We start from the raw sequence: 57,980 nt of genomic DNA on the forward strand, positions 1-57,980 counted from the left end.
AAAGGGGGACAAGAATACCCTTGGCAGGGAATAGACAGGCAAAGATTAAAACAGAAACAGAAGGAACACCCATTCAGAGCCTGCCCCACATGTGGCACATACATAAACAGCCATCCAATTAAACAAGATGGATGAAGCAAAGAAGTGCAGGCAGACAGGAGCCGGACGTAGATCTCTCCTGAGAGACACAGCCAGAATACAGCAAATACAGAGGCGAATGCCAGCAGCAAACCACTGAACTGAGAATAGGACCCCCGTTGAAGGAATCAGAGAAAGAACTGGAAGAGCTTGAAGGGGCTCGAGACCCCAAAAGTACAACAATGTCAAGCAACCAGAGCTTCCAGGGACTAAGCCACTACCTAAAGACTATACATGGACTGACCCTGGACTCTGACCTCATAGGTAGCAATGAATATCCTAGTAAGAGCACCAGTGGAAGGGGAAGCCCTTGGTCCTGCTAAGACTGAACCCCCAGTGAACTTGACTGTTGGGGGGAGGGCGGCAATTGGGGGAGGATGGGGAGGGGAACACCCATAAAGAAGGGGAGGGGGAGGGGTTAGGGGAATGTTGGCCCAGAAACCGGGAAAGGGAATAATACTCGAAATGTAAATAAGAAATACTTATGTTAATTTAAAAAAGTAATAAAAAAATTTTCTTAGTAATAACATATATATATATACATAACTATCACCCTTGTAAAATGGGGTACAGAGATAAACAAAGAATTCTCAGCTGAGGAATATCAAATGGCTGAGACGTACCTAAAAAAATGTTTACATCCTTAGTCATCAGAGAAATGCAAATCAAAACAACCCTGAGATTCCACCTCATACCAGTCAGAATGGCTAAGATCAAAAACTCCAGTGACAGCAGATGATGGCGAGGATGTGGAAAAAGAGGAACACTCCTCCATTATTGGTGGGATTGCAAACTGGTATAACCACTCTGGAAAGCAGTCTGGAGGTTCCTCAGAAAATTTGACATTGCACTACCTGAGGACCCAGCTATACCTCTCCTGGGCATATACCCAAAAGATGCCCCAACATATAACAAAGACACATGCTCCATTATTTTCATAGCAGCCTTATTTATAATAGCCAGAAGCTGGAAAGAACCCAGATGCCCTTCAACAGAGTAATGGATTCAAAAAATGTTGTACATCTACACCATGAAGTACTAATCAGCTATCAAAAACAATGACTTCATGAAATTCATAAGCGAGTGGAATGAACTAGAAAATATCACTCCAAGTGAGGTAACCCAATCACAGAAAAACACACATGATATGCACTCACTGATAAGTGGATATTAGCCCAAAAGCTCAAATTACCGTAGATGCAATCCATAGACCACATGAAGTTCAAGAAGGATGACCAAAATGTGGATGCTTCAGTCCTTCTTAAAAGGGGGAACAAAAATATTCATAGGATGGGATAGGGAGGCAAAGTTTGGAGCAGAGACTGAAGGAACGGCCATTCAGAGCCTGCCCCACATGTGGCCCATATATATACAGCTACCAAAACTAGATAAGATTGCTGAAGCTAAGAAGTGCCTGCTGACAGGAATTGGATATAGATGTCTCCCGAGAGACACAGCCAAAGCACGTCAAATACAGTTCAGCAAACCACTGAACTGAGAACGGACCCCGGTTGGAGGAATTAGATAAAGGATTGAAGGAGATGAAGGAGCTTGCAACCCCATAAGAACAACAATACCAACAACCAGAGCTCCCAAGGATGAAACCTCTACCCAAACACTATACATGGACTGACCCTGGGCTCCGGCTGCATATGTAGCAGAGGAGCACCAATGGAACAAGAAACCAAGGTTGGACCCCCAGTGTAAGGGAATGTAGGTGGGGACAGTAGGGGGGGATGGGGAGGGGAACACCCTTATAGAAGAAGGGGAGAGGGGGCTTATGGACAGGAAATCAAGAAAGGGAATAACATTTGAAGCGTAAATAAAGAAATAGCCAATAAGAAAAGGAAACAATTACTATTTTATCAAATATTTAGCCATTCTGTTACAATGTATATTGGTATAACTACCAATATAAAATCTGGCTCTAGCTGCCTAGCGTGTATAGAAACTCTTAAAGTAAATGTTAAACTGTGAAGGGTGTGTGCTTGCCACTGTCCAAAAGGGAAAAGTGATAAAATTCAATATAGACAAAGATACAACTTCAACTTGTGCATAAACATGTTCACAGCATGTACACCATGATAACCTCTATGGTATAATGAAGAGAGATTTTTTTTTCCAAAGCTGTCGCAAGAACAAGATGGCTGGATTACACAAGTGTAGAATGAGTGTTGGTACAGGGTTAGCCAGGTCCACTCATTACAGAAGGTCTTACTGAATATCCTTTCAGATGTCTAGACTTTGGGAGTGCATACAATTAGCATGGTATCTTGGTTCCAGAAGTCCTCACTTTTAACACAATGAGTAAATATATATCTAATTTTTGCAGTATTGTTTAAAAAAATAAAAGTTTGTTTGCTAAAGTCCTTATCTACAGGGACCATGTCTGTTATGAAGAATTTTGAGCAGAGCCTGTGAGCTGATGAGAAAGATGCAAAAGATGTAAAGCAGCACATTTTATTGTTTTATTTATTTTATTGCTAATTTCCTGCTATGCTCTGATAAACATGGTAAAGCTCATGCTATGCCACCATGTGTTCCTATCTCGCACTGTGAGAATGTGTTAGTAACAATGATCGGTTAGCCTCAGTAGTACCTACTCTGACTCCACCTTAAGAATGAAGGAGACTAAAAGAGAGTCTGTTGGGGTTTTGTCTGGGGTGTTTCTCTCTCTCTCTCTCTCTCTCTCTCTCTCTCTCTCTCTCTCTCTCTCTCTCTCTCTCTCTCTGTGTGTGTGTGTGTGTGTGTGTGTGTGGTGTGTGTCTGTGTCTGTGTCTGTGTCTGTGTCTGTCTGTCTGTCTGTCTTTGAGTTTTGTTTGGATTTTTGAAACATGGTCTCACTATGGAGCCCTAGTTGTCCTCAGACTCACAGAGATCCCCCTGCCTCGGCCTGAATGCTGAGATTGAAAGCATGAGCCACCACCTGTGTCCAATAACAAATATTTTTAAAAAGAACATGAAGTAGGCAGGGAGAATGGGTAGGGTACACTAGGGATGTTGTAAACAGGTCATTATCTGAATGAATATGATAAATGGCATTGTATAAGCATGAAACTTTGAAAGAATAAATATTATCATTTAAAACCATCCATCCATATTCTTCTTTATTTAATTCTGACGTATGTTCCACAGGCTCATGTTTTAAAAACTTGCTCTCCAGCTGGTGGCACACTGGGGAGGCCGAAGAATCTTGAAGATGTAGGGTGTAGCTTGCAAAAGCAGGTCACTAGGGGCAGTTCTGTTTCCTGGTTCTCTCCCCTGGCCTCTGCTTTCTGTCCACTATGATGCAGAGTCCCTGCCACAGATTCCTGCCACCATGAACTCTGCGTGCTTTTCCCACTTGACTAGAACTCTTTGAAATTATAAACAAAAATAAGTGTTTTCTCCCTTGCTCCTGCTGTTTTTTTTTTTTTTTTTTGGTCAAGGCAACATAAAAACTAGCACACTGCCAGGTAACTATAAAAGTAGGACTACTGCTGCTTCTGCCTCCCCAGCCTCTTCATGCTACATGCCATGACAAGGCCTCTGCTGACCACCCCAGAATATCATGTTTCCTTGTTGGTGTCCTTACCCCTCTCCACACAGGTATAAACACTTCTTTTCAGTGTGACATCTGTTTCCTGCTAGAACTAAGTGGACACCATGAGACAGGATTTAAGTCTGGAAGTTTCATTGCTCCTAAAGAATTTAATAATAGGAAAATGATTATATCATGGGACTGGCTATTTATCTTTGAAGATGATGATACTTTCAATATACAGCTGCACATATTTGGAAAGGTAAAGTACCACTTAAGCAACTTTTGGCCTTGGGGACAACATGGCCTGAACAAGTTGTTTTGCTAGCTTATTGTTTTGACCTATTTAGAGTCATCTGACTATAAACACTGTGTGGTTCACATGTGGTAGCAATGGGTACAAGAAGGAATAGTCGCTAGTATTTGAAGAACACCTACAAACAAGTAGGGGAAAGGTCATACAAAAGGCCCTTTTCCTGTAGTAGCAACATCTTTGAATGAAAATTTAGGAGTTTAAGATCAACAGATTAATAGAGCAAAAAATTAAGACAGTTTAGACATAAAGGTATTTATTACCTTGTATTTACTTTGGTACAGAGGAAGCCTCACTTGAACAATGTGCCTTCAGCCTTCCTCTATCTCTTCTTTCCTTAATTTCATGAAGCAAATGATTCTGGAAGGAAAAACTATGCAAAATCATGATTTCTGTTCACTTCAATCCCTAGCACCCTACTTACAGTAAATGGGCAGTCCTCTCTTCTCCAGCCAGAGATTGTTTTCTTTAATGGTCCCTGACAAATACTAATTTAGGAGTCTTTCAAATCACAATGCTTATTTCTCCAATATAATTTCCTTAATATATAATATAACTAAATTAAATTATCTTAAATTCATTACTTCCTTCCAAAACAGAATTATAATTTCAGCGAAATCCAAATAATTAAAATTATATAACAAGTAAAATACTAAAAATAGATCTGATATTATCTAAAATATTTAGCCAAAGGGTTTTAGACATTTGCAAAAACTACTAGCTATAATAAATGACATGTGCAAAAGGTCAAAAGCTGAGAATATCTGCCTGTAGGGTGACCATAACAGGGTGGATGATGGTGATAGTGAAATGGCTGCTGAAACTACGCCATGAAAGGAACAAGACACCCACAAAGGAAGGCCCTCTTGAGTTTGTGTCATATTGGATTTCTGATGAGGCATGCCACAAAAATGTTCACTGGTAAAGATACAGTACTGAGTGGATGATGCTGGCATCAAAAGAGGGAAGCTCAGAGAAAGGTGTCTGTAGTAAACAAGTGAAAGGTTGCCAGGCAGTTCAGAGAAGCTGCACTGGGAGGGATGCTCAGAGAAGGAAAATGTTGGGGAATCATCCATGATGCTTTCTGGTACATGAATCTTGTTGCTTTTATTTAGTACATCAGTAAATAACAAAGTTCAGCCAAGGAAATTCAGATTCATGAAAGATTCTACGCATGAACTCCTATTTAAAATGAGAGAACAGCAACTGAAGACGGAATGTACACTTGATTGGTAAGTGTTCCGGGTCATGTCTCTCCTAGTTAGGGTTACTATTATAATGAAACACTGTGACCAAAAGCAACTTAGAACTGGGCATTTTGATGTATGCCTTTGACCTGAGTGCTTGGGAGGCAGAGGCAGGTGTCTCGGGGTTCGAGGGCAGCCTGAGCTACAGAGTAACTTCCACTGCATCCAGGGATGCACAGAGAAACCTTGTCTCAAAAAAGATAATAAATAAGAATTAATTAATTTTTTTAATTTAGAAAGGCTATGTGATGGCTATTCCTGGTTGTCAAACTGACCACATCTAGAATGAACTATAATCTAGAAATAGAGGGCACATCTGTGATCCAGATCTTGAGCCTGGAAGACAGGTTTCTGACCTGGATCTCAATGTGAAGATCTTGAGGCACAGTGGCCATGAAAATCTTAGGCCCAGGCAAGGTAGTACATGCCTTTAATTCCAGGAGACTGAGGCAAGCAGATCTCTGAGTTCAAGGTCAGCCTGGGACAAAGCAAGTTTTAGATCCAGGTGTGGTGGTACACACATTTCATCACGGCCACTCCTTCTGCTGGAGGTCTACATATGCACACGGAATAAGGAAGACTCACCCACTAACATGCCAGCACATCTCTCGGAATCTACTTCTACAGAAGACCAGATGAAACAACTAGCCTTGTGGAACTGGACAACTACTAGATTCTTGGACTTCCCATTCACAGCTGCCCATTGTTGGGTTAGCTGGACTACAGACTTTAAGTTATTGCAATAAATTCACTTAATATATAGAGACATTCCATAAGTTATGTGACTCTAGCGAACCCTAAGACAGAACTTGGAACCAGGATTGGTTCTAAAAGAGAAGTATAGGATGAAAGTTTGAAGAATCTGGAATCAGTTTAATAATTTGCCAACACTTTCAACTACTGAAATCTCTCCAGATACGCTCTCTCCTGGAAGCTTAGAAAAATATAGAAGGCCTGTGGTAGAAACTATACAAATGTTATCCCCTTTCCGGGATTCCCCTCCAGAAACATGCTAACTCCCCATGCTTCTTTGAGGGTGCTCCCTGACACCCCCCCTCCCACCTACTCCATCTCACCTCCCCACCCTGACATCCCCCTACTCTGGGGAATCCAGCATTCACAGGACGAGGGGCCTCTCCTCCCATTAATGCCCAACAAGGCCATCCTCTGCTACATATGCAGCTGGAGCCACAGTTCCATCCCTGTGTATTCCGGGGATGGTGGTTTAATCCCTGTGAGCTCTGGTGGGTCTGGTTGGTTGATATTATTGTTCTTCTTATGAAGTTGGAAACTCCTTCAGCTCCTTCAGTCCTTTCTCTAACACCTCCATTGGAGACCCAGTTCTCAATTCCACAGTTGGCTGAGAGCATTCACCACTGTATGTCATGCTCTGGCAGAGTCTCTCACGGAACAACTATATCAGTCTGCATGTACTTCTTGACATCTGCAATATTGACTGGCTTTGGTGAGTTTATATCAGATGGATGCCCTGGTGTGGTGGTCTCTGGATGGCCTTCTCTTCAGTCTCTGCTCCACACTTTGTCTCCATATCTCTTCCGGTGAGTATTTTTGTTCCTCCTTATAAGAAGGCCTGAAACATCCACACTTTGGTTTTCCTTCCTCTTGAACTTCTTGTGGTCTGTGAATTGGTTCTTGTGTACTCCGAGCTTTTAGGCTAATATCCATTTGCCAGTGAGTGCATATCATTACTGTTCTTTTGTGATTGGGTTACCTCATTCAGGATGAAATTTTTAAGTTCCATCCATTTGCCTAAGAATTTCATGAAGTCATTGTTTTTAATAGTTGATTAGTACTCCATTGTGTAAATGTACCACATTTTCTGTATCCATTCCCCTGTTGAAGGACATCTGAGTTCTTTCTAGCTTTTGGCTATTATAAGTAAGGATGCTATGGACATAGTGGAACATGTGTCCTTTTCATATGTTGGAGCATCTTTTGGGTATATGCCTAGGAGTGATATAGCTGGGTCCTCAGGTAGTACTAGGTCCAATTTTCTGAGGAACCACCAGACTTATTTCTGAAGTGGTTGTACCAGCTTGCAATACCACCAACATGGCAGAGTATTCCTCTTTCTCTTCATCCTCACCAGCATCTGCTGTCACCTGAGTTTTTGATCTTAGCCATTCTGACTGGTGTCAGGTGGACCACAGGGTTGTTTTGATTTGCATTTCCCTGATGACTAAGGATGTGAGACATTTCTTTAGGTGCTTCTTGCCCATTCGATATTCCTCAGTTGAGAATTCTGTGTTTAGTTCTCCACCTCATTTTTTTAAGTGTTATTTGATCATCTGGCATCTAATTTCTTGAGTTCTTTGTATATATTGGATATTAGTAATTGGATATCAAATGTAGAGCTAGTAAAGATCTTTTCTCAATCTGATGTTTGCAATTATGTCATATTGACAGTGTTTTTGCCTTACAGAAGCTTTGTAATTTTTTGAAGTCACATTTCTTGATTCTTCATTGTTGATCTTAGAACATAACCCATTGCTGTTCTATTCAGGAAGTTTTCCCCTGATCCCAGGTGTTAAAGGCTCTTCCTTACTTTCTCTTCTATTAGTTTCAGTGTATCTGGTTTGATGTGGAGTCCCTTGTCCACTTGGACTTAAGCTTTGTACAGGGCTATAAAAATGGATTGATTTGCATTCTTCTACATACTGACCTCCAGTTGAACCAGCACCATTTGTTGAAAATGCTATTTTTTTCCGTTGGACAGTTTTAGCCCCTTTGTCAAAGATCAAGTGACCATAGGTGTGTGGGTTCATTTCTGGGTCTTCAATTCTATTCCACTGGTCTATCTGCCTGTCTCTGTGCCAATACCATGCAGTTTTTTATCACTATTGCTCTTTGATATTGTTTGAGGTCAGGAAGCTGATTCCCCCAAAAGTTCTTTTATTGTTGAGTATAATTTTTGATATCCTTGATTTTTTGTTATTCCAAGTGAATTTGCAAATTGCTCTTTCTATCTCTATAAAGAATTGAGTTAGAATTTTGATACGATTGCATTGGATCGGTAGATTGCTTTTGGCAAAATGGCCATTTTTACTATATTAATCCTGCCAGTCCATGACCATGGGAGATCTTTCAATCTGAGATCTTCTTCAATTTTTTTCTTCAGAGACTTGAAGTTCTTGTCATACAGATCTTTCACTTGCATAGTTAAAGTCAGACTGAGGTATTTTATATTATTTGGGACTATTGTGAAGGGTTTTATTCCTTTCTCAGCCTGTTTATCCTTTGAGTAGAGAAAGGCCACTGACTTGTTTGAGTTAATTTTATACCCAGCCACTTTGCTAAAGTTGTTTATCAGGCTTAGTAGTTCTCTGATGGAACTTTTGGGGTCATGTAAGTATACTATCATATCATCTGCAAATAGTGATGTTTTGACTTCTTCCTTTCCAATCTGTATCCCTTTGACCTCTTTTTGTTGTCTGATTGCTCTGGCTAGGAATTCGAGTACTATATTGAATAAGTAGTGAGAGAGTGGGCTGCCTTGTCTACTCCATGATTTTAGTGGGATTGCTTCAAGATTTTCTCCATTTAGTTTAATGTTAGTTACTGGTTTGCTGTATATCGCTTTTACTATGTTTAGGTATGGGCCTTGAATTCCTATTCTTTCCAGGACTTTTATCATGAAGGGGTGTTGAGTTTTATCAAATGCTTTCTCAGCATCTAGTGAAATGATCATGTGGGTTTTTTTTCATTGAGTTTGTATACATAGTGGATTATGTTGATGAATTTTCATATATTGAACCATCCCTGCATCCCTGGGATGAAGCCTACTTGATCATGATGAATGATTGTTTTGATGTGTTCTTGGATTCAGCTTGCAAGAATTTTATGGAGTATTTTTGCATTGATATTCATAATGAAAATTGGTCTGAAGTTCTCTCTCTTTGCTGGGTCTTTGTGTGGTTTACTATAAGCATAATTATGGATTCATAGAAGGAACTGGGTAGTGCTCCATCTGTTTTTATTTTGTGGAATAGTTTGGACAGTATTGGTCTGAGGTCTTCTATGGAGGTCTGATAGATAAACCCATCTGGTCCTGGGCTCTTTTTGGTTGGGAGACCTTTAATGACTGCTTCTATTTCGTTAGGAGTTATAGGGTTGTTTAGATGGTTTATCTGTTCCTGATTTGACTTTGGTACCTGGTATTTGACTAGAAAATTTGTCCAGATTTTCCAGTTTTGTTGAATATAGGCTTTTATAGTAGGATCTGATGATTTTTTAATTTTCTCAGATTCTGGTGTTATGTCTTCCTTTTCATTTCTGATTTTGTTAATTTGGATACACTCTCTGTGCTCTCTGATTAGTCTGGCTAAGGGTTTATCCATCTTGTTGATTTTCTCAAAGAACCAACTTCTGGTTTTGTTGATTCTTTGTATAGTCCTTTTTGTTTCTACTTGGTTGATTTCAACCCTGAGATTGATTATTTCCTGCCTTCTATTCCTCTTGGGTGTATTTGTTTCTTTTTGTTCTAGAGCTTTTAGGTGTGCTGTCAAGCTGCTGATGTATGCTCTCTCCTGTTTCTTTTTGCAGGCACTCTGAGCTATGAGGTTTTCCTCTTAGCACAGCTTTCATTGTGTTCCATAAGTTTTGGTATGTTGTAACCTTCATCTTCATTAAATTCTAAGTACTCTTTATTTTCTTTATTTCTTTCTTGACCATGTTATTACTGAGTAGAGCGTTGTTCAACTTCCATGGATATGTGCTCTTTCTGTCATTTTTGTTGTTATTAAAGATCAGTCTTAGTCCTTGATGATCTGATACGTTGCATGGGATTATTTCTATCTTCATATCTGTTGAGGCCTGTTTTGTGACTGATTATATGGTCAGTTTTGGAGAAAGTACCAAGAGGTGCTGAGAAGAAGATACATTCTTTTGTTTTAGGATGAAATGTTCTATAAGTATCTGTTAAGTCCATTTGGTTCATAACTTCTGTTAGTTTCTCTATGTCTCTGTTTAATTTTTGTTTCCATGATCTGTCCATTGATGAGAGTGGGGTGTTGAAATCTCCTACTATTGTGTGAGGTGCAATGTGTGATTTGAGCTTTAGTAAGGTTTCTTTTATGAATGTAGATGCCCTTGCATTTGGAGCATAGGTATTTATGATTCAGAGTTCATCTTGGTAGATTTTTTTCCTTTGATGAATATGAAGTGTCATTTTTTATCTTTTTTGATGATTTTTGGTTGAAAGTTGATTTTATTCAATATTAGAATGGCTACTCCAGTTTGTTTCTTGGGACCATTTGCTTGACAAGTTGTTTTCCAGCTGTTTACTCTGATGTAATGTCTATCTTTGTCCCTGAGGTGTGTTTCCTGAATGCCGCAAATGCTGGGTCCTCTTTATGTATCTAGTCAGTTAGTCTATTGTCTTATTATTGAAGAATTGTGTCCATTGATGCTAAGAGATATTAAGGGATAGTGATTGTTGCTTCCTGTTATTTTTGTTAGAGGTGGAATTATGTTTATGTGTCTCTCTTCTTTTGATTATGTTGCAAGGATATTATTTTCTTGCTTTTTCTAGGGTGTAGTTTCACTCTTTGTGTTAAGAGTTTTCTGTCTATAATCCTTTGTAGGGCTGGATTTGTAGAGAGATATTGTGTAAATTTTATTTTGTCATGGAATATCTTGGTTTCTCAATCTATGTTGAGAGTTTTGCTGGATATAGTAACCTGGGCTGACATTTGTGTTCTCTTAGGGTTTGGATGACATCTGTCCAGAATCTTCAGGATCACAGTTTCTGATGAGAAGTCTGGTGTAATTCTGATAAGTCTGCCTTCATACATTACTTGACCTTTTTCTCTTACTGCTTTTAATATTTTTTCTTTGTTTTGTGCATTTGGTATTTTGATTATTATGTGACAGGAGGAATTCTCTTCTGATCCAATCTATTTGGAGTTCTGTAGGCATCTTGTATGTTTATGGGCATTTCTTTCTTTAGGTTAAGGAAGTTTTCTTCTATAATTTTGTTGAATATATTTACTGGCCCTTTAAGTTGGGAGTCTTCACTCTCTTCTATACCTATTATTCTTAGGTTTGATCTTCTCATTGTGTCCTGTATTTTCTGGATGTTTGGGGTTAGGAGCTTTTTGTGTTTTACATTATCTCTGATGGTTGTGTCAATGTTTTCTATGGTATCTTCTGCCCCTGAGATTCTTCTATCTCTTGATTCTGTTGGTGATGCTTACATCTGTGACTCCTGATCTCTTCCCTAGGTATTCCATCTCCAGGGTTGTCTCCCTTTGTGCTTTCTTTATTGTTTCTATTTCCATTTTTAAATCCTGGATGGTTTTGTTCAATTCCTTCACCTGTTTGGTTATGTTTTCTTGCAATTCTTTAAGGGATTTTTGTGTTTCCTCTTTAAAGGCTTCTATTTGTTTACTTGTGTATCCTGTATTTTTTAAGGGAGTTATTTATGTCCTTCTTAAAGTCCTCCATCATCATCATAAAATGTGATTTTATATCTAAATCTTGCTTTTCCAATGTGTTTGGTTATCCAGTATTTGTTTTGGTGGGAGAACGGGGCTCTGATGATGCCAAGTATTCTTGGTTTCTGTTGCTTAGGCTCCACTTTTTGCCTCTTGCCATCCAGTTGTCTCTGGTGTTAGCTTGTCTTCTGTCTCTGACTGTGGCTTGACCTTCTTGTAGGCCTCTGTGTCAGCACTCCTGTAGACCTGTTTTCTTTCAGCAGAATTTGGGAACAAAGAGCTCTGCTCTCAGGTGTGTAGGTGCTCCTGGCAACTGCCTTTCAGCTCTCAGCATGACAGAAACTGGAAAGGTCCTGACCCTGACTGCTCCTAGGTCCCTATGCCCAGGGGGCACAGATGGCACTAGGCAATTTCCTCTTGGGTTGGGAATGTGGGCAGAGAGTAGTCTCCTCTGACTTTTCAGGAGTGTCCACATTTCTGAGGGTCCAGCTCTCTCCCCAATGGGATTCGGGTACAGAGAGTTGTGTGACTGGTTCAGTACAGTTCACGTCACAGGCTGGACCCAGGAGGTTCCTGCAACTGGCTACTCACACTTCTGTGAGTTCAGCTCTCTCCCCAGTGGGATTTGGGTACAGAGAGCTGTGGGAATGGTGCAACTCCAGGTGCAGGCAGAAACCAAAAGTGTCCTGTCCCAGACTACTCCTGCCTTTGTGTGTCCTGAGACCACCAGGCAGGTTGCTTAGAGCAGAAAAGTTGGTCTGATCTCTGCTTTCAGGTGTGTCAATGCTCCTCAACTTCATAAAATCCTTAGGCAAATGGATGTAACTAGAAAATATCACACTGATTGAAGTAACCCAATCACAAAAGAACACATATGATATGTACTCACTGATAAGTAAATATTATCCCAAAAGCTCGAAATCCCCAAGAATCAATTCACAGACCACATGAAGCTCAAGAAGAAAGAAGACCAAAGTGTAGATGCAGCAGTCCTTCTTAGAAAGGAGAACAAAATACTCATGGGAGGAAATACAGGGACAAAGTGTGGAGCAGAGACTGAAGGAAAGGCCATCCAGAGCCTGCCCTACCTGGGGATCCATCCCATATATAGCCACCAATCCCAGACAATATTGCAGATGCCATGAAAAGCATGGTGACAGGAGCCTGACAGCTATCTACTGAGAGACATATGTAGCATATGTAGCAGAGGATGGCTTGCTGGGCATCCATGGGAGGAGAGGCCCTTGGTCCTTTCAAGGTTCAATATCCCAGTGTAGGGGAATATCAGCGTGTGAAGTTAGGAGGGAGTAGGTGTGGAGGTTGGGAAGCACCCTCATAGAAGCAGGGAAGATAGCAGATTTCTGGAAGGGAAAATGGGAACGGGGATAACATTGGAAATGGAAATAAAAAATATCCAATAAAAGAAAAAATGTCAAAAAAGTGGGAAAGGAAGAAGCAAAAGTATTGCTTTTCACATATGATATGATAGTATAGATGAGTGACCCCAAAATTCTACCAGCTGATGCAAAAACCTTCAGCAAAATAGCTAGATAGAAAAGTAACTCACAAACAAAATAAAACAAAAATAAAATAAAAAAAATCAGTGACCTTCCTATATATAAATTACAAATGTATTGAGGAAGAAATCAGGGAAACACCTTTTACAACAGCCTCAATTAATATGTCTTTGAGAAACTGTAACCAAGCAAGTGAAAAATCTTGTATGATAAAAACCTGTATGATTAAAAGTTCAAGTCTTTGAAGAAATAAACTGAAGAAGATATCAGAAAATAAAAACTCTTCCATGCTCATAGATCAGTAGGAATAAAATAGTAAAAACAGCTATCTTATCAGAAGCAATCTACATATTCACTGAAATCCCATCAGAATTCCAACACAATTATCTACAAATCTTAAAAAAATAATTCTTAACTTCATATGAACACACACACACACACACACACACACACACACACACACACACACACACACACACACAACAGGATAGCTAAAACAGTTCTGAACAATAAAAGAACTTCCATGGGGTATCACCATCCCTGATGTAACAGAGCTATAGTGATTTTAAAATAACACATGTTATTGACATAAAAATACAAACATTGATCAATGGAATTGAATTGAAGACCCAGACATAAATCCACATACTATGGAAATCTGGGATAAAAGAATGCATCTTCAACAGCTGGTGCTGGTCAAACTGGATATCTGTGTGTAGAACAATGCAAATTGATCCATATTTGTCACCCTGCAAAAAACTCAAGTCCAAGTGGATCAAACACCTCAACATAAATACAAATATACTGAACCTGATAGCAGAGAAAGTGAGGAACAGCCTTGAACACATTAGCACACGTGTAAAAACAGAACCCTGATAGTACAGGCACTAAGAGTAACAATTGATTGTTGGGACCTCATGAAACTAAGCTTCTGTAAGGCAAAGGACTGAAAGATCCCCGAAGGGAGACCCTTACTCAAGTCTCGAGAAATCTCGGACCTCAGACACAGAGAGACCATTTTGGATGTAATATGCAAAGGCAAGGTTTATTACATAGACCTATTATGGAGATCTCCGGGACGACATGTATCCCACGCAGGAGACAGAGGTGTCGACCCCGAGAGGCTGGGAGAAAGGGTATTTAAAGGGAGAAACCACAACCCAAGGGGCCAGGGGTGGTGTCTTTGGAAAATCTCAAGAAGCTTCCCGTTTCTCAAGATTGCTTAACTTTATGGTCCGCTAGTTCCTAGGAGAAGCTTCCTGCTTCTCAAGGTTGTTCTCTAAGATTTTAGTCTAACTTTATGGTCCGCTAGCTCCTGGGAGAAGCTTCCTGCTTCTCAAGGTTGTTCTCTAAGATTTTAGTCTAACTTTATGGTCCGCTAGTTCCTGGGAGAAGCTTCCTGCTTCTCAAGGTTGTTCTCTAAGATTTTAGTCTAACTTTATGGTCCGCTAGTTCCTGGGAGAAGCTTCCTGCTTCTCAAGGTTGTTCTCTAAGATTTTAGTCTAACTTTATGGTCAGCTAGCTCCTGGGAGAAGCTTCCTGCTTCTCAAGGTTGTTCTCTAAGATTTTAGTCTAACTTTATGGTCCGCTAGCTCCTGGGAGAAGCTTCCTCTTATTTTTACTAGGTCAGGATCACCTATCTAAGGGCTTTATCTTAAACCCTTTTATCTGGATCCTGGGAGAGCAGGCTCAAGAAATGTGACCCTTTACTTACTTACAGGTAGAGAGCAGGGTCTAGAATTTGAGGTATTTAGGGCTTCTTAGGGGTGGGATAGCATTCCTAAACTTCTGACTTTTTGGCTGTATTTTTTATTCTTTCACCATCAGGGAGATACAAACCACAAAACTGCTTTGAGATTCCATCTTATACCTGCTGAAAGGACCAATAACACACATGACAGCTCATGCTCGTGAGGATGAGAAGCAAGGGGCGCTCTCCTCCATTGTTTTTCTACAGCCACCTTGGAAATTAATATGGCATTTTCTCAGAAAACTGAGAGTGGTAAGTCCAAGCTATACCACTCTTGGGCATGTACTCAAAGGATGTTCTGTCCTAAAACAAGGACACTCGTGCAACTATGTTCACCATGACTTTATTCGTAATATTCAGAAACTGCAAATAATCTACATGTCCTTCAACTAAAGGATGAATAAAGAAAAATGTGTTGTGTTTACACAATGTGATATATTCAATGGTTAAAAGAAACAGACATCATGATATTTTCAGGCAAATGGATGGAAAAAAAATCATCTAGCTGCTAAGTAAATGATAACCAAACTGCAATCCACAGACCTAGAGAGATGCGGTAAAGGGGAAGGCTATAGGGGCAAGCATGGTTCTCCCTGGGAAAGAAAAATAAAATAGATTATGTGGGCGACCCAACTTCATGGCAGGTGAGGATGGGAGCAGGAGGAATCAGATTGGGGAGGGGAGTACAGTGGAGGGAGGGATTGATGGAATTGAGGGACTTTGGGGATGGTGTGGAAACTTCTGGGATCTATGACAGTGACCTTAGAGAGGACACTTGGTAATGGAGGATATAGGTATAAACTGGCTAGATTTTGTATCCAGGAAGGTTCCCAGTAGTGTGACTTAGTCACATTCAGTTGAGTTGTTGCCTGAAGATGTCCTGGGGAGATCTCCTAACATCCAGGCTGATGCTAGCACAGAACATCACTCTCTGAAACAGTGCACCCCCACTGCTGAAAACAACTTCTACACATCGGTAGAGCTGGTGCTGGTGGAGCCTTCACACTGACATTTTAATCTCTTTGCATGAGAAGGTACTCTGTAGGCTAAGGCAAGAGGCACCTGGACACCAACCCAGCCACAAAACTCTCCATCTATAACCTATCCTGTCTGCGAGATGTCCTGGGGCAATGGTGGCACAGAACTGGCCAACCAATGTTTGGTTCAACTCAAGACCCACATCAGGAGATGGAGCCAGTGCTATACATGGATGGACAGGGACCAAAGACTAGATAGTTCAGAGACCTAGGATAGAAGCAAACACAACTGGCAAGAAGAAAAAGAAGAGGAGGAGGATAAGAAGAAGAAGAAAAAGAAGAAGATGAAAAAGGAGAGGAGAAAAAGGGTAAGGAAGAAGAGGAGGGGGTAGAGGAGGAGGAAGAGGGTGAGGAGGGGGAAAAGAAAAACAAGAATAAAAGACAAAAGAAAAGAGAAGAAGAAATAATTCCTAACAATATACTGATATACTCAGATAGGTGATTGTCCAGTTGTTATCAAAGAAACTTCCTCCAACCATATAAAGGATCTCCATCAGTTCCCTCCCCCTTGGAGATGGGGGAACCCCATAGAAGATGGGGAGGAAAGACTGTAGGACTCGGAGTAGATAGAGGACACCAGGAGAACACAGCCCAGTGAATCAAATAATCAAGACTCCTATGAGTCCACAGAGACTGAAGTGGCAAGGATGGGGTCTGCATGGATCTTCACCAATCCTCTGCTGTGGAGAGTTTTTGGGGCTGCTTGGCAGGAATTTGACATTGGGCCAGGACAGGGAAGTAAGTTCACAGAGGAATCTGATTTTAGACTAGAACAAAGAAGTAGGCTTCAGGCAAGAATCTGACTTTGGGCTGGAACAGGAAGTACAGGAAGTACCTGCATCTTGGTCATCCTGATAAGCCCTTCGACACGGAGATCACGGGACTTTGGTTATTGCCTTGCTTGTTCCTTGACTACTAGTGTTTATTGTCTTGCTTGTTCCCTTAACCTAGAACTGACCTTATTACTTGCATTTAATTAAAATGTTATAAAAGCAGACTAGGAAAAAATAAACCCACCTCAGTCTCAGAACTGGCTAGGGCCATGCTTCAATGTTGTCTAATTGTCTTTTTTCTTTTTAACCCTCGCTCCTGTGCTGGGGAACCTGTTGACTGACTGAGCTGGCTTGGTCACTGTGCGTATATGTAATGGCTGTAGCTTGGTGTTTTAGTGGGACTCCTAGCAATGGAAGTGAGTGTATCTCTGCTTTTGCCTGCTTTTGAAACTTTTCCTTTTATTGAATTGCCTTGTCCAGCTTGGATATAAGGGCTTTCACATCCTACACAGACCAATCCATTGGAGCCATGGATTCCTTGACTGTGACTCACTCTTCCCAGGTGGCTATAATTGTATCAAGTTGGCCAACCCTAACAAGAACTCCTACCAAGAACACAGAAACTTATCAATTCCTTATAATAATAGAAGAGTCTCTCCAGACAGGAGCAATTTCCTATCATCCATCATCCTAAAACAGGTTAGACAGGAAGTAGTTCAAGAGCTTAGGGAAAGAAGGCTCATGCATATTTCTGAGGGAAGAATATTCTGGATTGAAGCTGTGTGGGAATTATGGTGTGCTCATATAGTATACATTAGACAACCTCTAGTGAGAGATAGGTAGGAACCAAGATAAAGATAAACAAATAAATGCTCACAAGGATCTGCATAGTTTGAGACCTATTTTTAGGAATTCTCTAATACAAATCCTACCTTTTTCCACGGTGCCTGCTCTCAGCTGGACAGGGGGTAATTTTAAAAGACCTGGCTCATGCATTTTAGGAAGGAACAATATAAGGGAGAGACATTTCTCTTCCTAAAGTCCAGAGAAGAGTTTGTGGGTAAAAGTAGGGAGGGAATAGTCCTGAAAGCAAATACAGAATCAAATGAAGGCAGAAGAAAAGAAAACCTGGAGTTGGTGCACAAAAAGCCAGCACTCACACACCAGAAAGAAATGACTGACATTTTTCCAGTGATCTTCATTTCCTCACCAAGAAATGAATGAACAACCAGACCTAAAATTGTGATATGATACAGATTGTGCTTGTTTGGGCTTGCTGATAGATTTGGATAACTTATGGTTCCTTGCCCGTGCCAGTCCCAGCTGAGGACTATTGTCTCACTGTAACAGCCAACAGCACTCCAGCTCTTCGATAAGCATCCAAGCTTTAGTTATAAAATGTGAAGTCGCCTTTCCTAAGTAATGTTTCAATGATGCTAAAGAGAAACACACAAGTTTAGAAGGGACAGTATCACTGATGAGTGAAGACTAGACCTAAAACATGTCTTAAAGAAGGGCTTTATAACAAAAAGAAAATAGTTGGTGAGATAGCTATTAGATGAAGATGCTTGTTGGCAAGTTTAACACCCTGAGTTCAAGTCCTGGGACCCACATGGTGGAGGAAGAGAACCAACTCATGCAACTTTTCTTCAAACACAGACAGCACAAGCATGCACAGACACACACACACACACACACACACACAATGAATTTTTAAAATTCTAAAACAGAAAAAATAATGATTTTGTAGAAAAAGGATCTGTAGGTGAAAATAAGCACAACAAAAACATATCTGTGTGTGTTGTGCAAGTTACAGTGTGAACTGTGAGGTTCATGGTGTGTGGTGTTTGGGATGTGGGGTGCTTTGTGTTGTGTCCAGTGTGGATTGTGGTGTAGAGTGTATGGTGTGCAATGTGCTGTATGCAATGTGTGGCATGTGGTATGCAGTATGTGATGTACTGTATGTGATTTTGTGGGATGTGCTTTACAGGATACAGTATTCACAGTTAGTATACAGTGTGTTGTGTGTGTGCTGTTCAGTGTATACTGTGTCTAGTGTCAAGTGAGTAGTACACAGTATGGGGTATGCAGTTTGCAGGTTGTGTGGTGTGCAATGTATTTTGTGAAGTGCATGTTGCATAAAATGTTCAAGTGGTGAACAGTGTGTGGTATACAGTATGTAGTATATATGGCATGCAGTGTGTGCTCTGCAGTGTGATATGTGGGTGTGCACTGAAGGTGTGCATGTGAATTTGGTGGTATGTGGTATATAGTATATGGTTGTGATGTAGGCTAAATGGCATGTCACATGCAGTATAGAGTTCCAGTGTACAATATGCAGTGTATGAAGTGTGTAGTGAGTGTTTTGGATAATGTGGTATGAGTATACAGTGTATGGTGTGTGCTAGATGCACTGCTTATATGTGTATACATAGTTTTTGTAAATACATATGTAAATATATGTGACTGCATATGAATATGTATGTGTGTATATGTTTGTTTGCATGTGTATGCATGTCTACATGTATATGTTTGTGTGTATACATGTACATGTATATATTTGTTTGTTGTGTACTTTGTATGTATGTGTACTCATGAGTATATTTCTGTGTGTATGTGTGTTTATGTGTATACCTATATGCACTATATTAGCATGTGTGAATGTGTATATTTAAGTTTGTATATACATGTATGTTTATGTGGTTTTGCCTATATATTTATCTGTGTTCATACATATATATTTCTGTTTGTACATGACTATATTTATGTTCATGTATTTACATGTGTATATTTATTTGTGTGTACATGTATAGATTTATGTGTGTGCACACATATGTTTATTTACATTTGTGTTTATACATGTGTATGTTTATGTGTGTATATGTACATTTCTGTGTTTGTGCATGCATATACATGTATAATTTGATATATGTTGTATATATGTATGTATATATTATATATGTATGTCTATATATGTATGTATACACAAAACACACATGTATACACACATAAACATACACATGCACACACAAACATAAATATACACATGTATACACAAACTTAAACATTCACATGTACACATTCTTGAGTATACACATTCATGGGCATATATATGTATACATGCAAACATAAATATACACATGTAAATGAAAGCATATGTACATATGTAATATAAAAATAGATGCACACATAAACATGCACATGAACACACAAACATAAAAATAGACATGCTCACACAAAACCTAAATATATGCATATACACACATAAACATACACGTATATACACAGAAAAATAGACATGTATTACATACACAAACATATACATTTACATAGACAAACATGCAGATAAATGTACACACAAACATAAACATACACATTTATACACAGAAATATACAGAAGTATACACATAAACATAAATGTGAACATACACAAATGCACACATGGACACATAAGAACATAAATACCCAGAAACATATGCATGTATGTGCATAAACCTAAATATATACATGTGTACAACAATGTAAATATGTCTACACATATATAAACATATATTTGTAACACACACAAAGATAAACATTTATATGTACAGACATAAATGTACATGTGCACAAACATGTATATATACACATATACATACTCATATATGCACACATAAATTTACACACATACAAAATATATACATTTAAGCACACATAAATTCACACATTTACATGCAAACATTAATACACAGCTGTTCAAACATATAATCACACATATGTACACGCACCTAAAACCATACACCTATACTCAATTTTTGGTGGCTCAGCATGCATGACTCTCTACAATCCTAAATGAACTAACACTTTGACTTCCTCAATGATCACTGTGAAGGGGATTCTATTCCTAGCTGTTTTTCAGTAGTGACAGTTGGTTAGATGATTGGGTGAATTAATTAACTTACCCACAGAACACATCAAGGGGTGACAGAGCAAAAATAAAACAGGCATCCCAACCGTTGTGTCATGCCCTTGACTGTCAGAGAATAATGAACAAGCTTATTTGGCTAATGTGTTTGGTGAGAGAGGAGCTGGAGATAAAACCGACAAGATGGATTGAAGAGTCTGTATTGCCCTGGCACAGCATTTGTCCTTCACTCTTCAGTGTGGAACTAATGAAAGATCGTGAGGAATTGGCTAGAGCAGGCTTTTTTATTTTTTTCATAAGAATACAGGAGGAATCTGAGTCAGGCCAAAGAGGCTGATTTACTAGCACTGGCTTATTACCTCGGATTTACTTTATAGCCCCTGCACAAGAACTGCATGTAAATGGCAGCTCTAGAAATGGTTGTCCCTAGGGCCTGTGGAGAATGAGGTTAGAGTACCAATACAGAGGAGGGAGAGAGCAGGAAGGTGGGTAGCTATGGACTCTCATGCTCTCAAATGCTTCTCGCTTTAGAGTGGATATTTAAAGCAAGCCCACATAGGGCGTGGGAAGACTGCTGAGATGGGAGAAGGCTATGGTGGGGCTATGGTCAACATTACAGGAAACACACATCGGCCCTTTATTAGTGGGTTCTGCCCCTGTGGGTAGAACCTAAAGCTTTAGCTCAAAACAGCAAACAGTGTTCCTAAATCACAACAGCCAAAGGGCAAGTTGATGGTTTCTGAGAGTTTAATCCCAAATATCTTCTTCAAAACTTTCAATCTACTAAGATTTTTGTTTTGAAACTGGGAAAGAAGCATAGTTGACGTCACAAGTATACAACTATGGGTGGGGTTTGACTAGAGCGTACACTAAGAAAGTTTAGTACCTATTGAATGGCACCATCTTGGGAGTTTGTGAAAACCTAGCTGGAGGAAAAGGCCACCCAGCACTTGCACTTAGGAACTATACCTTCCGCTAGTCTCTTTTGACCTTCCTCTTTCCTTCCTGGCTGCCAAGAGGCGAGCAGCGTCCCTCCACATGGCCTTTTCTCCATGTCTTGCACATCTACCTGTCTGAAAGCAATGGAGCCAGACGGCCATGGATAGAATAAAAAAAAAAAAAACCATAAGCTTAAGAAAACCCTTCCTTCTTTAAGTTGTTCTCATGCATATTTGGTCATGGCAAAGAAAAATCTAGCATACTCATGTTTAGCAGAAGGAGGAGCATAAGACTAGCAGTGGGGGCACACACTTTTAATCCCAGCACTCGGGAGGCAGAGGTGAACAGATCTCTATGAGCTCAAGGCCAGCCTCGTCTGCAGAGCTAGTTCCAGTACAGCCAAGGCTACACGAAGAAACCCGGGTGGGGAGGGAGGGCTGTAAGTACTGCAGATTAGTAAGTAGGTAGGTAGATGGACAGACAGACTGACAGATGTCATAACTGAGTATATGCATATATAGACAGGCAGGTAAAATGTTTACTGCATGCTTAGTCAATTTCCCAGTATCTAAAATGTGGGAGTTGCAATTTTGATGGGATTTCAAGAGTTAAAAGCTACATTTGAATTGTGATTTACATGGTTCATGTACCAGTAAATGGGAAAAGGAAAATGACTGAAGGCCCTGGTAATTGTTCCTAACATCTGGGTTTAGACTATTAATAGTTGTTCCTGAGCCTTGAATTGCACAGTATTTTACATTATTAAGCAGTCCAGTGAGAACTGGAATTTGGGACATAGCATTTTACTTAAATAATGAGAGCAAATACTTGATGGGCTGTGCTCCCTTCATAAGCAACAGTGTTTACAGCAGCCTCCACCGTGTGCATGGGATTCTGTTTTGCTTTTTGTTTTGTGTACTTGGATTATATTCGTGTTAGCAGTGTGCTGGTTAGTTTTAAGTCAACTTAAAATAAGCTAGGGTCACTGTAGAGGGAGGAACCCCAACTGAGAAAATGCCTCCGTAAGAGCAGGCTATGAGTGAGCCTGTAAGGGATTTTTTATTAAATGACTGATGGGGGAGGGCCAGGCCATCTGGGTTGGTAGTAGTGGGTTCTAAAAGAAAGCCCTGGGGAGCAAGCCACTAAGCAGCACCCCTCCATGTCCTCTGCATCAGCTCCTGCCTCCAGAGTCCTGCCCTGTTTAAGTTCCTGTCCTGACTTCCTTTGATATGGAAGTGTAAGTCAAATAAATCCTTTCCTCCCCAGATTTCTTTGGCCATAGTGTTTTATCACAGTAATAGTAACCCTGACATATATGGCATAAAAACTAACATTATAGTCCATAAAAATTAAGCTATACCAAATTGTAAATTTAAAAAGTAATTTATTAAAATTTCTGCGAAACTAAATCAAAATAGAAACACTTATTTATCGTATGCTATAAAAAGAACCTCACCTCTCTTCTCTAGGTAATTTATATTTTACTGTAGCATAAATGGAAATTCCAACAAAGAACTTTTCTACTGCTTGTAAAGTGTTTTGAGACAAAAGTTAAGTCTGCATATGTGCTCTAAAAATATTTTCACTTTTAAATCATTTCTCTCAGCATAAAGACAACTAAAGACTTTTTTAACTTGTATTTTTAGACTGTATAATGAGGTCATTATTTTCAGAGAATAATTCCTCTTTCCAATTGCCTGAAAGCACTCCCGTACTAATTTGATTTAGATTGGTGGAAAAAAACAATCATAGTCTCTTTTCAATTAAAAAACATATTTCATTTTCCAATACCTTCATTCTTTTCAATTTTTTCTCAAACTCATTACAAACTGAGCAATTTCAGCAGCACAAAAAAGCTATGGGAAGAAAACAGAACATGTCTTCCTGAGTCACATGATAGAGCACTGCCAAATTATTTTTGTAAGACTCAAGTATACCAATAAATGCAATGGTTGTTGCTATGTGGCTGAATAGAGAAATCAAAATGAAGCTTTAAATGACTGCACACCAAGATATAGCTTGTGAGGGCTACAAAATCAAAATATCTCCTACCGTTGGATATTTTTTATTGAAAGTATAATTTCAGGAGAAATCTAAATTGTCTTATTTTTAAATTTACTAGGCAAGTAAAATGTTGTGGCAGTTTATATTCTAAAGTGAAGAAAAACAAAAACTAATTCAAGTATAATTTTCAATTCTAAGAACTTCGTCTAGCGTGCGTGTGTGTGTGTGTGTGTGTGTGTGTGTGTGTGTATGTGCAGTTATTTCTCTTACTCTTGACCTTTCTAAATATTTAGAAAATCTATCATTATCTATGTTTTATAGGTGAAGGCTCAGAGGCAGAAAGGGAAACGTATTTGCCCAGGACCACAGCACTAGCCATGGGAAGGATAAGAATGTTAGCCCAACTGGAAAAAATTTCCTGAACAAAACACCAATGGCTTATGCTCTAAGATCAAGAATCGACAAATGGGATCTCATAAAACTGCAAAGCTTCTGTAAGGCAAAGGACACTGTGGTTAGGACAAAACGGCAACCAACAGATTGGGAAAAGATCTTTACCAATCCTACAACAGATAGAGGCCTTATATCCAAAATATACAAAGAACTCAAGAAGTTAGACCGCAGGGAAACAAATAACCCTATTAAAAATGGGGTTCAGAGCTAAACAAAGAATTCACAGCTGAGGAATGCCGAATGGCTGAGAAACACCTAAAGAAATGTTCAACATCTTTAGTCATAAGGGAAATGCAAATCAAAACAACCCTGAGATTTCACCTCACACCAGTGAGAATGGCTAAGATCAAAAACTCAGGTGACAGCAGATGCTGGCGAGGATGTGGAGAAAGAGGAACACTCCTCCATTGTTGGTGGGATTGCAGACTGGTAAAACCATTCTGGAAATCAGTCTGGAGGTTCCTCAGAAAATTGGACATTGAACTGCCTGAGGACCCAGCTATACCTCTCTTGGGCATATACCCAAAAGATTCCTCAACATACAAAAGAGACACGTGCTCCACTATGTTCATCGCAGCCTTATTTATAATAGCCAGAACCTGGAAAGAACCCAGATGCCCTTCAACAGAGGAATGGATACAGAAAATGTGGTACATCTACACAATGGAATATTACTCAGCTATCAAAAACAACGAGTTTATGAAATTTGTAGGCAAATGGTTGGAACTGGAAAATATCATCCTGAGTGAGCTAACCCAATCACAGAAAGACATACATGGTATGCACTCATTGATAAGTGGCTATTAGCCCAAATGCTTGAATTACCCTAGATCCCTAGAACAAACGAAACTCAAGACGGATGATCAAAATGTGAATGCTTCACTCCTTCTTTAAATGAGGAAAAAGAATACCCTTGGCTGGGAAGGGAGAAGCAAAGATTAAAACAGAGACTGAAGGAACACCCATTCAGAGCCTGCCCCACATGTGGCCCATACATATACAGCCACCCAATTAGACAAGATGGATGAAGCAAAGAAGTGCAGACCGACAGGAGCCGGATGTAGATCGCTCCTGAGAGACACAGCCAGAATACAGCAAATACAGAGGCGAATGCCAGCAGCAAACCACTGAACTGAGAATAGGTCCCCCGTTGAAGGAATCAGAGAAAGAACTGGAAGAGCTTGAAGGGGCTCGAGACCCCATATGTACAACAATGCCAAGCAACCAGAGCTTCCAGGGACTAAGCCACTACCTAAAGACTATACATGGACTGACCGTGGACTCTGACCTCATAGGTAGCAATGAATATCCTAGTAAGAGCACCAGTGGAAGGGGAAGCCCTGGGTCCTGCTAAGACTGAACCCCCAGTGAACTAGTCTATGGGGGGAGGGCGGCAATGGGGGGAGGGTTGGGAGGGGAACACCCATAAGGAAGGGGAGGGGGGAGGGGGATGTTTGCCCGGAAACCGGGAAAAGGAATAACACTCGAAATGTATATAAGAAATACTCAAGTTAATAAAAAAAAAAAAAAAAAAAAAAAAAGAATGTTAGCCCAGCTGTCAATCAAAAACCCTTCCTCACTGAAATGGAAATTCTTTTCCTTCTGTGCCATGGTTGCCTCAGCTCAATCATATTGATGTCGACTCTGGCAAGGATATAGGCAAAACTAAAAGGGGCATTCCTTATAAATGTTTTAGAGGGTATATTTGCAGAACCTATCATAGCTAAAAATGATTCCTCCTAGCAATTCAGATTAGGAACCCATACTCTATAAAGGTTGCTGCTGTTTATTTTAGGCCCCATACAAGGAAGTGGGTTTCGTCTCTGCATTTTCATGCACCCGTGTCATTAGTTATTCTTACTTCTTCCCATCGCCCACAGCTCTCCTTTCAGCCACCTCTTACCCCATCCACTTCCGCATTCTCCTTCAGCTATTCCTATCCTCTGCTTTCTCTTTACACAGCTTTCATTACCCTATTTTCTACTCACTTAAGATTGTTTCTTACCCTATAATGATTCCCTTTCTAGATGTATAACCTGTGTGTGTGTGTGTGTGTGTGCGTGCGCGTGTGCGCGTGTGTGTGTGTGTGCGTGCGTGTGTGCCTTTTCCATTATAAGGACTGTCTCTGCACTCTGACAATTGTTTTGCTATGTAGTAGCCTTTTCGTTTCAAACAATCCTTTTTGTTCGTTCTTGGGATTTTCTGTATTAGGACTCCTGTTCAAATAACCTTGCCTATACTAATATCTTGAAGTATTTTCTGTATGTCTTCTATGAGTGCTAAAATATTCTTGCCGTGCATAATTGTTTCATTGGAGCATGTAAGTCCCACGCTCCACTGCCAAAAAAAGAAGAGAGTCACAGGATGCTGAAGATGTAAGAAGTTGTAGGCAGATAATTTACTCTGGATGAGGCTGCCAATCAGACCACTAGCCGGGCAGATGCTGCCAGGCACAAGGCACACACAGGCACACTTAGGTAAACTCAGGCATACTCTTAGATTAGCACACAGACCACATGATGTAGGCACACAGGCCTACAGAAAGACCCACAGAGACTGTGGAAAAGGTAAAGAAAAAACTTTGGCCTCTGACCTCTGACCTCAAGGCCATGTTTACACAGAACCTACACAAAAGTGTCATTCTGCTAGAAAGAGTTATGTAGCAGATTTTATCACTGCTTACATTTGGGTTCCCTGAACAGCCAGTGTCAGCTATCTTGTGCTGCCTCAGAGACAGACACCACCCTCATCAGATGTCCATCTGGACCCACCCTAGATGCCATATCAACTGTCATCTGAACATAAACAGTCCCTTAGAGACCTCCGTTCCCAACAGGATATTATTCAAGATTGCAACCAAGAGAAGGGAACAACCTGAGGCAATTTCAATATGCTGTGTGTGTCACATCAAAATAAAAGATAGAGAGAGAGGTTATAGAGAAGTCCCTAAGATGTATCTATAAGAGTAAAATCAAACCAGAAAGCTAAAGGTGGCATGATCTCATTTATGTTGCTTTAGTGGAATGTAAATAGTTGATAAATAATGAAGGAATGATAGAAGGCAGCAAGCCTGGAGACGTTCTCTGCTTCCCCACCCATTGTCAAATTAGGCCCTGCAAAAAGATGAGAAGAGAGGGAGGAAGAAAAGAGGAAGAAGGGGAGGAGAGGAGGGAGGGAGGGAAAATGGAGCGGACATTCCTATTTTCCAATGCTAGTTTTACTTTGACTGTTGTAGCATGGTTTCTGGGTTTATTCATGAAATACTAGATGATGTCACGGGCCAAGCAACAAGAGTTAAAATGTCTGTGTCTTTCTTACGGGTTCATAAGAGTTCCGGTGTTCACAGAACACAGGTGGAACCCTTTTCACTGAACGTATCTAAAGGATCCTCTCACTGTCCGCTTACAGCCCTGAGCACCCACAGGTAACAGTCATTTTTCTCCACAACTGATTCCAGTAGGAAGTCAACTTCAACACTTACCAAGCACTCACTGACTGATATGATCCAGACTCTCCTGCGTGTTGTCAGGGTAGAAAGATGAACTAAATTAGAAACAGCTCCTTCTGGAGTAGGGCAGCCAGTGTGTCTGTGTAGAGGAGGATGCTGAGTATCAACACACATGTAAAGTAACATCACTTAAATACAAATTGGTAGATGGGATTTGAATCGTATAAAAAAGGTAAAAATTCATCAAAGAAATTCATAAGTCCTGGAATCAAGGAGTTTTCCATAATAAATTCTGAACTCAATTGTGCATTTAATTGCACTTGTTGGTTTTTCTTTTTCTTTTTCCCTTTAGTTTCCTTAGCTTTTGCACTTGACAGCCCAAGGATACATGCTTAAATATACATGACTTATGAAAACATTTTAAAGGTTCCTACACACTTTATTTTTCTCATTTATTATTAACTGTACTTTTTATTGGATATTTTATTTATTTACATTTCAAATGCTCTCCCCTTTCCCAGTTTCCCCTCCAGAAATACTCTATCCCATCCTCCTCCCACCTGCTTCTATGAGGGTGCTCCCCCACCAACCCAGCCACTCCCTTCTGCCCCCCCTGCCCTGGCATTTCCCTACACCAATTCATCAATCCTTGCCAGGACCAAGGGCTTCTCCTCCCATTGATGCCAGACAATGCCATCCTCTGCTACATATGCAGCTGGAACCATGGGTCCCTCTATGTGTACTCATTGGTTGGTGGTTTAGTCTCTGGGAGCTCTGAAGTAGTGTGGTTGATTGATATTGTTGTTCTTCCTATGGGTTACAAACCCCTTCAGGTCATTTAGTCCTTTCTCTAACTCCTCCATTGAGGACCCCGTGCTCAGTCCAATGGTTGGCTGCTAGCATCAGCCTCTATATTTGTCAGGCTCTGGCAGAGCCCCTCAGAAGACAGCTATATCAGGCCCCTGTCAGCAAGCACTTTTTGTCTGAGTTTTGTAGATGTGTGTATATGGGCTGGATTTCCAGGTGGGGCAGACTCTGAATGGCCATTCCTTCAATCCCTGCTCCAAAATTAGTCTTCCTATCTCCTCCTATTAATATTTTGTTCCCCCCTTCTAAGAAGGACTGAAGCAGCTGCACTTTGATCATCCTTGAGCTTCATGTGATTTGAGGATTGTATCATTGGTGTAATCCGAGCTTTTGGGCTAATATTCATTTATCGGTGAATGCATACCACATGTGTTCTTTTGTGATTGGATTACCTCAATCAGGATGATATTGTCTAATCCATTCATTAAGAATTCCTAAGAATTTCATGAAGTCATTGTTTCTAATAGCTAAGTAGTACTCCATTGTGTAGATGTACCACATTTTCTGTATTAATTCCTCTGTTGAAGGACATCTGGATTCTTTCCAGCTTCTGGCTATTATAAATAAGGCTGCTATTATATGTTGGAGCATCTTTTGGATCTATGCCCAGGAGTGGTATAGCTGGGTCCTCAGGAAGTACTACGTCCATTTTTCTGAGGAACTGCCAGATTCATTTCCAGACTGGTTGTACCAGTTTGCAGGAATGTTCCTTTCTCAACGTCCTCGCCAGCATCTGCTATTGCCTGAGTATTTGATCGTAGCCATTCTCACTGGTGTAAGGTGGAGTCTCAGGGTTGTTTTGATTTGCATTTCCTGATGACTAAGGATGTTGAACATTGCTTTAGGTACTTCTCAGCCATTCGGCATTCCTCAGTTGAGAATTCTTTGTTTAGCTCTGTACCCCATTTTCAATAGGGTTTTTTGGTTCTCTGTTGTCTAACTTCATGATTTCTTTGTATATATTAGATATTAGTCCTCTACTGCATGTATGATTGGTAAAGATGTTTTCCCAATCTGTCGTTGCCATTTTGTCCTATTGACAGTGTCCTTTGCCTTATAGAGGCTTTGCAACTTTATGAGATCCCATTTTTCAATTCTTGATCTTAGAGCATAAGCCATTGGTGTTCTGTTCAGGAAATTTTCCCCTGTGCCCATGTGTCTCAGGCTCTTCGCCACTTTTTCTTCTATTCGTTTCATTTTATCTGGTTTTATGTGGAGGTCTTTGACCCACTTGGACTTGACCTTTGTACACGGAGATAAGATGCATCGATCTGCATTCTTCTACTGGTGACCTCCAGTTAAACCAGCACCATTTGTATAAACTGCTGTCTAATTTCCTCTGGATGGTTTTAGCTCCTTTGTCAAAGATCAAGTGACCATAGGTGTGTGGGTTCATTTCTGGGTTTTCAATTCTATTCCACTGATCTATCTGCCTATCTCTGTACCAATACCATGCAGTTTCTGTCACAATTGCTCTGTAAACAGCTTGAGGTGAGGGATGGAGATTCCCCTGGAAGTCCTTTTATTGTTGAGAATAGTTTTTGCTATCCTGGGTTATTTGTTATTCCAAATGAATTTGCAAATTGCTCTTTCTAACTCTGAAGAATTGACTTGGAATTTTGATGAAAGTTACATTAAATCTGTAGATTGCTTTCAGTAAGATGGCCATTTTTACTCTATTAATCCTGCCAACCCATGATCATGGGACCTATTCCCATCTTCTGAGATTTTCTTCAATTTCTTTCTTCAGCGACTTGAAGTTCTTGTCATACAGATCTTTCACTTGCACGGTTAGAGTCTCACCAAGGTATTTTATATTATTTGTGACTATTGTGAAGGGTGTCATTTCCTTAATGTCTTTCTCCACCTGTTTATTCTTTAAATAGAGGAAGGCTACTGATTTGAGTTAATTTTATATCCAGCCATGTTGCTGAAGTTGTTTATCAGGTTTAGTAGTTCTCTGGTGTAATGTTTGGAGTGACTTAAGTACACTATCATATCTGCAATGAGTGATATTTTGGCTTCTTCCTTTCCAATTTGTATCCCTTTGACCTCCTTTTGCTGTTTCATTGCTCTAGCTAGGACTTCGAGTACTATATTTAATACAGAGGGAGAGAGTGAGCAGCCTTGTCTATTCCCTGATTTTAGTGGGATTGCTTCAAGTTTCTCTCCCTTTCATTTGATGTTGACTACTAGTTTGCTGTATATTGCTTTTACTGTATTTAGATATGGACCTTGAATTCCTGATCTTTCCAAGACTTTTACCATAAAGGGATGTTGAATTTTGTCAAGTGCTTTCTCGTCATCTAATGAGATGATCATGTGGGTTTTTTTCTTTGAGTTTGTTTATACAATAAATTACATTGATGGATTTCTGTGTATTAAACCACCCCAGCATCCCTGGGAAGAAGCCTATTTCATCATGATGGATGATGGTTTTGATGTGTTCTTGGATTTTGTTTCAAAGAATTATAGTGAGTATTTTTTATCAATTGGATAAAAAATTGGATATCAATTGGATAGGAAATTGGTCTGAAGTTATATTTCATTGTTGGGTCTTTATGTGGTTTAGGTATAAGCATAATTGTTTCTTAGAATGAATTGAGTAATGTTCCTTCTGTTTCTATTTTGTGGAATAGTTTGAAGAGTATTGGTATTAGAGACCTTCTTTGAATGTCTAATAGTATTCTCCACTAAACCCATCTAGTCCTGGGCTTTTTTTGGTTGGGTGACTTTTAATAACTGCTTCTATTTCTTTAGAGGTTATGGGACTGTTTAGATGGTTTATCTGATCCTGATTTAACTTTAGTACTGAAATGTTCCATTTCATCCAGATTTTCCAGTTTTGTTGAGTATAGGCTTTTGTAGTAGGATCTAATAACTTTTTGGATTTCCTCGAATTCTGTTTCTATGTCTCCCTTTTTCATTTCTGATTTTATTAATTTGGATACTGACTCTGTGCCCTCTGTTAGTCTAGCTAAGGATTTATCTATCTTACTGATTTTCTCAAAAGACTGCTCTTGGTTTTGTTGATTCTTTGTATAGTTCTTTTTGTTTCTAATTGGTTGATTTCAGCCCTGAGTTTGATTATTTCCTGCCTGCTACTCCTCTTGGGTGTATTTGCCTCTTTTTGTTCTAGAACTTCTAGGTGTGCTGTCAAGCTGCTAGTGTATGCTCTCTCCAGTTTTTTTTTGTTTGTTTGTTTGTTTGTTTGTTTTTGGAGGCACTCAGAGCTATGAGTTTTCCTCTTAGCACTGCTTTCATTGTGCCCCATAAGTTTGGGTATATTGTGCCTTCATTTTCCTTAAATTCTAAAAAATCTTAAATTTCTTTATTTCTTCCTTGACCAAATTATCATTAAATAGAGCATTGTTCAACTTCCATGTGTATGTGGGCTTTCTGTCGTTATTATTGTTATTGAAGACCAGTCTTAGTCTGTGGTTATCTGAAAGGATACATGAGATTATTTCAATCTTCTTGTATCTGTTGGGGCCAGTTTTGTGACTGATTATATGGTCAGTTTTGGAAAAGGTACCATGAGTTGCTGAGAAGAAGATATATTCTTATGTTTTAAGATGAAATGTTTTATATATGTATGTATGTATATATATATGTGTGTGTGTGTGTGTGTGTGTGTGTGTGTGTGTGTGTGTGTGTGTGTGTTAAATCCATTTGGTTCATAACTTTTGATAGCTTCATTGTGCCTGTTTAGTTTCTGTTTCCATGATCTGTCCATTGATGAGAGTGGGGTGTTAAAGTCTCCCACTATTGTTCCATGAGTTGCTATGTGTGCTTTGAGCTTTACTAAAGTTTCTTTTATGAATGTGGGTGCCCTTCCATTTGGAGTACAGATTATCAGAATTAAGAGAGTTCAGTTTAGTAAGTGTTTCTTTGATGAGTGTGAAGTGTCCTTGCTTATCTTTTTTGATAACTTTTGGTTGAAAGTCAATTTTTTTTCAATATTAGAATGGCTATTCCAGCTTGTTTCTTGGGACCATTAGCTTGGACTTTTTTTTTCCAACCTTTTACCCTGAGGTAGTATCTATCTTTTTCACTGAGGGGCATTTTCTGTATGCAGCAAAATGCAGGGTCTTGTTTACATGTCCAGTCTCTTAATCTCTGTCTTTTTATTAGAGAATTGAATCCATTGATGTTAGGAAGAGTGGTCGTTTCCTGTTATTTTTGTTGTTAGAGGTGGAATTATGTTTCTGTGGGTATCTTCTTTTGGGTTGGTCGAGAGAAGATTAATTTCTTGCTTTTTCTAGGGTGTAGTTTCCCTCCTTGTGTTGGAGTTTTCCATCCATTATCCTTTGTAGGGCTGGATTTGTAGAAAGATATTGTGGAAATTTGGTTTTGTTATGAAATATCTTGGTTTCTCCATCTATGTTATTGAGAGTTTTGCTGAATATAGTAGCCTGGGCTGTCATTTGTGTTCTCTTAGGGTCTGTATGACATCTGCCGAGGATCTTCTGTCTTTCATAGTCTCTGGTGAGAAGTCTGGTATAATTCTGATAGGTCTGCCTTTATATGTTACTTGACCTTTATCCCTTACTGCTTTTAAAATTATTTCCTTGTTTTGTGCATTTAATGTTTTGATTATTATGTGACAGGAAGAATTTCTTTTCTGGTCCAGTCTATTTGGAATTCTGCAGGCTTCTTGTATGTTTATGGGCATCTCTTTTTTTAGGTTAGAGACATTTTCTTCTATAATTTTGTTGAAGATATTTATTGGCCCTTTAATTTGGGATTCTTCGCTCTCTTCTATACCTATTATCCTTAGGTTTGGTCTTCTCATTGTGTCCTATATTTCCTGATGTTCTGGGTTAGGAGCCTTTTGCATTGTGCATTTTCTTTGACTGTTGTGTCAATGTTTTCTATGGTATCTTCTGCATCTGAGATTCTCTCTTCAGTCTCTGTATTCTGTTGGTGATGGGTGATGCTTGCATCTATGACTCCTGATCTCTTATGTTTTATATCTCCAGATATTTCTTTCTTTGTTATTTTTTGTTGTTTCAATTTCCATTTTTAAATCCTGGATGATTTTGTTTAATTCCTTCACCTGTTTGGTTGTGTTTTCCTGTAATTCTTTAAGGGATTTTTGTGTTTCCTCTGAAGAGCTTCTACTTGTTTACCTGTGTTCTCCTGTATTTCTTTGAGGGAGTTATGTCCTTCTTAAAGTCCTCTGTCATCATCATGAGATGTGATTTTAAATCTGAATCTTGCTTTTCCAATGTGTTGGGGTATCCAGGACTTGCTGTAGTGGAGGAACTGGGTTCTGATGATGCCAAGTAGCCTTGGTTTCTTTTGCTTAGGTTCTTGTGTTTGCCTCTTGCCATCTGGTTATCTCTGGTGTTAGTGATCTTGCTGTCTCTGACTGGAACCTGTTCCTCCTGTGAGCCTGTGAGCATGTGAGCCTGTGAACTTAGGAGTGTCAGTGCTCCTGGGAGACCAGCTCTCTCTCTCTCTCTCTCTCTCTCTCTCTCTCTCTCTCTCTCTCTCTGCAGGATTTGGATCCAGAGAGCTGTGCTACAGGGTTAACTGTGGGGCACAGATGGAGACCAGAAGGATATTGTCCCCAGTTGCTCTGAGGTTCCTGAGACCTGTGGTCTCCTGGCAGGTTCCTCTTTGGCCAATTATTGGAACAAAAGTGTTTACCTCACCTATGAACTTAAAAGTACAGCACTCCTGGGAAACCAGCTCTCTCTGGGCAGTATTTGGGTCCAGAAAGCTATGCCACAATGTTAACTCTGGAGTGCAGATGGAGACCCTTTGTTTATTTTTCAATAATATTTTTTGAAATCTCACTGGCTCAAACACATTTTTATTATTGGTTATTTTGTTTACAATTCAAATGTTGCCCCCCTTCCTGATTACCCCTCTGCAAGCTCCCTATCCCTTTTCCCTTCCCCCTGCCTCTAAGAGGGGTGCTCCCCCACTCACCCACCCACCTCACCACCTAAGCATCCTCCTGTATTGTGGCATCGAGTCTTCACAAGGCCTTACCTCCCCCTGATGCAAGATGAGGCAGTCCTCTGCCACATCTACAGTTGGAACCATGGAGTCCCTCCATGAGTTTCTTTTGTTGGTGTTTTTGTCCCTTGGAGTTCTGGGGAGTCTGGTTAGTTGATATTTTTGTTCTTCCTATGGGGTTGCAATCCTCTTCAGCTCCTTTAGTCTTTCCCCTAACTCTTCCCTTGGGGTTGCCCCTGCCCAGTCCTATGGTTGGCTAAGAGCATCTGTATTCGTAGTGGTCAGGCTCTGGCACAGCTTCTCAGGTAACCATGATACCAGGCTCCTGTCAGGAAGTGTTTCTTCACATCAGCAATAGTGTTTGGGTTTGGCATCTGCAGGTGGGGCAGTCTCAAGATGGCCTTTCCTTCAGTCTCTGTTCCACATAGTCTCTGTATTTTCTTTAGACAGAAACAATTCTGGGTTAAAATTTTTGAGATGGGTTTGTGGCCCCAACCTTCAACTGGGTACTGTGTCTACTGGATACAGTCTCTACAGGTTCTATCTCCCCTGTGTTAGGCATTTTGGCTAACGTCATCCCTGTTCAGTCCTTGGAGCCTCTTAACTTCCCTGGCATCTGGGACTTTCTAGTGGCTAACCCCATTTCCCATCCTCCATCACTATACACCTCCATTCAATTTCCTGACTGTCTGAACTTCTCCATCTCTTTCCACACCTCATCCAACCCCCCCCCCACTTTTCTTGTGTGCTATATGATCAAGTAGAAAGCACATAAAATTAGACATGCCTAAATCTGCTTGCTGGCCAGAGCTGGACATCCTGTTTGTTTTTCAAACGGTGTCTCACTATGCTGCCCAAGCTCTCCCAGAACGCTTATGCTCAGGAGTTCTTCTTGCTTCAGCCTGTTGATCAGCTAGACCCTCAGTCGTGTCCCAGCATCCTGCTGACACCATTCTTTCTAAAAGGATGTTTTGTGTGTGTATGAATGTTTACATGTATGTATGTGTACCATGCGCATGCCTCCTTTGCTCACCGGAAGAGGGAATTGTATCCTTTGGAACCGAACTTAGGTTCTGAGCTACCATGTGGGTGCTCACAATCAAACCCAGGTCTTCCTTAAGAACACTAAGTACTCTTAACTGCTAAGCTATCTCTTCAGCTCTCTGAACATTCTTTGTTTCTCAATGTTGTCTGATTATTAATCATTTTTGGCTCAATCATTTTAGCTATGCTTAATTTCTTTTTTAAAAAAGATTTATCTATTTATTTGTTTACTTATTTACTTATTATCTGTAAGTACACTGTAGCTGTCTTCAGAGACACCAGAAGAGGGCGTCAGATCTCATTACAGATGGTTATGAGCCACCATGTGGTTGCTGAGATTTGAACTCAGGACCTCTGGTAAGGCAGTCAGTGCTCCTAACCACTGAGCCATCTCTCCAGCCCATCTAGGCTTAGTTTCTTGAAAAGCCCGCTTCTGGCAATCCAAAACTAGAACTGACGGGGCTGGCAGCCCAGAAATGCTAACTGTCACAAATAAAAGGCAAAGAGGCAAGATGAAGAAATGAGGAGCACAGGGAGAAAGACAGATGCAGAGCACTCAGCAAGTTCTCGGCCAGGCTTCAGATGCCAGTGCAGAAGGAAGCAAGGGCTACCCAGGAGTGGCCACTCCCACCTGAATTCCAGTGCACACTCACCAAGTTGCAAACTCATCGTCATATTCAAGCAGTGAGGATCTTATTTAAGATGTAGCAAATGGAGATCCAAAGACTTTAGTAGATTTCCAAGTTACTAGAAAATGTTGCATGGGTGCCTTGATAACAGTTACATCACAAAAGGAAGCATAACAGTCTTGATTATTGACGCATGTTTATAATAAGGAATATTCAAATATTATTAAGCTTTCCTGAAATTAAATAAGATATTAAGAAAAATCTAATTCAGCAGACCTTGGGAGTTTTTATTTTTAAGTCCAATCAGTTCTGAAGCTGAGAGTGCTGGAGAGAACGGAGATTTTGATCCAAGAATTGTAAACTCATGCTAAATGTAATATCTCTCAGGTATTTTAATTTGGACATTTGAAATTCTCAGTGAATGTCTGTGAATAATATTTGCTGATGTTAAAAAAAAATACTAAATGAGTTAGGCCTAATGGCATAAGCCTGTGATTGCCAGATACTCAGAAAGTTGGCAAGGTTGAATTTCAAGCGAGCCTGGGAAAGTTATTGAGGCCTTTTCCCAAATCAATTTCAAAGCAGATCAAGAGCCAGAGCTGTGGCTGTAACTCAGTGCTTATGTGCTTTTCTAGCACACACCAGGCCCTGGTTTGATTCCCAGCACCACAAAACAACAACGGTAACAGCAATATAATATCTCACATAACACAGAAGGAACACCCATTCAGAGCCTGCCCCACATGTGGCCCATACATATACAGCCACCCAATTAGACAAGATAGATGAAGCAAAGAAGTGCAGGCAGACAGGAGCCGGATGTAGATCTCTCCTGAGAGACACAGCCAGAATACAGCAAATACAGAGGCGAATGCCAGCAGCAAACCACTGAACTGAGAATAGGACCCCCGTTGAAGGAATCAGAGAAAGAACTGGAAGACCTTGAAGGGGCTTGAGACCCCTTATGAACAACAATGCCAAGCAACCAGAGCTTCCAGGGACTAAGCCACTACCTAAATACTATACATGGACTGACCCTGGACTCTGACCTCATAGGTAGCAATGAATAGCCTAGTAAGAGCACCAGTGGAATGGAAAGCCCTGGGTCCTGCTAAGACTGAACCCCCAGTGAACGTGATTGTTGGGGGGAGGGCGGCAATGGGGAAAGGATGGGGAGGGGAACACCCATAAAGAAGGGGAAGGGGAGGGATTAGGGGGATGTTTGCCTGGAAACCGGGAAAGGGAATAACACTCGAAATGTAAATAAGAAATACTCAAGTTAATTTAAAAAAATAATAATATCTCACATATATCTACGTACAGTAATATAGTTTAGTAATCATACCTCATGGTTGAGATGCAACATTAATACATTTTACATTATTGCCCAATTGGGGTTTTTTGGTTGGTTGGTTGGTTGGTTGGTTGGTTGGTTTTATTTTTAGAATGGCATGCTAAATTTTGCCACTAGGTGGCTCTTCTTATAGTCAACCAGGTGAATGGCTCAAATGTTTTGCCATGGAGAATATGTGATTCCTTTAAAGATCTTTTTAAGGGGCTGGAGAGATGGCTCAGGGGTTAAGAGCACTGACTGTTCTTCCAGAGGTCCTGAGTTCAATTCCCAGCAACCACATGGTGGCTCACAACCATCTGTAATGGGATCCAATGCTTTCTTCTCTGTGTCTGAAGGCAGCTACAGTGTACTTATACATGATAAATAAATAAATCTTTAAAGATCTTTTTAAAATAAATAGCAGTGGAATAAAATCAGTTGAAGAAAATGGGGGAAACTAAGTTCTGTGTGGTGTGTGTGTGTGTGTGTGTGTGTGTGTGTGTGTGTGCGCGCGCGCATATATAAGAGACAGGAAGGCTCTTAGCATAACATCTCTTAGGAGATGGTCATGCTCTCATGAGAGCAGGAATATTAGGAATATTATAGAAAGGAAAGGGATCAACAAGGGGATACAGAGGAGACGGGGAAGAGGACAAATAACAACAAAGTAAGGAAGTGCTGTCCTAAACTCCATTACTTTCTATGCTAATTTAAGAAGGCTAATCCACAGGAGAGGCCTCCACACTCCTGATACCTATGTAGAATGCAGGAAAGGCAGCTCCACAGCAGAGGCTGTCTAGAGTGGGGCCTCACCACTTACCAGGGAAACCTGGATTATTTCTCCTGGATTTCTCACTCTGCTTTCAGTGTCTGAAGCAGGTTGGCATTTGAAGTTGTTCAAGAAACAGCTCTGCTAGCATTTGAGGGAACAGAACAGACATTTATCCCAACAGGATATTCTTTCCCTAAAGTAAATAGTAGAGTTGAGCCCTGAAGGTCTTCATTTAACTGCAGCAACAACTGGGCATGGTAGCTCACACCTTTAATCCTAGTACTCAGGAGGCAGAGGCAAGTGGACCTCTGTGAGTTCACTGCCACCCCAAGACAGCTGGGGCTATGTAGAGAGATCCTGTTTGAAAAGTAATAATAAATAAGATATATAAACCCAGCACCCATGCTGGCTGGCTGGGCCCCAGTAGTGGCTGTGCTTGCTGCTGTAATCTGCATCAGCTTGGGTAGAATACTTAATTTGCTTAGACTCCCTCAAACGGGAAGTGAATATAACAGAAGGTCACTGTGAAGATAAAAGTAGTCAGCATAAGTGAAGCTCGTAGAGAAGTTGCTGTGTTTAAGTACTTTGTGTATAAGGGAAGAATGCCCACATATACGTGGAAATTGAACAATGCTCTACTCAATGATAACCTAGTCAAGGAAGAAATAAAGAAAGAAATTAAAAACTTTTTAGAATTTAACGAAAATGAAGATACAACATACTCAAACTTATGGGACACAATGAAAGCTGTGCTAAGAGGAAAACTCATAGCACTGTGTGCCTGCAGAAAGAAACAAGAAAGAGCATATGTCAGCAGCTTGACAGCACACCTAAAAGCTCTAGAGCAAAAAGAAGCAAATACACCCAGAAGGAATAGAAGGCAGGAAATAATTAAACTCAGAGCGGAAATCAACAAAGTAGAAACAAAAAGGACCATAGAAAGAATCAACAGAACCAAAAGTTGGTTCTTTGAGAAAATCAACAAGATAGATAAACCCTTAGCCAGACTAACGAGAGGACACAGAGAGTGTGTCCAAATAAACAAAATCAGAAATGAAAAGGGAGACATACCTACAGATTCAGAGGAAATTCAAAAAATCATCAGATCTTACTATAAAAGCCTATATTCAACAAAACTTGAAAATCTACAGGAAATGGACAATTTCCTAGACAGATACCAGGTACCGAAGTTAAATCAGGAACAGATAAACCAGTTAAACAACCCCATAACTCCTAAGGAAATAGAAGCAGTCATTAAAGGTCTCCCAACCAAAAAGAGCCCAGGTCCAGACGGGTTTAGTGCAGAATTCTATCAAACCTTCATAGAAGACCTCATACCAATATTATCCAAACTATTCCACAAAATTGAAACAGATGGATCACTCCCGAATTCCTTCGATGAAGCCACAATTACTCTTCTACCTAAACCACACAAAGACCCAACAAAGAAAGAGAACTTCAGACCAATTTCCCTTATGAATATCTACGCAAAAATACTCAATAAAATTCTGGCAAACTGAATCCAAGAGCACATCAAAACAATCATCCACCATGATCAAGTAGGCTTCATCCCAGGCATGCAGGGATGGTTTAATATACGGAAAACCATCAACGTGATCCATTATATAAACAAACTGAAAGAACAAAACCACACGATCATTTCATTAGATGCTGAGAAAGCATTTGACAAAATTCAACACCCCTTCATGATAAAAGTCCTGGAAAGAATAGGAATTCAAGGCCCATACCTAAACATAGTAAAAGCCATATACAGCAAACCAGTTGCTAACATTAAACTAAATGGAGAGAAACTTGAAGCAATCCCACTAAAATCAGGGACTAGACAAGGCTGCCCACTCTCTCCCTACTTATTCAATATAGTTCTTGAAGTTCTAGCCAGAGCAATCAGACAACAAAAGGAGGTCAAGGGGATACAGATCGGAAAAGAAGAAGTCAAAATATCACTATTTGCAGATGATATGATAGTTTATTTAAGTGATCCCAAAAGTTCCACCAGAGAACTACTAAAGCTGATAAACAACTTCAGCAAAGTGGCTGGGTATAAAATTAACTCAAATAAATCAGTAGCCTTCCTCTACACAAAAGAGAAACAAGCCAAGAAAGAAATTAGGGAAACGACACCCTTCATAATAGACCCAAATAATATAAAGGACCTCGGTGTGACTTTAACCAAGCAAGTAAAAGATCTGTACAATAAGAACTTCAAGACACTGAAGAAAGAAATTGAAGAAGACCTCAGAAGATGGAAAGATCTCCCATGCTCATGGATTGGCAGGATTAATATAGTAAAAATGGCCATTTTACCAAAAGCAATCTACAGATTCAATGCAATCCCCATCAAAATACCAATCCAATTCTTCAAAGAGTTAGACAGAACAATTTGCAAATTCATCTGGAATAACAAAAAAACCCAGGATAGCTAAAACTATCCTCAACAATAAAAGGACTTCAGGGGGAATCACTATCCCTGAACTCAAGCAGTATTACAGAGCAATAGTGATAAAAACTGCATGGTATTGGTACAGAGACAGACAGATAGACCAATGGAATAGAATTGAAGACCCAGAAATGAACCCACACACCTATGGTCACTTGATTTTTGACAAAGGAGCCAAAACCATCCAATGGAAAAAAGATAGCATTTTCAGCAAATGGTGCTAGTTCAACTGGAGGTCAACACATAGAAGAATGCAGATTGATCCATGCTTATCACCCTGTACAAAGCTTAAGTCCAAGTGGATCAAGGACCTCCACATCAAACCTGATACACTCAAACTAATAGAAGTAAAACTAGGGAAGCATCTGGAACACATGGGCACTGGAAAAAGTTTCCTGAACAAAACACCAATGGCTTATGCTCTAAGATCAAGAATCGACAAATGGGATCTCATAAAACTGCAAAGCTTCTGTAAGGCAAAGGACACTGTGGTTAGCACAAATCGGCAACCAACAGATTGGGAAAAGATCTTTACCAATCCTACAACAGATAGAGGCCTTATATCCAAAATATACAAAGAACTCAAGAAGTTAGACCGCAGGGAGACAAATAACCCTATTAAAAAATGGGGTTCAGAGCTAAACAAAGAATTCACAGCTGAGGAATGCCGAATGGCTGAGAAACACCTAAAGAAATGTTCAACATCTTTAGTCATAAGGGAAATGCAAGTCAAAACAACCCTGAGACTTCACCTCACACCAGTGAGAATGGCTAATATCAAAAACTCAGGTGACAGCAGATGCTGCCGAGGATGCAGAGAAAGAGGAACACTCCTCCATTGTTGGTGGGATTGCAGACTGGTAAAACCATTCTGGAAATCAGTCTGGAGGTTCCTCAGAAAATTGAACATTGAACTGCCTGAGGATCCAGCTATACCACTCTTGGTCATATACCCAAAAGATGCCCCAACATATAAAAAAGACACGTGCTCCACTATGTTCATCGCAGCCTTATTTATAATAGCCAGAACCTGGAAAGAACCCAGATGCCCTTCAACAGAGGAATGGATACAGAAAATGTGGTACATCTACACAATGGAATATTACTCAGCTATCAAAAACAACGGCTTTATGAAATTGGTAGGCAAATGGTTGGAACTGGAAAATATCATCCTGAGTGAGCTAACCCAATCACAGAAAGACATACATGGTATGCACTCACTGATAAGTGGCTATTAGCCCAAATGCTTGAATTACCCTAGATGCCTAGAACAAATGAAACTCAAGACGGATGATCAAAATGTGAATGCTTCACTCCTTCTCTAAAAGGGGAACAAGAATACCCTTGGCAGGGAAGAGAGAGGCAAAGATTAAAACAGAGACTGAAGTAACACCCATTCAGAGCCTGCCCCACATGTGGCCCATACATATACAGCCACCCAATTAGACAAGATGGATGAAGCAAAGAAGTGCAGACCGACAGGAGCCGGATGTAGATCGCTCCTGAGAGACATAGCCAGAATACAGCAAATACAGAGGCGAATGCCAGCAGCAAACCACTGAACTGAGAATAGGACCCCCGTTGAAGGAATCAGAGAAAGAACTGGAAGAGCTTGAAGGGGCTCGAGACCCCATATGTACAACAATGCCAAGCAACCAGAGCTTCCAGGGACTAAGCCACTACCTAAATACTATACATGGACTGACCCTGGACTCTGACCCCATAGGTAGCAATGAATATCCTAGTAAGAGCACCAGTGGAAGGGGAAGCCCTGGGTCCTGCTAAGACTGAACCCCCAGTGAACTAGACTTTTGGGGGGACGGCGGCAATGGGGGGAGGGTTGGGAGGGGAACACCCATAAGGTAGGGGAGGGGGGAGGGGGATGTTTGCCCGGAAACCAAAGAATTATTATTAAGTATTAAATAAATTTATAAAAAAAGAAATATATCTAATAAAAAAAGAATTCTCTGTTTAGATCTGTAAAAAAAAAAAGTAAGTACTTTGTGTTAGTTATTATTAGTATTAGTATTAGTAAATCCATGGTGGTGAATTTAATCTCATTGATGGATTTCTTGGCATTCCTCCCATCAATAGTCAAATTCTCAAGCTGGGAATGGTTGCTCATGCCTGGAATTCCAAAGTTCAAGTCCAACTTACTCTACGTTGTGGATTCCAGGCCAACAAGGGCTACAGAGTAAGACCCTGTCTCAAAAAGAAAGAAAGAAAGAAAGAAAGAAAGAAAGAAAGAAAGAAAGAAAGAAAGAAAGAAAGAAGAGAGAGAGAGAGAGAGAGAGAGAGAGGGAGGGAGGGAGGGAGGGAGGGAGGGAGGGAGGGAGGGAGGGAGGGAGAGAGAGAGAGAGAGAGAGAGAGAGAGAGAGAGAAAGAAAGAAAGAAAGAAAGAAAGAAAGAAAGAAAGAAAGAAAGAGGGGAGGAGGGAGAGGAGGGAGGGGAGGGAGGGGAAAAGAGGGAAGGAGGGGAGGGGAGGGAGGGAAGAAGGAAAAAAGAAGGAAAGGAAGGAAGGAAGGAGAGAGGGAGAGAGAGAGAGAGAGAGAGAGAGAGAGAGAGAGAGAGAGAGAAGGAAGGGAAGAAGAAAAGAAAGAAAGTCTAATTCTCTTCAGACATGAGCTGGTCTAAGTGAGGAATGTCTGATGATTAGCACAGGATGCCATCAAGGATAGACAGAAAAGAATGACAGAACTTCAAAGCCATCCACCCACGGCTTACACACGGAGCCCACTTTTCGATTTTATGAGCACACAAGGAAAAATAACATGGATGCTCTGCCAAGAAGACTAAGCTAAGGTTCCATGGTATGCTACATGAGCATCGGTCTGTAGGTATGCACAGGAAGGAGGCCAGGAAGTTCCAAGTCCGCAAACTCCAAGCCCCCCAAGCCATGGCTATGGAAAACAGAGCAGGCATCTTGCTAGGCAAGATGTAGGAGATTGGGGCCAACTCCAAATTTAATGGCCAACTTTATCCGTGGTTAGTCACACACAAATGAAAAACCATAATTAACACTACAACCCCAAAATAAAAAAATAAAAAAACCTACATGAGGAACGGTGTAGCCTAGTACCTAGCAAAGTACTATCCTAGTACCTAGTGAAGTACTGTCTCCTGAGAGGAGGGCGAACTTTGGAGCCGGAGTTCAAGGTAGGAGGCGTCTGTACTTGCTTTCAAACACACCTGGGATTCTCTTTCCTTATTCAGAATTCCTGCTGCACAATAAAAACGGGGCTGGGGCTCAGTGACAGAGAACTTACTATACTCTAGGTTTAATCTCTGATATCCCACAAAAGATAATGATAAAGAGCACATTAACTGCATATACCTTATACAAATCTTCTGGAGACTTTATACAGTCTCTTCCTTACGTCTAATAAATGGTTGTTATGCTACAATGCTTAGAAAATAACAAGGGACAGAGTTAGCTTCAAGGACTTTTCTTTTTTACTATATTTATCTAAGGGAGGTTGAATCATGGATGAAATGCATGTGAATACTGATGACTGGCTGTAACACCTATAACATCATTGGACATAATGATAGCTGCCCCCTACACACACACACACACACACACACACACACACGCACACACACACACACACACACACGCGCACACACACACACACGCACACACACGCACGCACGCACGCACGCACACACACACACACACACACACACACACACACGACACCTCTCTGCTTTCAGTCTCGCCTGCTTCTGATGTGCTCTGGACACCAGGAACAAAGCAGCCTGTCTGAAGAGCTAGTCCGACGTTGACTTCCGTCCCGTGTTTTCCTTTTCTTGCTGGTGCTTTGGAGTTTTGGTTTCTTTAGCATCTTAGGCTAATGGGATTAAGCTCGCCACAATGGATTTAATAATAATAAGCAAACATTTGGCACTGAGCTACAACTCCAACCTCCTCTCCCTGTCTTACTTTCACCCATGAGTAGTTCATTTCTAAGCCCTTTGTCCTTGCTTTTGTGGCCTTTGATGACCTGGTCCTCCTTTGCCTCTTGCTGTATCCTGAGCCTCCATAGCCCCTGGATAAGTTACAGGGCAGGCTCTGTCAACTTTTCCCACTTCATTTTACATTTCCTTCTGAAATTCAAGTAATTGCCAGAGCCTGTCAAAATCCAGTCTCTGTCTATACCCCAGCCACAGTTCCTAATCTGTCTCTGAATGTTTGAATGAATGAATGAATGACTGAAAGTTCTGAAAAATAGGATTCTTTTTTTTTTTTTTTTTGGTTCTTTTTTTCGGAGCTGGGGACCGAACCCAGGGCCTTGCGCTTCCTAGGTAAGCACTCTACCACTGAGCTAAATCCCCAGCCCCGAAAAATAGGATTCTTAAAGAGAGTACCAGAATGGTACACAGGCCTCGTGGAAGCTTCCTGAGCACCTCCATCTAATGCTCCTTCTCCCAAAGGTCTCCCACCCTATGCTGCTCACGAACGGTCTAGATGTCACTCTTTGTCCACAGAGGTAGCTCGACACTCCATGCAAAACCTGTGAATAAGAGACTCACAACCAAGTCTGAAGGTCTAGTTCATCTACTCTGGAGTGGTCTAGAAGACACTTAACCAGCAGATTCAGGACCTTGATTTCCACGTTATCAAAAGGAAAGCACATGGAGAACTTCCTAGGAAAGATAGTATCCACTCCATGTTTGTTGCTGAAAGGGAAAAAAGAAAAAGAAGGAAGGAAGGTTAAAGGGAGGAAGGAGAGAGAGAGAGAGAGAGAGAGAGAGAGAGAGAGAGAGAGAGCGAGCGCACTGGATTCTAAGTTATGCAAAGTCCTAATCATCAAAATGAAGCTTTGACCTTAAAAGTCAAAATATGTAAAAAAAAAAAAAAACAATTATATGTATCCAAAATCTATTGCCTCTAAAGCACCTGATTCTATTGTGATGATTTTTACTTCCAGATTGGAAAATACTGAACACACACAAGAGAGAGAGAGAGAGAGAGAGAGAGAGAGAGAGAGAGAGAGAGAGAATCCCTTCATTTACCTAACTCCTTCAGGTTGATCTTAGCTGTCATTTCTTTCTGGAATCTTCTGCTGCCTCCGCACTCCAGAGCCTGGGTTGACTACTCTCCTCTGTGTGAGCTGCTTGTAGCTTGTCAGTTACGGTCAGTGCCTGCCTGGTCATTCTCCATCCAACCTTACTGTGAGTAACATGAAGGTAACGATTCTATTTAGGTTACCATTTCACTTACAGATAACAATATCCACGTGTGTTCAGCAAATACTGCTGACTGTGAGTAAATGAAAGATAACTTACTCAGGGTGACAAGTATCGAACCTGACATGGCCCCAGCTCTCTGAAAAACTGTTCTCTCTACTGATCAGGTACCCTATGACAAAATCCAATCTGGTATCCAGACTGCTTTCGTATTTATTAACTTAAAGCCCGTCTCTACCTAACTCCTGACTGTGGCCAACAAGTATAAAGTATTCGTTTCTGTGCAGCCAGAGCCTCTGCACACACACAAAGTGTTCAAGCGTGTGGGCTGGCTGAATGAATGGGAACAATTTTAATACCGCATAATAAAGGCCAAAACCACACAAAGGACAAGCAGCAGCCTTGAGACAGAAATACCAGAGAAGCTACAGAACATTATTTAAGAGAGAGAAAGAGAGCAAGAGGCAAGAGGGAGAGGTTTAAATGTGAACAAGATGACTCAATGGCCAAAAAACAGTGCAAGCCTGGCACCTGAGTGCCTCGAAAAACGCATAAATGTGGAAGTTGATCATCAATCCCCAAAGTTGTCCAGTGACTTCCACAGGAGCACTGTGGCGCACATATATGTATATACACAAGTAAAAATTTCAAACTTTAAAAAATACAAGTAAATAAAGTATGAGCTTCTTCATGCATTGATTTTTTTTTTTCAAAGGAAAGGGAAGGAGCTGCATGGACCAGGTCAAGAGTAATATTGTATGTACAGTAAATGATTCATCTGGGCCCTGGAATAAAGAGAAAGTAAAAGAAATTAGGGATAATGAGGCTGGAGAGGGAGGCAGGACTGCATCAGCAAGTTCATGAGTACAAAGGTCTTTCCATCTCACCTCGTAAGTGACAGGGATAATGACAGATTTTGAGGAATTGCAACATACGTAGCTTCTCACTCTAGTAGCGACATGGAGATGGGCGGTACAGCAGCGTCAAGAACTGAGTGTGAACAACTTTCCAAGCAAATGGTCAGAAGAAGCAAGCTGGAGTAGCCATTCTAATATCAAATAAAATCAATTTCCAACTAAAAGTCATCAAAAAAGATAAGGAAGGACACTTCATATTCATCAAAGGAAAAATCAACCAAGATGAACTCTCAATCCTAAATATCTATGCCCCAAATACAAGGGCACCTACATATGTAAAAGAAACCTTACTAAAGCTCAAAACACACATTGCACCTCACACAATAATAGTGGGAGATTTCAACACCCCACTCTCATCAATGGACAGATCATGGAAACAGAAATTAAACAGTGATGTAGACAGACTAAGAGAAGTCATGAGCCAAATGGACTTAACGGATATTTATAGAACATTCTATCCTAAAGCAAAAGGATATACCTTCTTCTCAGCTCCTCATGGTACTTTCTCCAAAATTGACCATATAATTGGTCAAAAAACGGGCCTCAACAGGTACAGAAAGATAGAAATAATCCCATGCGTGGTATCGGACCACCACGGCCTAAAACTGGTCTTCAATAACAATAAGGGAAGAATGCCCACATATACGTGGAAATTGAACAATGCTCTACTCAATGATAACCTGGTCAAGGAAGAAATAAAGGAAGAAATTAAAAACTTTTTAGAATTTAATGAAAATGAAGATACAACATACTCAAACTTATGGGACACAATGAAAGCTGTGCTAAGAGGAAAACTCATAGCGCTGAGTGCCTGCAGAAAGAAACAGGAAAGAGCATATGTCAGCAGCTTGACAGCACACCTAAAAGCTCTAGAACAAAAAGAAGCAAATACACCCAGGAGGAGTAGAAGGCAGGAAATAATCAAACTCAGAGCTGAAATCAACCAAGTAGAAACAAAAAGGACCATAGAAAGAATCAACAGAACCAAAAGTTGGTTCTTTGAGAAAATCAACAAGATAGATAAACCCTTAGCCAGACTAACGAGAGGACACAGAGAGTGTGTCCAAATTAACAAAATCAGAAATGAAAAGGGAGACATAACTACAGATTCGGAGGAAATTCAAAAAATCATCAGATCTTACTATAAAAACCTATATTCAACAAAATTTGAAAATCTTCAGGAAATGGACAATTTCCTAGACAGATACCAGGTATCGAAGTTAAATCAGGAACAGATAAACCAGTTAAACAACCCCATAACTCCTAAGGAAATAGAAGCAGTCATTAAAGGTCTCCCAACCAAAAAGAGCCCAGGTCCAGACGGGTTTAGTGCAGAATTCTATCAAACCTTCATAGAAGACCTCATACCAATATTATCCAAACTATTCCACAAAATTGAAACAGATGGAGCCCTACCGAATTCCTTCTATGAAGCCACAATTACTCTTATACCTAAACCACACAAAGACACAACAAAGAAAGAGAACTTCAGACCAATTTCCCTTATGAATATCGACGCAAAAATACTCAATAAAATTCTGGCAAACCGAATTCAAGAGCACATCAAAACAATCATCCACCATGATCAAGTAGGCTTCATCCCAGGCATGCAGGGATGGTTTAATATACGGAAAACCATCAACGTGATCCATTATATAAACAAACTGAAAGAACAGAACCACATGATCATTTCATTAGATGCTGAGAAAGCATTTGACAAAATTCAACACCCCTTCATGATAAAAGTTCTGGAAAGAATAGGAATTCAAGGCCCATACCTAAACATAGTAAAAGCCATATACAGCAAACCAGTTGCTAACATTAAACTAAATGGAGAGAAACTTGAAGCAATCCCACTAAAATCAGGGACTAGACAAGGCTGCCCACTCTCTCCCTACTTATTCAATATAGTTCTTGAAGTTCTAGCCAGAGCAATCAGACAACAAAAGGAGATCAAAGGGATACAGATCGGAAAAGAAGAGGTCAAAATATCACTATTTGCAGATGACATGATAGTATATTTAAGTGATCCCAAAAGTTCCACCAGAGAACTACTAAAGCTGATAAACAACTTCAGCAAAGTGGCTGGGTATAAAATTAACTCAAATAAATCAGTTGCCTTCCTCTATACAAAAGAGAAACAAGCCGAGAAAGAAATTAGGGAAACGACACCCTTCATAATAGACCCAAATAATATAAAGTACCTCGGTGTGACTTTAACCAAGCAAGTAAAAGATCTGTACAATAAGAACTTCAAGACACTGAGGAAAGAAATTGAAGAAGACCTCAGAAGATGGAAAGATCTCCCATGCTCATGGATTGGCAGGATTAATATGGTAAAAATGGCCATCTTACCAAAAGCAATCTACAGATTCAATGCAATCCCCATCAAAATACCAATCCAATTCTTCAAAGAGTTAGACAGAACAATTTGCAAATTCATCTGGAATAACAAAAAACCCAGGATAGCTAAAGCTATCCTCAACAATAAAAGGACTTCAGGGGGAATCACTATCCCTGAACTCAAGCAGTATTACAGAGCAATAGTGATAAAAACTGCATGGTATTGGTACAGAGACAGACAGATAGACCAATGGAATAGAATTGAAGACCCAGAAATGAACCCACACACCTATGGTCACTTGATTTTTGACAAAGGAGCCAAAACCATCCAATGGAAAAAAGATAGTATTTTCAGCAAATGGTGCTGTTTCAACTGGAGGGCAACATGTAGAAGAATGCAGATCGATCCATGCTTATCACCCTGTACAAAGCTTAAGTCCAAGTGGATCAAGGACCTCCACATCAAACCAGACACACTCAAACTAATAGAAGAAAAACTAGGGAAGCATCTGGAACACATGGGCACTGGAAAAAATTTCCTGAACAAAACACCAATGGCTTATGCTCTAAGATCAAGAATCGACAAATGGGATCTCATAAAACTGCAAAGCTTCTGTAAGGCAAAGGACACTGTGGTTAGGACAAAACGGCAACCAACAGATTGGGAAAAGATCTTTACCAATCCTACAACAGATAGAGGCCTTATTTCCAAAATATACAAAGAACTCAAGAAGTTAGACCGCAGGGAAACAAATAACCCTATTAAAAAATGGGGTTCAGAGCTAAACAAAGAATTCACAGCTGAGGAATGCCGAATGGCTGAGAAACACCTAAAGAAATGTTCAACATCTTTAGTCATAAGGGAAATGCAAATCAAAACAACCCTGAGATTTCACCTCACACCAGTGCGATTGGCTAAGATCAAAAACTCAGGTGACAGCAGATGCTGGCGAGGATGTGGAGAAAGAGGAACACTCCTCCATTGTTGGTGGGATTGCAGACTGGTAAAACCATTCTGGAAATCAGTCTGGAGGTTCCTCAGAAAATTGGACATTGAACTGCCTGATGATCCAGCTATACCTCTCTTGGGCATATACCCAAAAGATGCCTCAACATATAAAAGAGACACGTGCTCCACTATGTTCATCGCAGCCTTATTTATAATAGCCAGAAGCTGGAAAGAACCCAGATGCCCTTCAACAGAGGAATGGATACAGAAAATGTGGTACATCTACACAATGGAATATTACTCAGCTATCAAAAACAACGAGTTTATGAAATTCGTAGGCAAATGGTTGGAACTGGAAAATATCATCCTGAGTGAGCTAACCCAATCACAGAAAGACATACATGGTATGCACTCATTGATAAGTGGCTATTAGCCCAAATGCTTGAATTACCCTAGATCCCTAGAACAAACGAAACTCAAGACGGATGATCAAAATGTGAATGCTTCACTCCTTCTTTAAATGAGGAAAAAGAATACCCTTGGCAGGGAAGGGAGAGGCAAAGATTAAAACAGAGACTGAAGGAACACCCATTCAGAGCCTGCCCCACATGTGGCCCATACATATACAGCCACCCAATTAGACAAGATGGATGAAGCAAAGAAGTGCAGACCGACAGGAGCCGGATGTAGATCGCTCCTGAGAGACACAGCCAGAATACAGCAAATATAGAGGCGAATGCCAGCAGCAAACCACTGAACTGAGAATAGGTCCCCTATTGAAGGAATCAGAGAAAGAACTGGAAGAGCTTGAAGGGGCTCGAGACCCCAAAAGTACAACAATGCCAAGCAACCAGAGCTTCCAGGGACTAAGCCACTACCTAAAGACTATACATGGACTGACCCTGGACTCTGACCCCATAGGTAGCAATGAATATCCTAGTAAGAGCACCAGTGGAAGGGGAAGCCCTGGGTCCTGCTAAGACTGAACCCACAGTGAACTAGTCTATGGGGGGAGGGCGGCAATGGGGGGAGGGTTGGGAGGGGAACACCCATAAGGAAGGGGAGGGGGGAGGGGGATGTTTGCCCGGAAACCGGGAAAGGGAATAACACTCGAAATGTATATAAGAAATACTCAAGTTAATAAAAAAAAAAAAAAAAAAAAAAAAAGAACTGAGTGTGAGCTACTATGGTCCATACTTCCCCTGGAGGGAGAGAAGGCATCATGGAAGCAATTTAGAGAGGTTGCTTCTGATACGCGGCAAGGAACGGAAGAAAGGAAATTGATGCAATCCAGATTTTTTATTTGGGCAACCAAAAAATAGAGGATGTCCATTTACAGAGGAGAGGAGACAGACAGAAAAGAAATGATGGCTTTAAAACTGTGGTCATGCAAGACAAACCTCCAGCCAGCCTGTGGACATAAGCTGGGGTACTGTGCCTTTCCTTTCTCCTCAGTATAGCACTATTCTCTCTGAAAGCTGTGCGTGAGGCAGCTTTACCATTTCTCCACCAGGGAGCTGACTGCAGACAGGAGTTCTCACCAAGAGCACTAATAGATGCAGGATGGAGGCACCAGTCCTCAGCGTGCCGTAGGCACCTCCTCCCCTGTCGTCCTGCCTACAAATGAACACAGTTCCAGTGAGATTCAAGAGACTTTTATTAAGGATGAATCTTCAAAATTATACCAAGAAATACCATTTCTGTATTCACTGCATATCTTTACCTACAGACTGGACTATGTCCATCTTCTGCCCCTTGTCTAGGATCTAAACGATGACTCATGAAGCCACTCTCTCCTAGGAGAGGACATTATTGATTGAATAATCATTTTTTGTCTGTGCCCCCTCCTAACGGCTTCCATGTTTTAGTTCAGATATCCATCTCCATCCCCCACACAACACTGGGTAAAGTTGATTCAGTCTCTAAACTCAAGGATAGGCCTGGAGTGACATAAGAAGGCAACTGCATTCCGTTTTGGCATCCTCCGTAGTGGCAGTGAAACCAAGAAGAACAGGAGGATGGTTAGTTGGAACACTCTAATAGGGTTTCACTCTGATACTAGAATCCACACACATGCAAACGCTGGGAGAGTCCTAGGCGCCATCTTCCATCCACATGCTCAGTCAGATGAATGTCACGTGTGCAACAGAACCACGAAGGCTTAAACTCACTCATTCCTAAAACCTTTTCTATGATGCGTTTCTGGCTAATTAAGCCCATACATTTTCTTACTTGTTTCAGCAATAATTGAACATTTGCACAATACTATCTGCTTCAGAACCTGGGATAAGCATGTGAAATGACCTGAGGGAAACACAGGCAAGGAACTATCAGGCTGAGTAGGTGGCCATCGTCAGCTGGAAGGTAAAAGGATGTTGGTTAAACTCTTGATTGAAGTGGGAAAGAAATACCTAAGGGTCTCGCTCTGTCTTCAAAGCCTCTTCTAATAGAACCTAAGTGGGAACGGTGATTAGGGCAGTCCTCTGAGCTAGCACCCCTCCAAAAAGGATTTTAGGGGTCACCGGAGGCCATTAAGATGGCTCAGTAGATAAAGATAATTGCTGCCAAGCTTTCTTTCCTTAACCCACATGGTAGAAAGAAAAAAAATCAACTCATACAAGTTGTGCTTTGACCTCCACATGCTCAGAAAGAAAGAAACAAAGAAAAACTAACCTGGACCCTTGAGGCTCTCAGAGACTGAACCGCAAACCAAAGCACATACGCAAGTTAGACCTAGACCTCCCGAACACATGTAGCAGATGTGGGACTTGGTTTTCCTGTTGGTTCTGAACAACTAAAGCAGGGCTATCCCAGGGGTCGCCTGTACGTGGGATATGTTCTTTAGCTGGGCTGCCTTACCTAGCCTCAGTGAGAGAGGATGTGCCTAGCTTCACAGAGACTTGAGAGGGTGTGGAGGCAAGGGTGTTACCAGGGAAGTTCCCACCTGGTCAGAAAGAAGGGGAAGAAGAGAGAGAAGGATTGTAGGAGGAGGTGACTAGGGAGGGGGCAGTGAGCAGGATGGAAAGTGAAAAACTAAAAAATAAAATTAAATTCAAAAGAAAGAAAGGAAGGAAGGGATGGAGGGAGGGAGGGAGGAAGAAAGACTGGAAAGAAGAAAGAAAACTTTTTTTAACGTTTAAAACAGCAACAAATTTATTTTCAAGAATCATTACTGGCTTCAGCCATATCAAAAGGCAACCATAATGGTTAGTGTTAACCATCAACTTGACAGAATTTAGAATTTATAATCACCTTTGGGCATGCCTATGGGAGGAGGAGGTTATCTTGATTGATTGATTGATAGAGGAAGAAAGAGTTGCCCACTGTTGGTGGCTCCATTCCTCTGGCTGATCCTATACTGTGTATGTGCAGAAAGGAAGCTAAGAAGTGGCATCCCTCCTTATGTGCTTGAGGAGTGTGACCAGCTGCTTCGAGCTCCTGCTGCTTTGACGTCCCCCACCACAGAGGGTTGTACTATGGAACTGTGAGCTAGAATAAACTTTCTCTTCCTTAAGTTATTTTTTTAAATATGGGGTTTGTGTGTGTGTGTGTGTGTGTGTGTGTGTGTGTGTGTGTGTGTGTGTGTGTGTGTGTTATATAAGTACCACAGCATGTGTTTGGAAGATCTCTCCTTCTTCCCTGTTGGTCCTGGGATGGAATCCAAGTTGCCAGGTTTCTCAGCAAGTGCTTTTAGTCACTGAGGCATCTTCCTGGCCCTACTTCCATATCCTTATGTCTGAATCCATGCCTATACCCATTTCTATAGTTGGGGTTATCTATATGTATCTCCATATATATGCCTCATACCAATCTACAGGTATTTCTATCTGTATAGGCCTATGAACAAGTGTGCCCATGCAGCTGCATAGCTAATACTTTTATTAGGTTTATTGTAATGATAAAGTCATTAAAACATTGGTGTTCAATAAGTATTTGTTGGATGACTGACAAAAGATCTTTGCAACATTTTACATTCTGCAAAAGGTTAGGTCTTTTATCTTCCATTAATTGTTGTAAAGTTAATAACAACAGAAAAGCCAGCATTACACTTGCACATCACTAGGAAATCCTTCACCTCAGGCAATTTCAACTTCAGCAGCAGAGCAGGCTTGAGGCTCAATGACGTCACTCGAAAGAATTACCCAGTTCCCCTCTGTCACCCTGTTTCTGGTTCCTTTTCAAAATTACTCTAGACAGCAAAATCTGTGTTTCCTTGTCCGTGTTTCCTTTTGCCCTTGGAACACTGGGTTCTTCTCTTGGTCTTTCTCTTGACTTGTTTCTTCACATCACTATAAGACCAGTTTTGTCCAATTTAAGGAAAACGATATTTTTTTGTAAAGATATTATCTAGCTCATATAAATTCTAGAAACCTTGGGGCAACGTAGCCAGTAGCAACCTTTAAGAGAAACCTCAGGACTCCTAAGCATTAGTCCCTGTATCCCAGGTATTTATGAAGCTGGCATCCAGTGGCTCATCTAACCCAACGTGAGGACCTTTGGGATCTTTGGCCCGTGGGCACAGACCTCTTGTGAGTCATAGGGCAGCAATGCCCAAGACACAAAGAGATTCAGAGAGTGGCACCCAGTGAGGCCTACTCAGAGGCTGTTACAAGACCTTCTCACATGAGCCACCCACGTGCCATGCAGCTCCCCTGAAAACAAAACCGAAAGAGTTGACTCCCCACTCTGCAATTCTTCAGGAATCCAGCCGAAGAGAATGAAGCTCCTGCATAATAATTATCAGCCGCCCACTGCTCCTCATCTCCCTCATCAGTGGGGTCTGGCAGCAGTTGGCAGAGCTCCAGCTTGCAGCCTCCTCAGGGTTGAGGTCAGGAGACAACTGCACTTCTAACTTCAGTTAGGGCAAAGGCTACTGTAGAGCTGTCAAGGCAAGCATGACTCAGCCAGCAGCAAACACAGGGACAACAACAGCTCATCCAACAAGAGTGGCAGGGAGAGATAACCAGAACAGGTTCCTGGGAGCATTGAATGCACCCACAGAGATGCTGAAAATGCTCCAGAAAGGGAAACCTCACAGGCCATGAGGATTCCTTAGCAAGCAATGAGGATTTAGAAGCAGCAGGTATTAATGTTAAAAACCACAGGACTCAGAGGCATACAGACCACAGTTGTGATTAGGGAAACACCTGTCACCTTCAGGAAATGGAACTCAGAAGGGAAATAGAGCCTTTGCTAGCTTGCTTCTTTTCTTCTCCTAAGAAACATGTGACTGCTTTCCTAGAGGCTTGACCTTCAGATTTTTGCAAGATTGTTTTCTTATTGACTTAAAATCTCAGCAGTTCAGGACTTGTCTTGTCTTTTTTTTTTTTTTTCAGAAAGACTTGAGTTGGAACTCCAACAGAGAACTCTTTCACTGCCTCGGCCATAATTACATTAATTTTTTTATTATCTTTAAAGAATATAAGCCTAGCTAAGTTCTTAAAACTTATTTCATATATCTATTGACTATCCCAGAACACATATCCACCATAATACGATTTCCAAGAGCACAAGACCTTACGTATCTTGTTAGTGAATTCCTCTAGGCTTAGAGCAATAACTATTGCATATGGCAAGCGCTCGACAAATATTGTTAGATGAATATTAAGATGTGGTCCCTCACAGAGCTGGGACCATTTGTATATGCTCAGATGAAAATTCAGACATGGTGATCAATGCCTATAACCTGGCCCTTGGAGATTGAGGCGGGAGGGTATGAAGTTTGAGGCCAGCCTGGGCCATATAGTTAAATCTCAATCTCTCTCTCTCTGTCTCTCTCTCTGTCTCTCTCTCTGTCTCTCTCTCTGTCTCTCTCTCTCTCTGTCTCTCTCTGTGTGTCTCTCTGTCTCTCTCTCTCTCTTTCTCTCTCCCTCTCCCTCTCTCTCTCTCTCCCTCTCTCTCTCTCTGTCTTTCTCTGTCTCTGTCTCTGTCTCCCTCTGTCTCTCTCTCTCACATACACACACACACACACACACACACACACACACACACACACACACCACATATCAAGTTCTCAAGCCTTCATTCGAATTGTAGCCACATTGTGGCACATTTTAAGCAACATGTTGATAACCACCTTGGCCCACTCCTGCCTGGGATAGTTTTCTACCTAAGCCCCTAAACTCTACTGTAAAAACACTTGCCTGGTCAACCACTTCTCAGTCTTTCAATTTTCCTGGTTTATTCAGTCTTTCAACAAGGAAAAAGAAAGAAGTATCAGTCAACAAATGCCAGGAAGTAAGTGAAGATAAAAGGCTGAGGACAGAGAAGGCACCAAATGGCAATGAGCTGCAGGGACAACTATTTTTAGGGACCATAGCTAGGATGAGTAAATTATGTCACAACTGACTAATGGGTCATGAAAAAGAAAAGAGAAGCAAAATAGATAGTATGTAGATTATATGACTGTCCAACTCCTGTAACTAACTTGATTAATTTTCAAACAATGTCTGGCCAGTGTAGTGTAGGAAAGTCAGGCTCTATCCCCCAAGTCCTTCAGTGATGAGAAATCATGAAAGAATGGGAATGGAAGAATGAAGAGTGAAGACAGAACCAGGTATGAGCACCGACAGATTAACAGGCTCACACACACACACACACACTCACTCACTCACACAGGGGTCTGTAACAACGCTGTTTAAGTAATTATCATGAGAATTAAGGAAATTAATGCAATGCATTCACTAGCTTTATTTAGGAAATCAATTCCTAACACACACATATATAAAATCATCTCACCACATACTTTGAATGTATATATTTTTTCAACTATATCTCAATAAAGCAGAGAGGGGGGAGAGAGGTAACTAGAAGTCAATAGAGAAAACATGAAAGCATTCATTAATGTACAGGAAGCCAATCCAGCAGTTCTCTGTAGAGGTTCCCAATATCCACTCCTTCATCCTGTATCTCAGTGCATAATCACAGCTACGGTTCACACATTTAAACAGAACTGCCTCGAGAACTCTGAAAAGGCAGGAGAAGCTATTCTTCATTTTTGTCAGTAGTAAGCCCTCTGAAGCCATAATCACTTCAGCTCTCAGAATAACTGTGTGGAGGATGAGTGCTGCCCCACATTGTGCATGGCAAAGCCAAGGGGAGCCAAACAAAAGACTCCCTGTGAAGGGGTCAGACTCCCTCAGGAGATGAGCAGCAATCTCAATGTTGCCAGCCATGCTGCCCGCCCTTCCAAGTCTCAGCTTTTCAGGATCTTTTTAAATCCCTCTTCAGGAAGACTGTTGTACAAACTAAGATGCTAAAAATGCTGATGCTGTGAGGAACTTAGAGGTTTCCTCACTTAGTCCTATGTCAGAAGCATTTCTCAAACCAACCTAAGACAAAGCCTTAAAGGTACAATACAGTCTGATTCAACGGTTTGCTTGAGTTTGGCTTCCTGGTTTTCCATTTATTTTTGCTCTCCCAGGCTTTTGTTGGACCATAGTGCTGCTAACTACACTATCGTGATCATTTTGATAGACAGTTCTGACTCCAGTAAGAAATACTGCGTGTTAATGGAATATTACTCAGCTATCAAAAACAATGACTTTATGAAATTCATAGGCAAATGGAGGGAAATGGAAAATATCATCCTGAGTGAGGTAACCCAATCACAGAAAAACACACATGTATGCACTCATTGATAAGTGGCTATTAGCCCAAATGCTTGAATTGTCCTAGATGCATAGAACACATGAAAATCAAGACGGATGATCAAAATGTGAATGCTTCATTCCTTCTTTAAAAGGGGAACAAGAATACCCTTGGGAGGGAATAGGGAGGCAAAGTTTAGAACAGAGGCAGAAGGAACACCCATTCAGAGCCTGCCCCACATGTGGCCCATACATATACAGCCACCCAATTAGACAAGATGGATGAAGCAAAGAAGTGCAGGCCGACAGGAACTGGATGTAGATCTCTCCTGAGAGACACAGCCAGAATACAGCAAATACATAGGCGAATGCCAGAAGCTAACCACTGAACTGAGAATAGGACCACCGTTGAAGGAATCAG

The 57,980-nt window shown here is 40.8% G+C and overlaps 1 long non-coding RNA gene across 4 annotated transcripts; it reads right to left on the reverse strand.

The window, feature by feature from the left end:
• Positions 1–482: 482 nt before the first annotated feature.
• On the reverse strand, positions 483–46,988 carry LOC103691511 (uncharacterized). 4 transcript variants are annotated; one of them, XR_010064175.1, is made up of 5 exons: positions 45,588–46,988; positions 45,105–45,251; positions 34,369–34,775; positions 27,532–27,637; positions 483–4,331 (listed from the first exon to the last, which is right to left on the reverse strand). It is a non-coding gene; the product is annotated as an uncharacterized LOC103691511 (long non-coding RNA). The 4 variants fall into 4 exon arrangements; XR_005500779.2 differs by having other exon boundaries at positions 483–4,344; positions 45,105–46,914; XR_010064174.1 differs by having other exon boundaries at positions 45,105–46,913.
• Positions 46,989–57,980: the final 10,992 nt, after the last annotated feature.

Source organism: Rattus norvegicus, chromosome 2 (genome assembly GCF_036323735.1).
Source record: "Rattus norvegicus strain BN/NHsdMcwi chromosome 2, GRCr8, whole genome shotgun sequence".
NCBI lineage: Eukaryota > Metazoa > Chordata > Mammalia > Rodentia > Muridae > Rattus > Rattus norvegicus.